The sequence below is a fragment of the Panicum virgatum genome, chromosome 4K (genome assembly GCF_016808335.1).
Source record: "Panicum virgatum strain AP13 chromosome 4K, P.virgatum_v5, whole genome shotgun sequence".
Lineage (NCBI taxonomy): Eukaryota > Viridiplantae > Streptophyta > Magnoliopsida > Poales > Poaceae > Panicum > Panicum virgatum.
This window is the reverse complement of record NC_053139.1, coordinates 15,766,924-15,838,610: the sequence shown is the minus strand read 5'-3', so window position 1 is coordinate 15,838,610 and position 71,687 is coordinate 15,766,924. Positions and strand designations below refer to the sequence as shown.

Sequence of the window (71,687 nt, the reverse complement as noted above, 5' to 3'; positions counted from 1 at the left end):
CCTTGAGAACTACCACGAGGGCACACCTCAGGTGAAGGCTAGACTGTTCGAGACTCTAACGCTAACTCTACTCTTAGCTTTTCTCTTGCCTCTTTGCCTTCTGTTACAGATGAGCAGCTAGAGATGCTGGGCGACGACGACTTGTGCCTCCTCATCAACAAGTTCCAGCATGTCTACCACAACAGGCAGAGGAGGAAGAACCCCGGGTGCTACCACTACGGCGGTCTGAACCACTTCGTCGCCGACTGCCCCAAGAAGTCCGGTGGTGGCCCGAACAACAACCTCGACTACTACCGCCACCACGACCGCGACGAGGGAGGCTCCAACAAGGAGCGTCGGCACCACAAGCACCACAGTCGTGACTGGGGAGGGCACTTCGACAAGGAGTCGCTCAAGAAGCACTTCCAGTACAAGGGCAAGAAGTGGGAGAAGGCTTTCCTAGCGCAGCTCAGCGACCTCGGCAAGAGCTCTAACACCAACCGCTCTTCTTCACCGACCTCCGATGACGATGACAAGAAGAAGAAGAAGCGGGACAAGGAAGCCACCGGCTTCATCGGCCTTTGCTTGGCGGCTGGTCGGCGCAAGAGCTTCTGCACCATGGTAGGCGAGGCCAATGGTGCTCGTGCATCTCCAGGTGGACATGCTACACCGACGCACGATGACACTTCTCCTAGATCCGAGAGTGATTCAGAGGTAAACTCCACCATCGACCTGCTTGACACTGAGGTTAGGGAGTTGTACGCCGCTCTCGATAATCAGAAAAGGCTGCTTAAGGAAGCAGCTAGAGAGCGTAAGAAGCTTAGGGCTGAGCTGGCTTGTGCTAGTGAGAAATCTAGTGAGGATGAGTGCGCTGGCTGCATATCTCACATGAATGATCTTGTTGCTCTCCGTGCCAAGCATGATGAGAACGTTGCGAACTTAGATGTTGCCAAGATTTCGCTTGCTGACGTGTCTCATGAGCTAGCCAAGGCCAAGCATGAGCTTGAACTGGCCAAGGACGCTCCTATTGTTAGTGATGTGCTTGAATGTGATGAGTGTCCCATCTTTAAGTCTGATCTAGCTTCGTTGCAGTCTAAGTTTGCTACTGTTGTTTGCGAGCTAGAAGAGGTGAAGTCTAGGCCAGTTCTGCTTGGTGCTTGTAAGCTTTGTCCCGCGCTTAGGTCGGAGCTAGATGAGAATAATGCTTTGATTAAGTCCGTGGGGAAGACTAAGGTCGTTGAGTCTAGCCCACCTAATGATTGTCTTGTTTGCCCTAGTTTGATTTTTGATTTGGATGTTCTTGCGGTAGAGAAAGCCAACTTGGAGAATGAGAACACATATTTTAGGGCGATTCTTAGTTGGGTTTCTGCTAGTGAGCCACAATTGGGCATGATGATCAAGCAGTTTAAGCGTGGTGATGGGTTTGGGGTCGGTTACACCTACACGCAGTCAGACTTTGACAAGCTGTATGGTAAGATCGGTAAGGCTGCTGGAGTTTCGAGTGCTCTAAACACTGCTAGTACGAGCACGCAGCCTTCGCTTGTTGACCCCGTGGATAGTGTGCTGAAAGAACCATCAAAAGCACCTCCACAGAAGCAGGTTTGGGTTCCAAAGCCCAATGAGCTGAGGAATCCCCTCGATACGCTCCCTGCTGCCGCATCCCAGGTCGCCCCGAAGAAGGGAGCCGCGCCTCCCTGTCCAAAGGCGGGGCCTCCACCTCCCAAGAGAGAGGTGAGGTACCACTGTGAGTTCTGTGACAGAGATGGTCACTTGGAGGAGTTTTGCTTCAGGAGGAAGCGGGCTGTGAGGCGTGAGCAGGAGAGATGCAACTCGGACATGTACTCTGCTCGGGTTCATGGTCCTCCTCGGTGTGGTGGTAAGCAAGATGCTAGGGCGCGCCGTGTAGGTGGAGGACAGGGAGACAATGGTGGTTACCGTGCTCCAGCGGGTGGTCGCTTTGCCGGTCGTGCTCCAGGTCATCCTCAGTATGGCTATGGACCACGAGACCGAGGCTTTGGAGGAGGTTATGATGCACCACACTTTCCTCGCGATGGTGGTCGTCAGCCTCGCGGTAGATGGGATGGGGGATACGCTTTTTCTTATTTTGCTAACCCTTCTGTAGAGCAAATGGCTCGACACTGGTTTGCTTCACACTTTGTTAACCCCAGTGTTGAGACATTTGCTCACCCTTTGTCTCACTACTGATGTGCAGGTTGGAGGCTTGGAGAACAGGTGGATCATGGACTCCGGTTGTTCGCGCCATATGACCGGGAATGACAAATGGATCTCCAGCCTCACCCCAACGCGCCACAAAGAATACATCATATTTGGGGATAATGGTAAGGGCAAGGTACGTGGTGTTGGCGCTGTTAGAGTTTCAGATCGCTTTACCCTGAGAGAAGTTGCTTTGGTTTCGAACCTTGGGTTCAATTTGCTCTCTGTTTCGCAACTTCTTGATGAGGGGTTTGAAGTTCGCTTCAAGGAGGGTTGTTCTCGAGTTTTGGATTCCAGAGGAGACCTGGTTTGCCGGATCGTTCCTCGTGACCGAGTTTTCTTGGTCGATTTCTCTGGAACTCCTTTTGGCCCTTCTTGCTGCTTGTTGGCTGGTCCTTCTTCTGATCTGTGGAAATGGCATAGGAGGCTTGGACATCTGAGCTTTGACTTGTTGTCGAGACTTAGCTCACTTGGCCTAATCCGAGGATTGCCGAAATTGAAGTTTGAAAAGGACCTTGTTTGCCACCCGTGTCGCCACGGGAAGATGGTTGCCACCTCCCATCCGTCTATTAATCAAGTGATGACCACTCACCCTGGAGAGTTGCTTCATATGGACACAGTCGGTCCTTCTCGGGTGATGTCGGTTGGTGGGAAGTGGTACATTCTTGTGATCGTGGATGACTTTTCTCGCTATTCTTGGGTCTTTTTCATGAGAACCAAGGATGAGGCTTGCAAGTTTGTTCGAGACTTGATCTTGAGGTTGAAAAATGAGCTACCCCAAGCCATGAGAGCGATTCACAGTGGTAATGGCACATAATTCAAAAATGCTCGTTTTGACACCTTTTGCAGTGATCAAGGTCTTGAACACCAGTATTCTTCTCCCTACACTCCACAGCAGAATGGGGTTGTAGAGTGGAAGAATCGGATGCTGGTGGAGATGGCTAGGACGATGCTCGATGAGCATAAGACTCCTAGAAAGTACTGGGCTGAGGCAGTTAACACCCTTGTTATGTGTCCAACCGTATTTTCTTACGTGCTTTCATGCACAAGACTTCTTATGAGTTGCGATTTGGACGCCAGCCCTGTGTTGACCATCTCAGAGTTTTCGATTGCCGGTGCTTTGTGCTGAAGGAAGGAAATCTTGATAAATTTGAGTCTCGATCGTCTGACGGTATTTTTATCGGTTATGCTTCTCACTCTAGAGCTTACCGTGTGCTGATTATTGATACTAACATCGTCAGAGAGACTTGTGAAGTCACTTTCGACGAGACTGCACCATGCAATTCTTCTGTCTTTGAGGTTGCAGGAGATGATAAACTCGGCACCCCCATCTTTGAAGATGAGGAGGAAGAAGCTGCGGAGGGTGATGCTGAGGTTACCACACGTGCTGTGGACCTAGTCACCTCCGCCACGAGCTCGGACGATGATGACGGGCCCGACCCGACTAGATCCACTTCCCGGGGGCCGATCGAGCAGGTGATTCAGCCTTTCCCAGCTGCACATGAGGAGACACCAGCTTTGGTTGAGGAGGAGGCGACTTCGACAAGGGAAGCACCGCGACACATTCAGCGTCGTCACCCACCTCAATAGATGCTAGGTGACCTCAACAAGTGAGTCACACGGTCCAAGGTAACAAGTATCGCTAGCTTTACTCATTCAGCATTTGTTGCCTCTTTTGAGCCCAAATATGTTGGACACGCTCTTTCTGATTCCAATTGGGTCAATGCCATGCATGAGGAACTTGAAAATTTTGAAAGGAATCAAGTTTGGGTTTTGGTTGAGCCTCCGCCGGCTTGTAATCCCATTGGAACCAAATGGGTTTTCAAGAACAAGTAAGGTGAAGATGGGTTGGTAGTGCGGAACAAGGCTCGTCTTGTAGCCCAGGGTTTTTGCCAAAAAGAGGGTATTGATTATGAGGAAACTTTTGCCCCGGTAGCAAGTTTAGAGGCGATTCGAATCTTTCTTGCATTTGCTGCTTCCAAGGGTTTTAAAGTTTTCCAAATGGATGTGAAATCTGCCTTCTTGAATGGTTTTATTGAAGAGGAAGTTTATGTGAAACAACCTCCTAGTTTTGAAAATCCCAAGTTTCCAAACCGAGTTTACAAACTCCAGAAAGCTCTTTACGGTTTGAAACAGGAGCCTAGAGCTTGGTACGATAGGCTTAAAAACTTCTTGCTTGCTCAAGGTTTTAAAATGGGATGTGTTGATAAAACTTTATTCCTCATGCGCTCTGGCTCTGACTTTTTGTTGGTTCAAATATACGTGGATGATATCATCTTTGGTGGCTCTTCTCACGCTCTTGTTTCCAAGTTTTCTGAGCAGATGTCTAGGGAGTTCGAGATAAGCATGATGGGTGAGCTGCAGTTCTTCCTCGCGCTGCAGATCAAGCAAACTTCCCAGGGCACGTTCATCCATCAAGCCATGTACACGAGGGACTTGCTGCAGAAGTTCGACATGAGTGACTTGTCTCCTCAGCCGACTCCGATCAGCACATCGGCGGCGCTTGATGAGGACATAGATGGTGAGGCGGTGGACCAGAAGGAGTATAGGAGCATGATCGGCTCTCTCCTGTACCTGACGGCGACCCGGCCGGACATTCAGTTCGGTGTTGGCCTCTATGCGCGGTATTAGGCTTCGCCGCGCACCTCCCACAGGTAGGTGGTGAAACACATCTTCAGGTATCTGAAATTCACCCCTGAGTTTGGTCTCTGGTACTCTGCGGATTCTTCTCTGGTTTTGGTTGGCTTTTCTGATGCCGATTTCGGTGGGTGTCGGTTGGATTGCAAGTCGACATCCGACACTTATCAATTTCTCAGTCCATCTTTGGTGTCTTGGTCCTCTCGCAAGCAGGCTAGCGTAGCGCTTTCTTCCACAGAAGCTGAGTATGTTGCCGCTGCTAGCTGTTGCTCCCAGATCCTTTGGACGAAACAGACCTTGCAGGATTATGGATTGAGTTTTGGTAGGGTTCCCATCTTTTTAGACAACATGTCCGCCATTAGCATTGCAAAGAACCCTGTCCTACACTCCAGAACCAAACACATCGATATTCGGTTCCACTTCCTGCTAGATAACCATGAGAGAGGCCACATAGACTTGAACCATGTCCCTTCAGAGAGGCAAACCGTAGATATCCTCACCAAACCACTTGAGCGGGACATCTTTGCTCGCTTGCGAGGGGAGCTTAGGGTTTGTTACCCCTTTTGATCACTGACTTCTCTTTGGTTAGCTTTTTGTAGGTCTTTGTTTTTGTTTCTCTTCGCTTTCTAGCTTCTAATAGATGCATTTGTATTGTACATGTTTGCATTTTACATTGCTTCACTACACTGGCATTCTTGTATACACTGTTATGATCCTCTAGTTCTTGCTAGTGTAGTTTCTTAGACTTGATCATGTATAGCTTGCTCTTCAGTATATGTCATATCATCTAAGTTAAGCTATTTTGATTTGAAAATCTGAAAACTGATCACCCTATCTGGCTACTAGCATGTTAGGTTGTATTGATACGCTTTGCTATTTTATTCATGCTAGTGTGGTTTTTAATCTTTGACATGAGCTAAAATTGTTAAATATATGTCTGAAATGGATTGAAAAGATCCAGGTGGGATTGCTTGTCGCACTGATCGAGCTTTCGGGACGGCTCACATAGCACTAGTGAGAACCCGGGCAAGGCTGTGCATGACTGAAGCGAGTGCCTTAAGCTTCTGACTGCCCTTGGCATAGGCTTGGCCTCGCTGCTAAGTAAAGCATGACAAGCTTTCGACCCCTGGCAGAAACACTTGCTTGATATATACTGTAAAATTTTCATTCAAATGCAAGCGTTGAGTTGCAGAATTGATTCATGATAAAAATATATTGGCTGCTTTGGATCACCTTGTATGAGTTTGGCTAGCACTGCTTTCTTTCTCCTACTTGCTATTGCTAGATCATGGATGATGCTTTTATTTTTGCTGAACTGAACTTGCTAGCTCTGGACTTGATTGATATACCCTGTTGAGCTAGATTCAGTTCCCGTTTATGAAGCACACATGCCTGTCACTAGATGATCATATCTTTGTATGCCTGAATGTTTCACTTACACCCTCTCCACGACATTCATTGCATAGCATGATTTCAGGGGGAGGTTTAGGCATTTTTTAGGCTTGATGTGTGCATGTGCCAACAAGGGGGAGAATTTTTGGGAGAGAAGTGATCGAACAAGGGGGAGACTTGTTTGATTTTTTGAAACACTTGTTGCGCACAGGGCTTTGAGAGTGCATCATTTTGGGAGAGTTGCACTTGTGAGAGGGAAAGGCTCTGCATGGGGAGTGTTTGCTTTGTTTTGACTCCTGATCTTTCCTCGCCTTCCCTCTGCTTCTTGCATGACTGCGTCGAGCATTACCTCTGTCTTTGAGGAGTCATGTTTTGGCTTTTGATCGATTGCGTCGAGCCGTTGCCCTTGTCTTAGGGAATCGATCTTTGCTTGAGTAAGTGACTGTTCTTGCCTTTCTGAGTTTTTTGTCACTTGCTTGAGTTCTTCACTTCCTTCGTGCCATTTTTTACTTTTCACTTCTCTGGTTACAGGTGGTGTGTTGACAATGCACCCATCAAGGGGGAGATTGAGGAATGAGCAGTACTCACTCCTGGCTGTGATGAGTGAATTGTCAACCGTGCGGCGTGATCGTGTGCTTGGTCTTTGGTTACAGGTACATGGGCGTCGAGTGTCGACGGTGAGCTGCCGTGGAGGTGCTGTGGCCGATGGACCGTGTGGTGGATGGCGGTGAAGGGCAGCCGGGACCGGAGTTCGGGCCGGGCGGTAGCTATGGCGTCCACTCCTGGATCTAGGGTGCAAGCAACGGTGGATGTTGGGTTTCTTGGTTTGCGCCACAAAACCAAGCTGGCGGACGGCGGTTGAAGACGCCAAGTCGTGGAGGCACGGGCGTCGGTTTCGGGACTGGCGGAGGTGACGTGCGTCGACGGCGTCTAGGGCCTCGCTGCGGGCAAGGAGGTGACGGGCATCTGGCAGCATCTAGGGCCGTCAGAAGGCCGAGGCGGGAATGGCGTCCAGGGCCACGGCGTGGGGGCGGGAATCTTCCTGCGTGTGGAGTTTTGGCGGTTTTCTCAAAACCGGCCACCTCACCGGGTTTCGCGGACCCCTCAAAACCGCGGATCAGATCTACATCGACGTGGCGGCATCGCGGAGAAGGCTTCGAGTCGAAAAAAGAAGCTCCGCTGTCGGATGAGATCTTGTACCCTTTCCGGTTTTGCTCCTACGAGCGTTTTAGTGTTCGAGTCAGGGTGGAGGACATTTCTGGGAAGGGACTGGTCTGACCGGTCTGTGAGACCGGTCTGACCGGTCGCTCCCGAGGTCGTATAAATACATCTAACCTGCCCCCTTGGATAGGTGAGCCTCCATGCCACGAGTCCTTTTCTGTTTTTCCTTGCTCCTCTCTCTGTTCTAGGGTTAGGCTGAGGTCTCCATGGAAAACGTGGTCTAGATTATAGCTAGGTCCACAAATTTGAGAGAGTGGATGAATGGGTAGAGGTCTAGCTCTTGTATAGGTGAATTCCTCTGTAAATCACAATGAATTTGAATGAAATCGAGGACCCTTTTGAGCAGCTCTCTTGTGTTCCCGTTCATCTTTTGTTCATGGATTGATTTCCTCACTTTTGGTGGTTTTTGAGATTAAGGCTTTCTCTTGGTGGGTTTAGGGATTCCGTGATTTGCTTCTCGACCATCTAGCCTAGAGCTAAACCCCCGAGAATCACGAGTCCCTCGGATTGAGGTTTTTGGAGTTTTTTTGGAAAACCCTCTTTTACCTCTTTCCCCCACGAAATTCTTGTGATCCTTTGCGTTTTGGGTTGATTCCATTTGTGGAGAGGTTCGTCTCTATCCCAGGATCCTCCCTGCAAATTTTGAGACCTTTTGGTGATGATTTGAACGAGTAATCTTGAAATCACCTCGAGTTCGCGGGCTGGAATTCTGTTCTGAGCAGAAGCGGTCTGACCGGTCGCAGCAACCGGTCTGACCGGTCTGGAATTTCAAATCCAGCCCGACCGGTCTGACCGCCCAGAGCAAGCGGTCTGACCGGTCCCTGACTACTAGATCTGCAGTTTTTCTCGATCGCTTCCGTGCTTTCTCTCGCTCGTTCCTAGGGGTGATTTGAGTTGGTTTAGCTCTTCTATAGTTACTCCACACCTCATCTAGGATTTGAGGGTTTGTGGTGATTTTCGGGATATAGGCCGATGGATCGATTTCGAAAGAAATTTTGATCGGCTCCCATTCACCCCCCCTCTGGTCGCCAGTTTGGGTCCCTCAGATTTGTGTTTAGCAGATCACGAAATGTGGAGATTTATAGTCTGCTAGGACACCCAGTTCCTGCAGGAGATACGACCTAGTCTGCTGGCACATCTCCAGCACAACAAATTAAACAAAATTGTGGAAATTCATCAGGTCACGACATGGAAAGAGTTGGCGGTCTTCCTGGGTTGGCATATGGCATCAACGACACCTGGGTGCAAGGGATTCAACAACGTCTGTATCATTTGTCAGCACGACATTGACTAATTACTGAGTTTAGTCCTCCAGACATTACTTGCAGTTTTAATATTATATTGCAGATCTGGAAATTTGCTGGGTGGATATGTTGAAATATTAGTATATACTCGCAGAAGAAGGGTTTTATTATACATGCCATAAAAAGAACAAATTTGTATGTGTGTGTGTCAAATGCAAGGAATAGAATAGTAGGATAATAAATAATTGGAAGCACGTCTTCTACATGTTTTTTCACCAATTACGACGAGATGTCTTTTATTTTTTATGAATTAATTTCTCACAAAACCATAAGGTGCCATGTCCACATCTTTCACTATTCTTAGGACGTCCGGCAATCTGATTGCTTATATATTTGACTTTTCTTTTATTTTGAAAGGATATTTTAATTTTTTATTTTTCACCCATGCAGATTCTATGGTTCTCTTTTTCGGTACAGTCACTGTTGGACACATCCGAGTGCCCCATGAAGCATGACTTACAGGCATCCACAAATTTTTGGAACGGTGATGTCTGTCGACCCTATCATAGTTGGTTCGTAACACGACCTAGCGATGATGCCTACTATCACACTGGTCCAAAAGGTACTAGCGGTGACAGACTATTATCACCGGGTCGATTTAAACGGACGGCTATAGGGTGTTTGGGATGAACTATTCTATACTAGTGAAATACCACTACATACTCGATATGTTTCGTATAGTGCTGAGATAAACTATAAACGGAAATGAAAAAGAGTAGTTTAACCGGCAGCCAAGCATGGGAGGCGATTCTCCTCTTGCTCCGGTGGTGAGCACGGTGACCTTGAGGGGGGGGGCAAGCACGGCTCGGCTTTGGCGCGCTTAGCGGCAGCCAATGCGGCGCTGTCGGTGTCAGAGCGTGGAGGATGGCAGTGATGGTGCCCCTGAGCAAGAAGGATTAGATTGCATGTCCAGATGAATGGCGGTGGCTCAACGTCTCGGGGCACTACTTGTGGAGGCGTATGCTTGCCCCAGGTACGCTATCGATACCCCGTGACCTGTGCGCGGGGAGCGCTTCCCCCCATCCGGTCAGGATCACTACTACAATATTTTTTTCTGAGGCGGATAGAAACAATTTCTCGAGGCGGGCAGACCCGTCCGCCTCGAGGCATTCGTCACGGTAAATCAAGATTTACCGAGGCGGTCGGACTGCCCACTTCGGTTGGACTAAGAGTGGTAGATAGCATAAGTAAACCACTAAGATTATACTACGATAATAAAGTTGCAGTTTTCCATGCTAACAACAACAAATCGAGTGGCGCTGCCAAGCACATCGAGATTAAGTATTTTGTTGTGAAGGATAGAATACAAGATCATACTATTGAGTTAGAGCATATAAGCACTAAGGAAATGCTCGCGGATCCACTAACAAAAGGCTTACCTCCCAATATTTTTCATGAGCTTATTGCCGGCATGGGATTATCGGATAGCCTGTGATCTTGGAAGGGTCGTAAGAGAACTACCTCCCATTAGATTGAGTAGTTCTGTGCATTGTAGACAACTGTGTTTGCAGTGGGATTCGTTCACTATTGTAAATCACTATCTCTTGCATAACTCTACTTTAAAGTATGGCATTAGTTATCGGCCTTTAGACCAAAGGGGAGAGTGTTGGAATTTTTGGTGGTAAAAAATGCCGAAAATCCAGAAAATGAGAAAATGGGAAAAAGAGGATAAGAACGTTGTTAGATCCCGTTTCGCGCCCTGATCGGAAGCACAACCATACACGTGGTTGCGGCCCTAGGTCACCCAGCGCCATAATAAATAGTGGGGCCCAGCCTTTGGAAAGTCAGTCCAACTGAGTCCAAACCCTAGCCGCCTCACTACAGCCGCCCGATCTGTGGCGGCGCTGGAGCCTCCTGAAGGCCGTCGCAAATCCGCCGCCGCCGTCCCTGGACAGTGCCGGTGGCGACCCGAAGGTAGGCGGTACCCGCGACAATCTCCTTCAACTACGTCAGGTACAACTACGGGAACGACTACGGCCCCTATGTCGCTCTCGTCCCCAACCAAGATGGCCGGAACATCTGCTACGTCTGCGATGCCACTTCTTCCTGGCCTAGATCTACAACTTATCATTTCATTTGGGTTGTGCTCATGTTGATTAGGTGCTAGATCCTGGAAATGTTAAGTACTAAGTCATGTTTTTTCCTACAGGATCAGATCTGCCAAAATGCTAGTAATATGGCCCTTCAGCACTGCCTTATCCAAAAGAGCACTCAAACATCTTCAGTTGCTTCCTATGCATGCTAGTACACTCAACTGTCATATGTCCCTGTGCTTGCATTTGTAGCAAATGGGGTTGTTAGTACAGTCCAGTTGATGATGACCAACTTAAGTGCAATGGAAACACTTGACTGAATCCCCCGATTTGGTCGCCCCCTGGCTGGAGCTAGACTTGTTCTTAGCTTTCTCTAATTCCTTTCTCAGATCAGGACGAGGCTTGTACTCCCCTTTAGGACCCTGCCTATCTCCTTGCCTGGATCGAGCATCTCTGTTATCACGAGGGTAGAAAGCCCCCTTGCTCCCTCCCTCTCTGTACTGATTTGGCCGATCCGTGCAGTCGAATCCCTGAGATTGCTGCTCCTCGCGGTGGAAATCCCTGTATCCCGCTCAAGAACCCGCACCTGATCTAGTTGCGCCCCCCCCCCCTTTGAAGCTTGTGTCACAGATCCCTCTCCGAAAAGCCTCGATCAAGGAGGTCGTCCTCATCCATCCAATCCTCATAGTCGGATCTCCGCTTCACTGGGCTCTGTGGCGGCGGAGGCGGGCGGCGAGCCATCTCCTCCCCCCTGACAGCTTGAGCAAACGTTTGCACTAGCGGCACCGCCACAATTCTCCAGACTTCTTCGCCTTCCAACTGAACCTCTGGATCTCAGATCGGCGAGCAGAGTATCCAATCCCTTCTATCGCACTAGCTTTAGAGATCCATAGCCACCATCGGCCAGCAGGCCTCCACAAGTGATTATGGATCCCCGCATGGGTGAGCCCATCACTGTAGAGCACAGACCGATCCCTCAATTCTGAAATTGCCCCTGGTGCATTTGGAACCGCAGTGTCCCTGGCAATTTGCTCTGTTCCGTCTTCCATCCCCTCCTTGGAATCCTTGATCTCTGTGAAGCTCGCAAAGCTTGCCATCTCGAGCTCACAATGATCAACACCCCGCGTTGAACCATGAGAATCCCCACAACTCGACACACAAAACAGGTGTAGAGAGGGGGATTGCGCCTGCTCAGTGGGGCCGAAGCAGCCCGGTGACCCGGACCAGGGGAACAACCCCGTCCCACAGGTAGGCTCACCAGCGAGCGAGCAGGGTCCCCTCCCATGGAGGCTGTGCTGCTGCGCCGCCGAAATACATTTCTCTTTGGCCACTTCTATGGAATGAGCTATTACATACACCTCATGTCTTCTCCAGTGGGTCATTGATTTCCTGCATGGTTTCTGTGGTGCATTCAAGCCCTTTGAAATATTGCTGTGTTTTGAATTCTTATAGATCCTATATAGCTGCTCCAATACCATCAGTCCATCAAGTGTTTAACTTCTTATCCTCTATAATGGATATAGAAAACTACATGATTCTAACATGACTATTGACTACTGAGCGCGCGTTCTGGTGGTACATGCCAAGTATTCCTTTGCTGGAGCATTGGAAAGTCAAACCATGAAGCAGGAAGAAACAGAGACTTGACAGATTATTTTCTGCTTCAGAATCCCTGAGGTAAGTATTATGACACTAGGAATAAGAAATACAGTGGACGACTTAATCAGGCCTGCTAACTATGAGACGATATGGCCATGGGTAAGTATTCCTTTGCTGGAGCATCGGAATGTCAAATTGTCAACTGTTGTCTTCAATATATTAGAGTATCCTTTGTGCAGTGCAGCATTTTAAGACTATTTACAAGAGTTGACATGTACAGACTCTACAACAGTATACAAGATCTGACAGCATAAGCCTTGCATCGAAGCATATAAAAACCATGAAGTAGGAAGAAACAGAGACTTGATAGATTATTTTCTGCTTCAGAATCCCTGAGGTAAGTATTATGACACTAGGAATAAGAATTACAGTAGATTCCATACCATAACTTAATCAGGCTTACTAACTACAAGATGATATGGCCATGGGTAAGGCATCTATCTATTATCATCGTCCACTTGAGAGGCTGGACGTCATGCAACTGCTGCCAACTGTGGACGCCAATGCTGAATATTGGTCAAAACCTTCATTTAGCATCAGGCCCAACACACCGTAACTTATGTTTGTGGGCATCAGCTCCGGGAGTGGCATATCACCGTTAAGGTATTGTATGACTTGACGCATATTAGGCCTTGCATTGCAAAATGGATGTGCACACAACAAACCAAGATTTAATGCCAGCCTGACCTCATCAGAGTTGTAGTTGCCTTGTAATCTACTGTCAAGTGTGTATGTGAGTGATCCTTTGTGCCAATGCTCAACAACCCAATCAACCAAGATCTGGGAACTATCATCTGCATGACTATTGATAGGCCTTTGCCCGCAGGTTACTTCAAGAATGAAAATGCCAAATGCATAGACATCTGTCTGAGTCGTTGCCTTACCGGTGCGTGCCAGTTCTGGGGCTAGATACCCCATTGTACCAACCACATGGGTTGTTTGTGGATCAGTGCCATGATCATACAGTCTTGCAAGACCAAAGTCACCTAGGCGTCCATTCATCTCACTGTCAAGGAGCACATTGCTTGCCTTGATATCTCGATGAATTACAACTTTCTCCCACCTCTCATGGAGGTAGAATAGGCCGGATGCCACACCTTTGATGATTTGAAACCTTTGAGCCCAATTCAGAGTGGGTTTGCCCTCTTCACAATGTAAATACTTGTCAAGACTGCCATTTGACATATATTCATATACCAATAGGAGTTCACCTTTTCTTCTGCAATAACCGAGTAGCTGGACAAGGTTGCGATGTCGGAGCCGGCCAATACTGACAATCTCAGCAACAAACTCCTTCATTCCCTGCTTTGACTCATGGGACACTCTCTTTACAGCAACCTCCAATTTTGAGACAGAGAGCAGACCTTTATACACCTTCCCAAATCCTCCTAGGCCGAGTAGATTCTTATTCTTAAATCCATCTGTAGCATAGAACAAATCCTTGTATGAGAAGCGGTGTGGACCAAACTCAGCTTCCCAATCTTCATTTATCTCAGCATATTTCATTCTCCTCCGCACCAATTGAATTACAGTTGTTCCAACAAGGAAGATGAATATGGCTGTGGCTATTGGTAGGATGATCTCAAGCAACTTGGACCGAGGTTTTGGGCCAACATGAGGCAGCTTTGGCAACTTGGTAATGTCAATCAAGGGAGCTGGATGGTTTATGCCCAAGCTCCAGCCAGTTACACAATATAGTGAATTGATTGGACCAGTTGATGCCGAGAAGCCAACGTAGGATGGATCTTCCAGCACTGTGGATAGGTTGTAGGTAGCTGACAGTAGTGGCCTTGATGGTTTGGGCAATCTTAGCGGAGCCAATGTCACGTTGATCTGTGTGGTCTCTCCATCGTAGTCCACCCATACTTGCATTTCTTTGCGACTAACCATGGATATGTTTTTGAACATACCACTGTTGTCATCATAGAAGGCAGCTGATCTTGATTTATTTGAGGTGAGACTATTGATGTTGATGCCGATATGGTTGTCATCAATGTCATTGAACTCCGTATTTTGGCTACTATCAAGCTCAACTGCAAATATATGGTTATTTTTATTGCCATCACTTGTTTTGTTGAGGAGACCCAAGTATTGGGAGGTCTGTGCACCTGAGAAATCCTTGGTCGGAGAGATCAAGAAAGTCATTCCGTCGGTACATTGATCAGAGTAGATGGGGATCATGCCGAACACAAAGGTAACTGAGAAAGACTGCACCACCTCACCAGGGGACTTACGGAATCGCCATGGAGTTGGATAGAACGCATGGCCTTTAATGTGAACTGTGTGATTTGTCAGCTCAAGGACGCCGTCTGGTGTAATAGTGGCTGCTCCGTCAAGGCTGAGGTAACTCCTGGAGAAGCCGGAGTAGACGAACTGATCCTCTCCAGTGGCAGTGATGGAAGATATTAGGCTTAAGGACAGGGAGAAGAGTATCTCTGAAAGGAAGAAGAGACACACCATGCTAGGCATTCCTGCGACCGTGAACTCGACAAGAAGTAGGAATGGGCGTCCATAGACCGTGGGAGGTACTTGTTGTGTTTGTGTAGTCATGCATTCTGTTCTGTGGTCTGTAATTTAGCAAGAGGGCAGAGCCACAAATAGTCAGTTGCCTGTGGAGCTTTCATGTTAGTCGTTGTTCTGCGGTGTTATTATCTTATTAATTAATAACACATGCGATTCCCTTTTTCATTGGAATCAAGTTCTGTCTGTTGGTATAAGCGTGAATGGCTCAGGACCCACACATCAGTGACCAGGGAGTATGTCAGGGAAGTCTCGTTTGACTATATAACCATGTATTGCTGGAATAAAATTTCTAGTCAATTGAATCCAATGGGAAATTTTCCTAATTTCCCATTGCTGAGCCAAGAAATAAACATCTATATTAATACCTTTGGGATGTGTTGTTGCATAGGAATTTGGAAGATTTTCTAGCATAATTAGCATCTTTGAAAATTTTATTTGTGTCTATCTCTCTCATCACTGATTCATGTTTTTGCCTGATCCAAATGACCATTTAAAGTATCCATATGTCTTCGCGATCTATAGTAGATGGAGTTAAGAAGCTAGGGGCACTCTAATACTTTGTTAGTCCTATTACACAATTTTGATAATCCGTGCTTCAAAAATAAGGCCCTGAGATGCCTAGGTCAAGTGAAATGCAGAATTTAGCCTGAAACCTTCAACTAGCAAAAAGAAATTGAAGTTGAGCTAGGATAGAATTCATCGAAGATACATGCATGTGTGACCTAATATATATATGCCAAAGCTTCAATTGGTTACTTAACATTGAAATGGCCCAATGATGCAGCAACTATGGTTTGTTAACTCAATGAGATCTTGGGAAGCTTGTGTTGAGTGGGTCTTTGCTTGTCTATGTCCAGGTTCGAAAATTTGTGTTGCCCGGTTGAGAATGGGGTCAATCCATCACTGCCTAGACTAAATATTTGTGGTGGTTTCAGCTTCAGCCTTTCTCTTTTCTGCCTTGAATGGTAACAGGAAATAACATATATAGTTCCCTTTCTTCCATGCCTCGGTGACTGAGATTGCTGTGGAAAATTTCTCCTGGCAGTTCTTATACTATTACATCTTGTGGTTAGGAATGTATGACCAATCCCAAAGGTGTTGCTATATTCTTACCACCACACAGAAGTTGTGGATTGTTATTCAACCAGGGATAACAGGATGACAAGAGCAATCCATGAGAAGTCTAGATGAGTGATATATAGCTAAGACATGGAAATTGTGGCATGTAAAGCCAAGTATTGGCTCAAGAATTCTCTTGGATTGTGTGAGCGCGAGACAAAATAATAGAATAGAGGGGTGAAGTCAAGGAGTGCTCCTCTTGAATTGGTCTGAATGAATTGGTCTGAATGACAACAAATTATTCATTAACATGATTGGATCAGCAGATGAACGTCACTTTACCGTGTTTGATCGTTTGATGTTGCCGGTCAGTGCTGCAAGAAGTCAGTACCTTCCCCAATGAAAGGACCATGACTAAGGCTGGGCGAAAAACTCGAAACTCGCTAGCTCGCTCGACTCGCTCGTTAGTAGCTCGGCTCGAGCTCGACTCGTTTTATAATGAGCCAGCTCGTTTTATAACAAGCCAGCTCGCTTTATAATGAGCCAGCTCGAGCTGGCTCGCGAGCTGCTCGCGAGCCATAACAAGCCAAGATAAATAACAAATATTGTATGAATTAGTTGAAACGATCAACGAATAATTGTTGATCATGGTCATGGATGATAACATACTTATATTTTTTATTATAAAATTCACATTATTTTATTTATTTCACTTTAAATATGCATGTGATGTGTTTTTTATATAGATTTACGGTTATCATCCCTATGTAAATATTTTTATACTCTGGCTCGCGAGCCAAACGAGCTAGCTCGAGCCACTAACGAGCCGAGCCGAGCTAGCTTTCTGGCTCGTTTGTATAACGAGCTATAACGAGTCGAGCCATAACGAGCCGAGCTATAACGAGCCGAGCCACTAACGAGCCGAGCTGGCTCGATATCCAGCCCTAACCATGACACCTTAAGAGAGGGTGAATTATGATCTCTAAAAACTAATGCTCAAAGCACATATAAAAACCTATTTCAAAAACTATCTAGATGTGGACTAGATTTTTCTATGTGTTGCTATATCTAACGTAGAAAAATTTTGCACCCTAGGTTCCAAACCTACAAACTGACTAGTCAACTGACAAGTCTAGAACAATACATCCTCCACCAGTGATGGTTTAGAATTTGCTGTGCTGATGTGTGTTGCTTTCCCTCGACTTTTCATGTACAAAGAATGCTTCAAGATAAAAAGGGAGTTTCCATTATATGTAATAGTACAATATATTAGTTTCTTTTACCCCTCAAAAAATATATATTAGTTTCTCTTAGAACCTGATCATGATGTGATGTAGAAAAACTTTATCGACAAAGAAAGAACATACTTCATGACAACTAGATATACTCTTCATTGTAGATGAACAAAAATAAAGTATCACTACATAACTTCTTGGAGTTGGACCGACTGTCAAATTGACCAATTCGTCTCGCATCCGTCGCAAGCTTAAAAAAAAATTGTACCAACCAAATTACGTTCTTCTTCCATGTATCACATAAAGTTTCATATAATACAATTAAAATGTAAAAATCAGGTCTCGCGCAGCAAAGCTGCGCGGCCTTTCTAGTTCATCACTAGTTTAGTACCCAGTCCAGGACGATGCCTCTCTGTTCAGAACATTTTTTTTATTTTCTAAATATTCAGTCTGCAAACTTTAAGATCCCTGATTATTTCTTTCATTGAACCTGGATAGCCTCAAAATCTTTAGCCTGCAAGACATACAAAAATAATGACCTTTGACTATTGGTAGCATCCAATGAAAAATCGATTGAATCAAACAAAACATTTTAAAAGTCAACAATATGACATGTATTTGAATACTGCAGGCAGATACATAGTCAAGCACGCCACCTCCAACACTATAACAATATTAATTTTTCTCTGAATGTTTAGGGCACGAAAAATTCCATTTGTTTCTTTCGTTGAACCAAGATAGCTTCAACCTTTAGCCTGCTATAGTGTGCTTAAAAGGACAGTTTGACTACTAGTATCAAGAAAAGGAAATTAATTGATCAGAAGAAATGCTTGATGTTTTACAAATAAATGATGTGACATTTGTTAAAAACTTATGCATGCTACAACAGAGCCTGCATCAACATTTTTGACATTTGTACGTTATAGATATGTAAGGAACATGGCCCCATTAAGTCATTGTTTGTGATTTTGGTGATTGTCTAACAACATAATTAATCAATAGAACTAATAATATTGTGAGATTAAGACTGTAGGATTTCTAGGTCCCATGGATAAAATTCAAACCATCTCGAAGATGTCCAATTCGCTGTCAAGACGTCCAAGTTATAGTGAAATGCAGACATAGAATATATTTGAAGTATTCAAACAACAGCCGCGACGAGTTTGACACATCAGCATGAAATGAGAGCGCCGGTTAAATCGACACTAGTCTTCTACAATGGGTCGGTGCATTAGTATGTGTAATGGTTGAGCAAGTGCAACTGACAAGTATGGACCGGTTGAACCGACACATGAAATATTACATGCGTTGGTGCATTGGCCGTGTTAATGCGAAGGCACAAGCAATGCCAGTGCGACTGGTTAAACCGGTGCCAAAGAATAGAGCGTCAGCGCATTAGCCGCTATTATCCAGAGAGCATGTTGTGCAGCATGAGAAGAAGACTTCACGACCGGTTAAACCGACACACCGTCGGTGCATTCGCTGGTTTATCCACTGCATGTCAAGAGGATCAATGGCTAGCCGCGGAGCATGGGTGACCGGTTGAACCGACACCCCCCATGCATAGCGTGGATTCAATCGTCACTAATCTGGATTTTTGTAGCCGTTGGAGCAACGGCTCTATTGAGTTGGTGGCTTTATATATGCCATCCCCCGACCATTTTGAGTGTCCTGGAGTCCGAGAGAAGCCCCAGACACATTGAAGATGTTCTCCAAGCCACCCAAGAGCATATTGATCACACACTTAGGTTTAGCACATGCTTTGTGAGTGAGAGTGCTAGGCTAGCTTAAGATTGAGTGAATGAGCAAAGTGTTGAACCTTGTTGTTCTTGATAGATACTCAAGGTTGTATCTTAGTGCGCTGGCCCCTTGGAGCATTGGAGGCTCGCCAGCAGGTCATCAACCCTCCGGCTCGGTGTGGAGCGGCGTTGACGGCTTTTGTGCGGGGGAAGTGGAACCCTCATCCTTTGTGGAGAAGCTCATTAGAGGAAAGCAGGGCCAAGGTGACCGAGAACTTCTCACAAGCCTTGGTGGTGTAGCCTCGGTGGCAAGTCAAGGCGTCCCGAGAAGAGGCTTGGTGTCCGAGAAGCGATCCCCTTGATTGATTGCTTCAACAACGTGGACTAAGAGTGGCTTAGTGCTTACCGATACCATGGGATAAATCTTTGTGTTAAGAGTTTGCTTCCTCTTATCTCCTCTTTACATTTCTGCATTTCATATTGCAACTTGTGTGCCTTTACATTATTAGTGTAGATCAAGCTAGGATTGGCTTTAGGTTGCATAACTTTTTTGGGATGAGAGTTTCACACTAGAAGAACCATAGTTGCACATCTAGATAGGATGCAATAGTTTAAATTTATGTGCAAACTAGTTGGAGCCTTAGGTTAAGGTTTTAAGTTGCCTAATTCACCCCCTCCCCCTCTTAGGCTACGAGCACCTGATTCCTTTCGAGATATCTTATTTTCTTGTGTTAACTCACGGGCCATATTATTACTAGGTGCCAACTGGGGAGTCCAATTTGCCTATTCCTACTTCACTGGCAACAAGGCCAGAAATTTGTTTGATGAAAGGCCATAAATCCTGTATGAGTCTACAACACTTCAACAGATGTTAGAACATTTATTTCTACACATGACAAATCTAGGAAAGATAAACATGGAAAGTAAGCGCAAGAAGTAATGCGGAATGTAAATGAGATAGAGAATGCTTTCCACTAATCCTCGTTGGAGCTCATTGCGAAGGAATGCCCGTGCAAGGGCCAAGCTCCGGGTCAAGTAACTCCGTGTATAGCCAATGGCCTTCCCAAGCGCAAGTGGGTCTCCGTCTTGCCTTTCTCGGGTGCTCCATGCCCTCTTCACTAGGTAAAGCTTTGGCAAATAGCCGACAACCACTCCTCCCTCTAATAGGAACCGATGACCACTCCATCAAACTCAGTTGGAGGGTCTCGCAAGACTTACGAGCATAGAATTTCAAGCTATTGGTGCGTGCAAGCATCGATAACAAAGAGGTGTGCAAACCTTGCCTATCTCTTAGCTAACACCAAAAGCAATACGTCAAGAGACCTAAACTAGCACCAATCAAGAACTAAGACTTTTGCTAATTGTCTTGATCTTCGCTTGAACAATTTGGTGGATAGAGCACTTGAATGTGTATGACAACCAAGCCTATAGCTTCTTCAAGCTGTTACACCCTTCAAATGGCCAGGCATATGTGTATATATAGCCTCAACCAAGAAACTAGCCGTTGCAACTCACAGTCGCAATTCTACATCTCATCGAGTGGTTCGGTGGTGCAGAGGTGGTATCACTAAATGAGTCGGTGAAGCCCATGTCAACTAGCTATTGGGCCACTGACCTAAGGGCCCGGTGATCGCTTGCATGGAGATGACCGAATGAGTAGATCATTCCAGAGCCATTCCTTTCCTCTTAGCTCGATCGACTAATTCTGTGGTTGTCTTAACAGACATGACTGAATGAGTTCCCAATTCTAGAGACGATCTCCCTCTTAGCTACTAACACTGACTGGTCCAGTGGTATCCTTGATGAACATGAACAAATGGGTCAGTCATTCCGGTACCTACTGCTTCTGTTGCCCTTGTCACAAATTGATACGAAGCTTCCTGTGCCCCTCACCGAATGAATTGTTCAAATGCTTCGGTGAAGTTCTGTGCTTGTTTTGTCTTTTTTTCTTCGCGGGTCTTTTCTTCCTAGATCTTTGCGATCATTTGTACACCTTAGAAACATTTTCTCTGAATTGTTACTATGGTTTGGAAACTATAGAATTTCTCTAAGTGTTTCTTTTTACTTCTAGTTGAATAGCTTTGATTTCATCTTTGGAACCTATAAACACCTTCAAGGTATCTCTTGACAAACACATTAGTCACAATGATTATGTTATTATTCAATCACTAAAATCACAAATAATGGCTGGCCATTTTCCTTACACCTCAATGCAAAACAGATTTTATCAGCCTTGTTAGGCATTCTGAGCAAACTGTTAATTATCACTGTTGATCGAACTAAATGCATATTGCATAAGTGCATATCAATAATGCCACTAAAAAGTTAATTAGTCAATCAGGCCACCCCCTTCAGCCAGAAACCTCAAGAATATATTGCAAGGGCGTAAGGCTGATTAGAGTTCCTAGATCTGTGATGACTCCGTCCCAAAAATAGGAATCGATGTACCTCCCCCATCACCACAATAAGAGCTAGTGCATCCTTTCCTTCCAGCTCCATCTTTTCCAATTTTTTGAATTATCATTTCTGTAGCTACAGCTGATAGCTAGCTCGGGCATTGACGAATTCTAAATATGCATTATTTGCATTACCTTTCCTGCTTTCCTTGATCTTTCCCACGCAGCAGCATTAACAATAAGACACAGTTACAAGGTGCTGCTTAGCATGTGCTAATGCCAGCGAGCGCTAGACCGACTGGTCGAGTGCTGCGCTCAGCACCCTGCCGGCCAGGGTTCCAACCCCCACAGGGGCGAATTTCTGGCCAGAGGTGGCGCAGTATGTTATGTGCACTGTAAAAAATCCCCTCGCTTGTTCCATGTCCAAAGCATAGTTGGGGTCCGGCCTTTCTCACGGGTAACGAACCACTGTGTATGGGTGGGACAGGGGTTCGGGGATTTTCTAGACTTGCGTGAGAAAGTCTTCTTCTTAGTGTAATGCCGTGGGGGCGGTCTCCCCCCGTAGGTCTAGTTTTTTTTTCAGAACAAAAATGTCGTGTGGTAGCAATCTGATTTTTTTGTACCTCTACATACCATCGATCAATAGTACCTACAGTACGTACAATCCTCTACTGCAAAACATTATTACAAAAGAAGTTACTCATGGAAGTTATCACCGTGTATATTTGTTGTATAAACATCCTTAGGGTATCGCATTATATATTTGAGTATTTGACCCAGATCGTAGTGTGCAAGAAAGGCAGGCGGTGAAGGCAACAAGATTACTTCATCATCTTCCATCAAGAGAAAAGGATATTGAACCGACGTCCATCATCATTGGTGATGGGTACAATGACACTATGGATGAGCCACAACGTCCTTCATTCTTCATTAAGGCCAACATATGAAAGCTGAAGTGTGCTGGTAGTAGCTCTGATAGTGGCACATCACCCTCGAGATACTGCAGAACTTGCCGCATGTTGGGTCTTGCATCTGGAAATGGATGAGAGCACAACAACCCTAACTTCAATGCTAGGAAAACCTCATCAATATCATAGTTACCTTGGAGTTTGGTATCCACTGCATCAAGGAGTGAATCTTTATTCCAGTTCTGAATCACCCAATCGACCAACATGACCTGGCGGTTTTGGGTGTCTTCAGTCATTGCCTTTCTTCCACAGGAAACCTCAAGAATGAAAATGCCAAAGGAAAACACATCAGTTAGATTGGTTGCCTTGCCTCTGTGTACTAGCTCTGGGGCTAAGTATCCTATTGTGCCAACAACATGTGTAGTTTGTGGGCCGGTGCCATGATCATACAATCTTGCGAGGCCGAAATCTCCGAGTCGTCCATTCATCTCTTTATCAAGAAGCACATTGTTTGGCTTGACATCACGATGGATGACAACTTTGTCCCATTCCTCATGAAGGTAGAGCAAGCCCGATGCGATTCCTTTGATAATTTTAAACCTTTGTCCCCAATCTAAGGTGGTCCTGCCCTCCTCACCGCACAAGTACTTATCAAGACTTCCATTCTCCATATAATCATACACTAGAAGGAGTTCACCTTTTCGCTTACAATACCCAAATAATTTCCCAACATTGTTGTGTTGAAGATGCCCCATACTTACCACTTCAGCAACAAATTGTTTTATCCCCTGCTTCGAGCTATACGATACCCTCTTTACTGCAAACTCTGACTTGGATGTGGGAAGAACTCCCTTGTACACCCTTCCAAGCCCCACCTATCTCTATCAAATTCTTGGAACTAAATCCTTTGGTGGCACGATATAAATCTTTGTAAACAAATCTGTGTGGACCATACTCAACTTCCCAATCTTCGTGTACCTCCTTATACCTAAGATGTCTCCTCACAAGTATAACAGCTATAGTGCCAATAGCTAATACCAAAACTGCAGAGGCAATTGGTAGAATGATCTCTAAGAGTTTAGATGGAGATCTTTAGCCAAGATAAGGTAGTTTGGGTACTTTGGTGGAGTCGATTATTGGAGCAGGACTATTCATGCCAAAACTCCATCCAAGAACACAGTGATGCCCAGTGGTTAAGCCTGTCGAAGACGAGAAGCCAATGTATGATTCCTCTTTTAGAACTGTGGAGAGGTTGATGGTTAAAGAGACGAGTGGCCTCATAGGTTTTTCCATGCCTAGAGGAGCTAAGGTCACACTGATCTGTGTTGTGTTTCCATCATACTCAACCCAAGTTTGGATTGGCCCACTTCCAATGAGGGGTAGGTTTGTGAACATGCCATTCTTATTGTTATTGTAGAAACCAGCTGTGTTGGATCTCAAAGAGTTGAGGCTGTTGATGTCGATTCCAACATGGTTGTTGTCGATGTCCCCAAACTCAGTATTTTGGATGGTGTCAAGCTCAATTGCAAAGATTTGGTTGACCGAACTGCCATTGTTTATGGAGTTGAAAAGCCCCAAAAATTGGATTGGAAAAGCATTAGTGAAATCATTGCTTGGGCCGATGAAGAAGGCAAAGCCATGGCCCCTTATGTCGCCAAATGAAGAGAGAATACCAAACACAAAGGAGGTAGAGAAGGACTGCACCATGCCATCAGGAGACAGGCGGAAGCGCAGTGGAGATGGGTAAACTGCATGGCCCTTGATCCGAGCTGTAACATTTGTCAGCTCGATGACGCCGGTCGACGTGATTCTAGCTGCGCCGTCTAGGGTGGGGTTGCTGTTGGTGAAGCCAGTGTAGGCGAATTGCCTGTGGTCATTACCGGTGCTTAGTTCTGGTATAAACCCTACAATTAGGATGGGGAGGATGGACAAAATGAGCTTCTTGCTGGTAGTGGTCATGGCTGGAGTCGATTTTGAGGAATGAGCAGTACTCACTCCTGGATATAATGAGTGAATTGTCAACCGTGCGGCATGATCGTATGCTTGGTCTTTGGTTGTAGGTACATGGGCGTCGAGTGTCGACGGTGAGCTGCCGTGGAGGTGCTGTGGCTGATGGACCGTGCGGTGGACGGCGGTGAAGGGCAGCCGGGACCGGAGCTCGGGCCGGGCGGCAGCTGTGGCGTCCATTCCTGGATCGAGGGCGCAAGCACCGGTGGATGATGGGTTTCTTGGTTTGCGCCACATAACAAAGCTGGCGGACGGCAGTTGAAGACGCCAAGTCGTGGAGGCACGGGCTTCAGTCTCGGGACTGGCGGAGGTGACGGGCGTCGACGGCGTCTAGGGCCTCGCTGCGGGCGAGGAGGTGACGGGCATCGGGCAGCGTCTAGGACCGTCAGAAGGCCGAGGCGGGAACGGCGTCCAGGGCCACGGCGTGGAGGCGGGAATCTTCCCGCGCGTGGAGTTTTGGTGGGTTTCTCAAAACCGGCCACCTCACCGGGTTTCGCGGACCCCTCAAAACCGCGGATCAGATCTGCATCGACGTGACGGCATCGCGGAGAAGGCTTCGAGTCGAAGAAAGACACTCCGCCATCAGATGAGATCTTGTACCCTTTCCGGTTTTGCCCCTACGGGCATTTTAGTGTTCGAGTCAGGGTGGAGGACATTTCTGGGAAAGGACCGGTTTGACCGGTCTGTGAGACCAGTCTGACCGGTCGCTCCCGAGGTCGTATAAATACATCTAACCTGCCCCCCTTGGACAGGTGAGCCTCCAAGCCACGAGTCCTTTTCTGTTTTTCCTTGCTCCTCTCTTTGTTCTAGGGTTAGGCTGAGGTCTCCATGGAAAACATGGTCTAGATTATAGCTAGGTCCACAAATTTGAGAGGGTGGATGAATGGGTGGAGGTCTAGCTCTTGTATAGGTGAATTCCTCTATAAATCACAATGAATTTGAATGAAATCGAGGACCCTTTTGAGCAGCTCTCTTGTGTTCTCGTTCATCTTTTGTTCATGGATTGATTTCCTCACTTTTGGTGGTTTTTGAGATTAAGGCTTTCTCTTGGTGGGTTTAGGGACTCCGAGATTTGCTTCTCGACCATCTAGCCTAGAGCTAAACCCCCGAGGATCACGAGTCCCTCGGATTGAGGTTTTTGGAGTTTTTTGGAAAACCCTCTTTTACCTCTTTCCCCCACGAAATTCTTGTGATCCTTTGCGTTTTTGGTTGATTCCTTTTGTGCAGAGGTTCGTCTCTATCCCAGGAACCTCCCTGCAAATTTTGAGACCTTTTGGTGATGATTTGAACGAGTAATCGTGAAATCACCTCGAGTTCATGGGCTGGAATTCTGTTCTGAGCAAAAGCGGTCTGACCGGTCGCAGCAGGCGGCGCGGGGGAGGCCAGGTCTTCTGGGATTGGTGGAGTGAGATCGGTAATTGAGCTCTCTTCTCAACCATAATCTCTCTGCGCTAGTAATTTGTTGACATTTTGGTCGATTCGTGGAGGATTTTTGGTGGATTGCAAGTTTCTGAAAACCTTACATTGGGATCTGGAAAATTACTGAAGACCGTGAAATCTTCTATTTGTGCCTTGCACATTGTTCAGTATTTGGCCTATTACTGAATTTATTTAGTGTCTTCAGTATTTGATCCGCCTAATATTTTTATCCATTGGGTAGCATTTCGGGATTCAGTAATTTTGGTCTATTTTACACATTATTCACTGCTCAGCACTACGCATGTTCAGTATTCAGTGCCTAGTATTACATCCTTGTATTTTCAGTATTCAGTGCCTAGTATTTGAAAACCAGATGTTCAGTATTCAAATTTGTAGGATGTTCAGTATTCAGTGCCTAATATTACATCCTTGTGTTTTGCATTTGTAGGATGTTTCGAAGTAGTATTGTGTTCAGTAGTAATGTAGTGATGAAATGTAGTGATGTATCATTGTTTTTTCTTTTACTTTGTAGCAGTGCTACTGATATGGAGAGTGATGATATTTCAATGAATCGCTCAAGCCCAGCAATCAGCCTTGCTAGTAGGCATGTGATGGCATCTCAAGTATCTGTGCCTCAATCGGGAACAGCTCCGCATCCTTCCTCGGATTCAGTCCCTGGGGGGGTGCTGCAAATGGCAATTTGTTGAGGACACCAGTGGTGATGAATGCCCAACCATTGAGGTGTAGCCCTCCCTGGCTAAGACATGATATGAGGTATCCAGCTGTTATGACGCCACCGCCGTGTGCTGCGCCTTCAGAGATGATTACACCTGACGTCAACCAAACTTACACACATGTGAGTGTTTTGAAAAAAAGAAGTGTAAATTCCCTGCTGCATTTATTTGGTGTCTTCGAAAAAGAATGCTCATATTACTGAATTACTGGATGTGTTTCTGTTGGTAATTTGTTGACATATTCTCATGGTAGGGCGAGGATTTGGATCCTAAAGTTGTTCCAAATTTTGAGATGAACTTTGAGTCTTTTGAAGATGCATTTTTGTTCTACAAAAAGTATGCTGGGAGTGTTGGCTTTCCAATAAAGAAGAACAGGAAAAGGGGGACAACTGGAAAGGATTTATGTTGCTCGTTGGAAGGGAAGCATAACACAAAGGTTCAGGATGGCGACTGTAAGACGTCAAAGACTTCAAAACGTGATGGCTGCAAGGCAATGGTGTGCGCAAGAGAGGCGCGAGGTGGAGGGCGTGTCTTTTTTACACGCATTGTTTTCGAACATAACCACAAGCTGAATCCAACACCAAGCATGACGAAGCGTATGAGGGTGCACAAGGTTGAAGATCCGTCTGTGATGAACTTGGTTGACACAATGCATGCTAGTCAAGTCCCTCACCCCAACGTTATGTGTGTCCTACGTAGTGTTGCGGGTGGGGTTGAGAATCTACATTTGACTGAGAGAGACTTTCAGAATAGGTGACTTTCCTGTGGCTATCCTTTTCTTTGGCATGTTACATACTGTAGAAAAATATTTTGACACTAAATGAATGATGATGTTGTACACAACCCAATCCTCGCAGGAGAGCTGCGCATGTTCGGGAAGAACGGATGGATGATATACCGAAGCTCCTGGCCTTCTTTAGAGAGTGCAAAGCAAATAATCCACAATTCTTTTATGAGTTCCAACTTGATGATAAGAACGTCATCAAGAATGTCTTTTGGAGCCACGCCAGTCAACAGGGTGACTATGTAGGTACTGAATTACTGATCAAGTTTTACTGGGATACTCTGTTTGGGGGCTGGGCAAAAAAAACTACACACGTACTAGATTACTGACTTTGGGGTTTTTTTTTTTGCCGTGTGTATGCAGACTACTCTAGCGTGGTGACATTTGACACGACGTACCGCACCAATCAATATAGCATGCCTTTAGCAATGTTTGTTGGATTCAACAACAAGTTGCAAAATGTTGTTTTTGGTCAGGCATTGTTGAGGGACGAAAGAGCAGATACCTTTGAGTGGTTGGTCAGGCAAGGATCCTATTGTTATCTTCACAGGTATGTATGCTATGACTTGTGCCTCGTAGGTAATCATTACTGAATTTAACATGATTGTTGGCTTATTGCTTGCTTGAGTTTTGCTCAGATTACTAAAAAAATAAATAAGGATTACTGAATGGATTGTTGCTTTATTTTGAAATCCACCAATATTGCATAAATGGATTTGCTTTGATTACTTCAGAGAATAAAAAAAGATTACTGGGATACTCGAAAAATATTACTGAAGTGTATCATTTACTGAATTTGTTTGATGAATGACTGCTATGAAATTTAAATTACCGAATTACTGAAGTGTATCGTTTACTGAATTTGTTCGTAGAATTACTGCTATGAAATTTGAATTACCGAATTACTGATACAAATGCTAATGTTGATTGTTTGACGCAGATCAAGATTCTTTAATTGAGAAGGCAATAAATTTGGTATTTGAAAAGACGTACCACAGATATTGCCGCTGGCATGTCACGAACAAGTTTCGGAATGAGCTGAATCAGCTTAATACCCAACATCCCGGCCTGTCTGAAACTTTAACTTCTGTTATCAATCATCCACTCAGACCGATTGAATTTGAGCAAGCCTGGGCTGCAATGCTTGACAAATATGAAGTTCATGAGTCCAAAGTGCTGATGAAGTTGTACGACGAAAGGAACATGTGGGTGGGTGCTTATTTCAAAGAGATATTCTGCGGGACGATGACTTCGACACAAAGAAGTGAGAGTGTCAATTCTACCATCAGGCATGGTTATTGTGACAATTCAACAGCAATACATGAGTTTGCGAAGTCATTCTTGGAACTTTTGGCGCATAATAAGGAGAAAGAGGCAGAAGAGGAGTTCAATTCGCAGGTGAAAACCTAAGTCCAGAGAAATTTAGAAAAAAAGGGATAGAAAAAAATGTGAACTTCCAGTAATTTGTGCGTTAACAAAATGATTTTTGCTATTGCAGGCCCCGGTTATTGCCTCGACATTTTATGGCTACAACAATCAGCTTAGTAGAGTGTACACCAGAGCTGTGTACAAGGTGTTCGCGAGTAGACTCAAATCAAGCACTGCTTTCCGTGTCCGTCCAGACCCGGACAAGGCTGGTTACTACCTGGTGAAGCACACAAGGCCCCCAACTGATTTCCCTTGGTTATGTCATGAATTTTGGGTGAAAGCTGTAGTGAATGAGGAAATTCCTGAGGAATCAGAATTTAATTGCGAGTGCATGAGAATTGAGCACACGGGTATGTTCCTTGCAGAAAAATGTTCCTTGTGTTTTCTCGTTCGTTGCAGAAAAATGTCTATCCGCTTTACTGAATTACTGAACTTGCAGGTATGTTTTTCCCACATCTTTTGTGTGTATTACAAACCTGCAAGTGACGCATATCCCATCCCGGTATATCCCCAAAAGGTATACAAGGAATGCCAGGGAAGCTACCCCCTTTGATAGACACGATAAAGTATATGTTGGACCGAGTGGAGACACTAAAGCAAGCCGCATGCTGGAGCTATTACCTGATTGGTGTGCACTACAACAGAAGTCTGTCATGTCCAGTGAGGTTAGAAATTTTTTTTTGATGTTTGGTGCTGTATTACTGAATTACTAAGTATGCTGTTGACACTCTCTTATATTAATAGGCTGATGATCTCATATATATATTACTGGATTACTGGCAGGGGGTAGCCAAGTGCAAAGAATTGCTTCGCCAGGCACTTCAAGTTGTTGACCAGATACCTCATGATTTGGGTCCACCAAATGCTGCATTAGGGGTGGCACATGATTTGGATCCACCAGCTGCTGCATCAGGGGTGCCGGCTGGGCAGAATCATGTTGTATCAGCATCGGCCCCCCAATCTCTAGCACAAAAGGGAGCTGTACAAAGGGGGTGGAGGGTGTTGATCTCCCGGCCCCACACTTCAAAAGACCGCAAGGAAAAAACCGTAAGCGTTGCTGTAAGAGATGCAACAAGAGTGGACACAATATTACTACTTGTGGGAGAGAAGCCCCACCTCCCAAAAGGCCTAGGGGCAGGCCCGTGGGGAGTGGAACAAGAAAGAGGAAGTGTAGCTATGAGAGCGATGACACACAAGATGACCTTGCTTCTGAAATGGAAGATGACGAGACCGAGTAGATTTTTTGAAATGAAACAAATGTATTACTAGATTGCTAAAAGTATTTATTACTGCTTCTTCGAATTACTGAATCCAAAACATGTAGTTAGTGGTGACATATTTTTGGATATAGCACAATAGAAGATGGTAAAGATGATGAGAGCAAAAGTAGATATCTTTGTTTTTAGATGTTAAATCCTATTCTACTGGATTGCGTGAATGTTTATAACTGGATTTCTGAATTGTGTTTTGAAATTTCGGATCTCCTTAATGCAGACATGTAAGCAAAAAAAAAAGGAAAAAAATACTGAATCTCCTGATTACTGAATCCAGATATGTACGCGAAAAAAAGCTATGCATTTGCTCCGCATTACAACTAAAAACTACTGATTACTGAATCCTGCCACGTCTAAAAAGAAAAAAAAAATACTGAACTGAACATCCGCATGTACAAAAATGCACGGCACTGGAAAAATAACTGGTTACTGAATCTCCTGATTCCTGAATCCAGATATGTACACGAAAAAAAAAGTTGAATCTCGTGGTTACTGAAATCATGAGATTACTGGAGTACTGATTACTGAATCCAGACTTCAGTAAAAAAAAGGAAAAACATGCTGAAACTACTGATTACTGAACCTCCGCATGTATAAGGTGGACAGTACTGAAAATAACTGGTTATCTGTGGGGGAGCATATACACATAGTTAGTCTGGTTATCTCATGCAAACTCTAAAAAAATGAAAAAGTCTACAGAAAACTCAAAGCATCCATTCTCTTCACTTGGAACTGTCTCCCTTTTGAACTTGGGTGTCATGTGAATGAGGCAACAAGTCCTACTGTGGCATCTCAATATGATGCGAATGCCATGGCGCTAGTTCTTCAATCACATCAGGTAGAGGGGTTATGTCGTTGTGCTTGTGGAACACAATATAGTAGAGGAGTTGGGCCCTGTATTGTGCTCCAAGTAGCTGCATTTGAACAACACGTATAAAATCAGTTGAGCGAAAACAGCAAAAAAAAAGGGGATGGCATGGAGAAAAAAACTGTGTGAAAGAACAACTATCTCACCGGATCTATGTTGATATTCAACTTCTGATTCTCACCATCATAATGTTCTAGGAAAAGCATGGTAAAGAATCCACAATCATTGCTAACCACAACCTTCGGGACCGGAACGTATGGCAAACCCCAATGGCTGAAATCTATGAACCTGCCACCGGTAAAGCTCTGAAAAATATCATTAAGCCTCTTGCGTATCCGATGAGCTATGCCTCCATGGATCTCCTTTTGTTGTTGGTCAGTCCACGGGGATGGGTCCAGAATATCAATTTGTCCGTGTACCAAGTTCACACAGTGTACTGACCAGTGCATTTTCTGTAGAACAGGTAGGAAAACCTGGGGGAGGGGAAATAGTAGAAAAAGAGTCAAAAATGAATTGTTAAAAAATGAAAACAAACGTATCGGTTACTGAATTACTGAAAACAAACGTAACTGAAAAGATGCATTGCTTACAAGTTTAGCATGTAGTATTTCTTCCGGGTCGAAAGAACCCTCCAAATATGAAAGTGCGACTTCAGGTGAGTACGGGGACCCTGTGCAATACTGTTCATACAGTACCATATCCTGTTTTTTTTTGTTCAGTCAGTAAAAGTTGTTAAAAAATGATATAACAGCATGTTGCTGAATTACTGAAATGGCATGTTGCTGAATTACTGAAATGAACGTGATAGTATAAGGAGCCAGACAAGATACTGAATTACTGGGTTACTGAATTATCAAGTATACTTGATAACAGAATTACTGGGTTACTAAAAAAATACATGTGCATTACAGGTTGTTGGGATAAATTACAAATTGTTAGGGGGATGGGGCTTTGCTTAAATTTTAGACTAGTACTTTATTACTGCAGACATACCGTAAGTGAGGGTGGTAGGATGATCCTATATCCAGCAGAATTGGGGTTTAGTTCTTTCTCGTCTAGCATTAAGCACATCCCGAAGAACTAGATGAATGAGTATTTACATGGCATATTGTCCGCGAAAGAATCGCAAACGTTTGATCTATCCTCGAGATAGGTATAAATTATGTGGACGTGGTACTCTTCTTTTGCTTTCAGAAACCTGCGCCTGCATCATATACAAAACAATAAAAAATGTCAAAAAAGAAAAAGGGCAAGAAAAAAAAGGAAAAATCCCAGGATTATTAGTGGAGAGTCTTACGTGCGCAACTCTTTGCTCGGAGGTGATGCCAAGATTATGTCCCGAAGTTTCATTGCTTTTTCGACATTAGGTGGCTGGCGATATAAAATTGGTTCTTTGAAAGGGGACACGAACTTGCTGCTTCTAGTTGTAACCTTGTTAGTCAGTTGTAATGTGACCAAATCACATCCTAACTCGGCAGGGGGCTGATACTCCTCTGGTATGTCCATCTTTTTTTCAGATACCGCCTCTTATAGGTGTGCACTGGGGTTGAATCATAGATTGTTTCTTTTGACATGTCACCATACAAAAAGAGAAGGAAAAGAAAGACCTCATCAAAGCACTCTCCTATGTGTGAAAAAAAAATAAAGCTAGGGGGGAGAGGGGCCTTGTCAGTGATTCACAAATTCCACTTTGATCATTTGTTGATCTCTGTGTTTCATTGATTTCGCGGAGGATACTTGACATATCATTCCAAGACTCCTGATCAAACAAATGCTCACCGACGCCACTAGAACCATTTGTGGATTTAGTATTTCGATGGTCAAATGAGGGTGTTGCATCAAAGGCCGGATATGATTTATCGAGCGAATGTGGCGACTTGTCAAACATCGGCGGGTGAGGTGAAGGTGCTGTCAGACTGGGTGCATCACGTTCTTCATGGACCGGCTCACCAATCTGGAAACAAAAAAATTTCATGGAAAAAAAGGAAAATTACAAAGTAATAAATGGTGGTTTGAAAAATGAAAACAATATAAATACACTAGTATAAAAACAGTGATAAAAAAATACTGCATTACTGGATAAAATAAAAAATTGGATCACATATAAAGCAAAAAAAAATGACAAATGCAAAAAAGGGATACTGAAGTACTGGGTTACTGGATCAAATAAAATATTGGATCACATATAAAGCAAAAAAAAAGATAAATGCAAGAAAAGGGATACTGAAGTACTGGATTACTGAATTACTGGATAAAATAATGAACATAATTTACTAAAATACTGGACATAACTTGCAAAGAATCAAGAATAGAATACTGGACACGGTATGAATTAAAAAACTGCTAAACATCAGTGTTCTAAAAAAAACGTTTTTAAACGTCGTTTAATCTTGATTAAATGCTGAATGGTGGCCAAGCGTTGCGTTTAATCACAGTGTCATTTAATCACAACACACGTTTAATCACAAAAAACTCTAAATCATAGGCAAGTGTTCACCTAGCGTCTAGCGTTTTTTAGAACCTTGCTAAACATGGAGTGAAAAAAGTCCATACAGCAGGGTGTGGTGGTGGTGGTGGTGGTGGTAGTGGTGGTGGTGGAGGAACTGATGTCCTAGAGCTGGATCCATGTCCCTTGCACGCACCAAGTTTCATCGTTCTGCCTTCATCATTTGTTGGAAGCGGGGTTTCGCTGATTTCACGGAGCAAACTTGCCTTGTCATTCCATGTCTCCCGATCAAACAAGTGCTCAACTACACCAGCAGAACCATGTGTGGATTGAGTGTTTTGCTGCTCAAATGAGGGCGTTGCATCAAAGGCAAGTTTCATCGTTCTGCCTTCATCATTTGTTGGAAGCGGGGTTTCGCTGATTTCACGGAGCAAACTTGCCTTGTCATTCCATGTCTCCCGATCAAACAAGTGCTCAACTACACCAGCAGAACCATATGTGGATTGAGTGTTTTGCTGCTCAAATGAGGGCGTTGCATCAAAGGCCGGCACCAATTTATCAATCTGATAAAAAAATTATTAGATGGGAGGAATTATAAAACAATAATAATTGGCTGGATTACTGGATCGGTCAAAATAGTGAAAAAAATGCTGAATGCTTGGGGTATTATAATTTACTAAAATACTGGAGATGTCTTGGAAATATAAAAAAATACTGAACATATTTGAAAGGTAAGTAATGCTGATCCGGAACTATGACTGAATTACAAAGGTCCTAAACATCAAAAAGTGAAGTCCCTACAGTAGGCAGCGGTGGTGGCGGTGTCCCAGAGCTTGATCCATGTTCCTTTTCCACGTCAACCTGACCACTTCCGCTATCATCCACGGGCATCCTCATGTCCCCCTACCCCCCACCCATGCAGAAAGAAAAAAAGTTAAAAAATGTAGCATGAAAAAAATATACAATTACTGAAAAACTTATGTGTGAGAGCACACCTGAGGGGGAGGGGGTGGTGGTGGTGCTGCTGCTGCTGCTGGTTGTGCCGTAGAACTAGACGCAGCACCCTTTTGCATTACATCAGCGCCACGACCAAACATTCCCTAATAATAAGAAAAAAATGTAACCCTATAGTTACTAGAAACAACTTTCAGAAAACATTCTGAACAAAAAAGGGCAGGGGGGACTGCTGACAAAAAGTTAAATAGTTAGGAAACTGACCGCTCCAACGCCTCCAAAGATCCTCTTGATTTCATCAATAGCATGCTTGTGTGCTTCGTTGATTTCAAGTTTCCCTTCGGCTACAAGTCTGCTGCCCTGCTCAAATTTCTCCATCCCCGTATAAATTCTTCTATCACAATCGTGCAGAGCTTTCAAGGCATCATTTTGCTGCTTGACATTGCCAATCTGAGAGATGAAGTCAGTGAAATGGGGCAAGAGATGCATCGAGGTAGCTGTGACATCACATGTGCCCCTAGGCGCATTTCCAGTTGGGTGCGCTGTGCGCGTGGATGGCGCAACTAATCGTATGCGCTTGCTTACTCTAGGGGCGCTGGGCGCGATGGGGGCAGCAGCTTCCTTTGTCTTTGCACGACTGCGCTTTGGTGGAGGGGCCACAACCTCCTCGGGACTGGGAGCATCATCGCCACGCACATCTTCATAGCACGTTCCTACTTTGCTGCGAAACTAAAAAAAAGTAGTGAAAGTAGAAAAACTGATTAGAAAAAAGGTTAAAGAATAAAGACATTCACGTGGAGAAAAAAAGATTATCGCTTACTGGGAGATTGCCATATGTGACGGTCCCGTCATCTTGGGATTGTTTCCTGCCAGCCTTTGCAAGCTTGTCGACAATTGTCTTTTTGAACAATGCAGCACGTGTAGTTTCTTTTGCATCTATGAGCATGTGCGAAGGACAAAAAAGGTTGTCCAAGTAATATATCTAATAAAAGAAAAAGCAACATGTTAAAGAAAAAAAGGGAAAATGCTGCATTTCATATTACTGAAAAACTTCAATGAGTACTGAAAATTACTGCTGAAAATGCTGGAAATTACTACTGAAAAATGTTGTACGGCTTGCTTAACAAAAAAAAATTACTGAAACTGCTGAAAAAATGCTAAAACTACTGTAACTACTGAACTACTGACTACCAAACCCAAAATTGCATGCTTAAGGAGTTACTGGACAAAAGAGGACTACTTAAATTCTTTTGTGAACATGCTTAGCTAAGTATCAAATCCAAAAATAACTGAAACAAGCTTACTACTGAACACTACAAGAGGGGTGGTACTGCTATAGCTCAAACTACTAAAGCATAATATTTACTCTTGCTTGGAACAACTAAATTGTATTGGTTCAGAAATTATTTCAGAATTATATAACAAGGATTACTAAATAAAGATTAATTATAGAAGACATTGGATCGACTACTAAGAATCTGTTGGATTACTAAACATAATTACTGAGAATCTGCTGGATTACTAAACATAATTACTGAGAAAGACATTGTACTAAATGTGCAATATCAGTAGTTAAAGAGCTGAACCCCAGATTGAATACTTTGGAGGTACTGAAAAATGAGGATTACTGAACTATAGTCAATTTCAGAAAGAAAGAAGATGGGCTGTTGAAGTATGATAAAGAATTACTGAACTACTGAAGACATTTGTGTGCTAATGTGCACAAGAATTCTGCAAAGAACAAATTGATTTCACATGCATGTTCATATGAACTGGATGCACTTCAAGACATTGGATGATGCATATGAATTCTAAAATAGCACATGCAGGAGTTGTCAATGTCTCCATTAAGATTAATAGGAAAAGGAACAAATGGAAGGGATTTTGTTGCTTGTTCAAAGAAATGCATAAGCTAAAAAAAATATACTACTGAAATCACAGAAGTGTCGTCCAAAAAAAATACAAATGAACATTTAAAATTACTGAGATTCATGTGGATTACATGATTATCGGATCAATGAATTATTTTGATACAGGATTACTGAAATTCGGTAGAATTACTGAACTACTTAAACAAAAAAATAATACTAAAAGGGCAAGAAAAGGAGCGGTCATACCAATAAAAGTGCGACACAGCCCTGAACTGAAGGTGAATTGGATGATGACGATTTCTTCCATTTGGGTACCTTGTTTGCCAGATCATCGACAACAGCCGAGCAAAGATCAAACTTGCAAACATCATTTATATTCTTGCAGTAAAAATAGGTGTCACCAGTTATCGACAAGCTAGTTGTCGGGAACAACAATCCATCAAACAATGCCATGAAGAAGCAGGTGATGCTCCAATCGTCACCATCTCCATGTTTTGCAAAATATTCTATAACCCACCTAGGGACCTCGTTTGGCTTCAGATCACTGTAACCCCTGGTGTTAGGTTTCTGTAATTGCCTATCATCGTGCAATTCCTCCATTCCTTTTTCATCGCATATATGCCTAAGCTCAATCTGGTGATTCTTCCTTTCTATGCCAGATACAACCGGGAGAGTGTTGGGGCCATTTGGAATGCCAAGCACGGATTTCACCACGTGCGGGGTGATTGGCAACTCCCTCCCTTCAACAGCAATACGAAGAGGGTCAACCTTGAGGTGGTCCATGATGAATATGACCAACGACCTGTCTTCGATTGCATTAAATGAGAACCCAAGAAAATTCTCAAAACCCAAATCCTTCAACTTATCCTTCATAGCATTGTCCATGCCATTCAATATATCAAAAATGGAACCGGGAGCACAATGTATGGTGGCATAGTTTCCCTTCTGTTCATGTCATTACAAAAAAAAGGGAACCAATGAAAAAAATACTGGAAAAATACATGTGCTGCTGGCTAAAAAAAATACTGGAATTAATGGGATTACTGGAGTACACGAACAAAAAATACATGTGATGCTAGCTAAAAAATACTGGAAAAATGCACGTAACCAAATGGTAGTACTGAATTTAATTTATGACAGATTCCGGATAACAAAAAAACTGAATAGTTTTTGCCTAGACAATGAACTAAATACATGAAATTAAGTAACTGAAAGGGCACACAGAAAAAACTAAAAAAAATGCTGAGACAATATCAATATCATGAGAAGAAAATGTGGGGGAGAGGGGGGGCGAACCTCGGCAGCAGCAGTGGGTACAGGCTTGGTAGCGGTCCTAGCAACAGGCTTGGTAGCAGCCCTAACAACAGGCTTGGTACTTTTGATAGCAGCTGCCTTTCGAGTCTTTGAACGAGCATCAACAAAATCAGAATCAGTGCTTCTATTTGTTTCTTGGGAGGCATTCCTCGAAGGGGCCTTCCGCAGAGTGCACCTTACATCTGGTGGACGATTGTGCACCCTCCGCATCTTCCAGTGGGTCATCCATTAATACACCTGGTCAAAAAATGAGTTCAAGATATTTGTGTGATCACTAATGTGGTTACTAAAATTGGTAAAAACAATACTAGTCTATTTATACAAACCTAAAAGTTACTGAAATCAAGATATACATAGGTAATGAATATCTGATCTCCAGAATACTGAATTCAAGACGTACATAGAAAATTGCTGGATGTACTACTGAATTACTGGGTTACTGCTTTACTGAATTACTCAGTTCAGATTATCGAAGCTTGGTAATAAGAAAAAATGTGAAAATCAACTAGATGCATGCAAAAAATATTGAAATACCAGATCTCTGTATTGCTGAATCCAAAATATACATATGTATACATAGGTACTACTTGGTGTATTACTAAATCTACATATGCATAGGTATTACTGGATAACTGAAAACTCTGAATTACTAAATCAAGCATCAAATATTTAGTAATGATTCAAAAATTATACTACTGCTGACATTGATTAACATAGTGTTGAACCTAAACTAATAAACAACAAAAAAGAATAATTGTGCTGAAAATATCAAATTACTAAACTACTAGACTAACTACTTGATTTAGATTATCAATGTTCAGTAAATGAAAAAATACTAAAAGCCAACAAACTACATATGGATCATAAAAAAAATGAAAAATACTGAATGCATGTGCTGCTAGCTACTACTGGACTAATGACCTAGTCTAAGTAAGAAAAATCTTTATGCAGCAACTAACAAAATTACTGAGACTTAAAACATAGCAAGTGGACTAACTACTACTTAGTTCATGATCCGTAATGACCAAAATAAAAAAGTGATGCTGGCAATATTACTGACCCTAAGAAAAATAAGAGATACTGAACTACTGACCTAACAAAAATAATAGACTAGGTCATAAATTTAGAGCGAACAACGTTCGGTAAAAATTACCAAGACCTAAATGCTAGCCTACTAGACTAACCACTCGGTTTAAATCATCATCACTAAGTAATCTTGAAAAAAAATACTAAATCTAGTAAAGTCTAACAAATTACTTATTGGTGCTGAAATCCTAACAAAAACATTCAGTAAAGTCTAACTACTGATTACTACTGCATTACTGGATTGCTTGTTCAAACACTAGCAAGACACTGCACGATATGCGCCCAAAAAAAATCGAATTAGAATAAAAAAATTGCATGGAAAATTCTGGAATCGGGGGATTGCACAGCGGAAAAACGCACGCTCATCGTGGAGTGTGCAGAAAATGGGGGCTAGGCGCGTTGGGCGAGTGGTGCTCACACCAAGCCGTGCTCCCCCACCCCTAGCAGGGGCGACTCCTCTCACACCTCCGGGGGCGCACCAGGCCGCGAGGGTCCAGGCCGGCCGAGCTTCGGCTCGCTGTGAGGTCGAGGGCGCTAGGGGGGATACCTCGGTTCAGGACGCCGCCGTTCGAGGGCGCGGGAGTGGATCCCGACGCCGGGCGGCAGCCGCGCCGCTGCCGCACGCCTGGGATCCCGTCACCGGGCTGCGGCCGCGCCTCCGCCGCCGTCCCCCGCCCGCCTGGGATGCGGCGCGCTTCCGTCGCCGAGACCTGGAGGGGCGCGATTGGATTAGGTTTTGTGTGGGGTGGGTGGGGGTCGGGCCTTCGGGGTGCTTCAGGAGGGGCAGCTGGGCCTGCGGGGGGGGGGGGGGGGGGGGGTGAGCGCGAATGGGGGTGGCGTGGGCCTGCGGGGTGGGAGCTGGTGGGTCGGGCCGGAGGTGGTGGGCTGGTTCGGTTCGGTTGTGGCTGAGTGGGCTGATTTGATGTGGCTGGGTGTAGAATGATATTCTACACCTAGGGTGTAGATTAGCACACACACACACACACACACATATATATATATATATATATATATATGAACATATAAGATGCAAACCAACATCTTCGTAGAAACTATGTAAACTTTAATTTGCGCCACCGAATCAACATCCAAGGGGCCCTACCCTTTTTGCCTTTTCTTGACAGATGGGAGTAGACTTCTGAGTATATTTTGCATATTTTTGTACCGCAAAAAATTTTATACGTCCATGACTTTTCTGGGGTTTATTTGAATCCCACACAATATCAACTAAACCATAATAATACTGCCTGTTTCAATACATACTTCATGGTCGATTCAACTAATCAAACTAATCTGATGCTCTAGATGTTAATGTTTTTTGTATAACTCGGTCATAAGTTTGACTTAGGACAAAGTGAACTATAATTTCAAATGCAAGGAATAGAAAAGTAGGATAATAAATAATTGGAAGCACGTCTTCTACATGTTTTTTCACCAATTACGACGAGATGTCTTTTATTTTTTATGAATTAATTTCTCACAAAACCATAAGGTGCCATGTCCACATCTTTCACTATTCTTAGGACGTCCGGCAATCTGATTGCTTATATATTTGACTTTTCTTTTATTTTGAAAGGATATTTTAATTTTTTATTTTTCACCCTTGCAGATTCTATGGTTCTCTTTTTCGGTACAGTCACTGTTGGACACATCCGAGTGCCCCATAAAGCATGACTTACAGGCATCCACAAATTTTTGGAACCGACGGTGATGTCTGTCGACCCTATCATACTTGGTTCGTAACACGACCTAGCGATGATGCCTACTATCATCACTAGTCCAAAAGGTACTAGCGGTGACAGACTATTATCACCGGGTCGATTTAAACCGACGGCAATAGGGTGTTTGGGATGAACTATTCTATACTAGTGAAATACCACTACATACTCGATATGTTTCATATAGTGCGGAGATAAACTATAAACAGAAATGAAAAAGAGTAGTTTAACCGGCAGCCAAGCATGGGAAGCGATTCTCCTCTTGCTCCGGTGGTGAGCACGGTGACCTTGAGGGGGGGGGGGGGGCAAGCACGGCTCGGCTTTGGCGCGCTTAGCGGCGGACAATGCGGCGCTGTCGGTGTCAGAGCGTGGAGGATGGCAGTGATGGTGCCCCTGAGCGAGAAGGATTAGATTGCATGTCCAGATGAATGGCGGCGGCTCAATGTCTTGGGGCACTACTGGCGTATGCTTGCCCCAGGTACGCTATCGATACCCCGTGACCTGTGCGCGGGGAGCGCTTCCCCCCATCCGGTCAGGATCACTACTACAATATTTTTTTCTGAGGCGGATAGAAACAATTTCTCAAGGCGGGCAGACCCGTCCGCCTCGAGGCATTCGTCACGGTAAATCAATATTTACCGAGGCAGTCGGACTGCCCGCCTCGGTCGGACTAAGAGTGGTAGATAGCATAAGTAAACCAATAAGATTATACTGCGATAATAAAGTTGCAGTTTTCCATGCTAACAACAACAAATCGAGTGGCGCTGCCAAGCACATCGAGATTAAGTATTTTGTTGTGAAGGATAGAATACAATATCATACTATTGAGTTAGATCATATAAGCACTAAGGAAATGCTCGTGGATCCACTAACGAAAGGCTTACCTCCCAATATTTTTCATGAGCTTATTGCCGGCATGGGATTATCGGATAGCCTGTGATCTTGGAAGGGTCGTAAGACAACTACCTCCCATTAGATTGAGTAGTTCTGTGCATTGTAGATAACTGTGTTGCAGTGGGATTCGTTCACTATTGTAAATCACTGTCTCTTGCATAACTCTACTTTAAAGTATGACATTAGTTATCGGCCTTTAGACCAAAGGGGAGAGTGTTGGAATTTTTGGTGGTAAAAAATGCCGAAAATCCATAAAATGAGAAAATGGGAAAAAGAGGATAAGAACACTGTTAGATCCCGTTCCGCGCCCTGATCGGAAGCGCAACCATACACGTGGTTGCGGCCCCAGGTCGCCCAGCCTTTGGAAACTTAGTCCAACTGAGTCCAAACCCTAGCCGCCTCACTACAGCCGCCCGATCTGTGGCGGCGCTGGAGCCTCCTGAAGGCCGTCGCAAACCCGCCGCCGCCGTCCCTGGACAGTGCCGGTGGCGACCCGAAGGCAGGCGGTACCCGCGACAATCTCCTTCAACTACGTCAGGTACAACTACGGGAACGACTACGGCCCCTATGTCGCTCTCGTCCCCAACCAAGATGGCCGGAACATCTGCTACGTCTGCGATGCCACTTCTTCCCGGTCTAGATCTACAACTTATCATTTCATTTGGTTGTGCTCATGTTGATTAGGTGCTAGATCTTGGAAATGTTAAGTACTAAGTCATGTTTTTTCCTACAGGATCAGATCCGCCAAAATGCCAGTAATATGGCCCTTCACCACTGCCTTATCCAAAAGAGCACTCAAACATCTTCTGTTGCTTCCTATGTATGCTAGTACACTTAACTGTCATATGTCCCTGTGCTTGCATTTGTAGCAAATGGGGTTGTTAGTACAGTCCAGTTGATGATGACCAACTTAAGTGCAATGGAAACACTTGACTGAATCCCCCGATTTGGTCGCCCCCTGGCTGGAGCTAGACTTGTTCTTAGCTTTCTCTAATTCCTTTCTCAGATCAGGACGAGGCTTGTACTCCACTTTAGGACCCTGCCTAACTCCTTGCCTAGATCGAGCATCTCTGTTATCACGAGGGTAGAAAGCCCCCTTGCTCCCTCCCTCTCTGTACTGATTTGGCCGCTCCGTGCAGTCGAATCCCTGAGATTGCTGCTCCTCGCGGTGGAAATCCCTGTATCCCGCTATAAAACCCTCACCTGATCTGGTTGCGCCCCCCCCCTTTGAAGCTTGTGTCATAGATCCCTCTCCGAAAAGCCTCGATCAAGGAGGTCGTCCTCGTCTATCCAATCCTCATAGTCGGATCTCCGCTTCACTGGGCTCTGTGGCGGCGGAGGCGGGCGGCGAGCCATCTCCTCCCCCCTGACAGCCAGACCTTCTTCGCCTTCCAACTGAACCTCTGGATCTCAGATCGGCGAGCAGGGTATCCAATCCGTTTTATCGCACTAGCTTTAGAGATCCATAGCCACCGTCGGCCAGCAGGCCTCCACAAGTGATTATGGATCCCCGCGTGGGTGAGCCCATCACTGTAGAGCACAGGCCGATCCCTCAATTCTGAAATTGTCCCCGGTGCATTTGGAACCGATGTGTCCCTGGCAATTTGCTCTGTTCCATCTTCCATCCCCTCCTTGGAATCCTTGATCTCTGCGAAGCTCGCAAAGCTTGCCATCTCGAGCTCACAATGATCAACACCCCCGCGTTGAACCATGAGAATCCCCACAACTCGACGCACAAAACAGGTGTTGCTTGATCTCCAACGCCAGGCGTTCCCGATCCATCAGGCGGCTCCATGCCATGGAGAGAGGGGGATTGCGCCTGCTCAGTGGGGCCGAAGCAGCCCGGTGACCCGGACCCGGGGATCAACCCCGTCCCACAGGTAGGCTCACCAGCGAGCGAGCAGGGTCCCCTCCCATGGAGGCTGTGCTGCTGCACCGCCGAAATACATTTCTCTTTGGCCACTTCTATGGAATGAGCTATTACATACACCTCATGTCTTCTCCTGTGGGTCATTGATTTCCTGCATGCTTTCTGTGGTGCATTCAAGCCCTTTGAAATATTGCTGTGTTTTGAATTCTTATAGATCCTATCTAGCTGCTCTAATACCATCAGTCCAGCAAGTGTTTAACTGCTTATCATCTCTAATGGATATAGAAAACTACATGATTCTAACATGACTATTGACTACTGAGCGCGCGTTCTGGTGGTACATGCCAAGTATTCCTTTGATGGAGCATTGGAAAGTCAAACCATGAAGCAGGAAGAAACAAAGATTTGACAGATTATTTTCTGCTTCAGAATCCCTGAGGTAAGTATTATGACACTAGGAATAAGAAACACAGTGGACGACTTAATCAGGCCTGCTAACTACAAGACGATATGGCCATGGGTAAGTATTCCTTTGCTGTAGCATCGGAATGTCAAATTGTCAACTGTTGTCTTCAATATATTAGAGTATCCTTTGTGCAGTGCAGCATTTTAAGACTATTTACAAGAGTTGACATGTACAGACTCTACAACAGTATACAAGATCTGACAGCATAAGCCTTGCATCGAAGCATATAAAAACCATGAAGTAGGAAGAAACAGAGACTTGACAGATTATTTTCTGCTTCAGAATCCCTGAGGTAAGTATTATGACACTAGGAATAAGAATTACAGTAGATTCCATACCATAACTTAATCAGGCTTACTAACTGCAAGATGATATGGCCATGGGTAAGGCATCTATCTATTATCATCGTCCACTTGAGAGGCTGGACGTCATGCAACTGCTGCCAACTGTGGACGCCAATGCTGAATATTGGTCAAAACCTTCATTTAGCATCAGGCCCAACACACCGTAATTTCTGTTTGTGGGCATCAGCTCCGGGAGTGGCATCTCACCGTTAAGGTATTGTATGACTTGACGCATATTAGGCCTTGCATTGCAAAATGGATGTGCGCACAACAAACCAAGATTTAATGCCAGCCTGACCTCATCAGAGTTGTAGTTGCCTTGTAATCTACTGTCAAGTGTGTATGTGAGTGATCCTTTGTGCCAATGCTCAACAACCCAATCAACCAAGATCTGGGAACTATCATCTGCATGACTATTGATAGGCCTTTGCCCGCAGGTTACTTCAAGAATGAAAATGCCAAATGCATAGACATCTGTCTGAGTGGTTGCCTTACCGGTGCGTGCCAGTTCTGGGGCTAGATACCCCATTGTACCAACCACATGGGTTGTTTGTGGATCAGTGCGATGATCATACAGTCTTGCAAGACCAAAGTCACCTAGGCGTCCATTCATCTCACTGTCAAGGAGCACATTGCTTGCCTTGATATCTCGATGAATTACAACTTTCTCCCACCTCTCATGGAGGTAGAATAGGACGGATGCTACACCTTTGATGATTTGAAACCTTTGAGCCCAATTCAGAGTGGGTTTGCCCTCTTCACAATGTAAATACTTGTCAAGACTGCCATTTGACATATATTCATATACCAATAGGAGTTCACCTTTTCTTCTGCAATAACCGAGTAGCTGGACAAGGTTGCGATGTCGGAGCCGGCCAATACTGCCATGTTGTTGTAATAGATCCAATCTACTACAACAACATATCACCTATATGCAAAAGATCCAGACCAAAAACTACGCAAGATGGCTCTGATACCACTGTAGGTAAATCGGGTAGGCTACGCTAGCACCACTACCGCATATACCCAAGACGCTTGCGAGTAGAAGATCATAGATCGTTACCACTAGACGCGCAGCGCAGCTGAAGAAGTCGCGCGTCGATGTAGAGGAAGTAGTCGATCACGTCCCACGAACCGAGCTCCTCGTACTTGATCCCAGCAGCCGATCAGCGCAGCAGTCGCAACAGCGCCTCCACAGAGTCCACACGTACGGGGATGAAACGCCGGGCGTCGGTGTGCTAGCACCGCACGCACGGCAAGGGCGGCGGCCGAGAGAGAGAGGGAGGGGCGGCGGCTAGGAGGTGGCGCGGCTCACCGGGGTATCGCCCCCCTAGCCCCTCCCTCGTATATATAGAGGGTACTAATGGGCTTCTATCTCATAGGCCCATTAGTAACCCTAATCCCTCTTGGATCAATATCCTCTTGGGCCTTTAAACCGTATTGTGATGATAGGCTCTTGGGCATATCACCAACAATCTCCCACTTGCACTAGAGACAATCATACAGGCAAGCTTTTCAACATTCCAAACCCCTTAAGTGTGTGACCCGTTAGGTTCATGTGTAGGTGGTCGTGATCGGAAATCATTTCCAAATCACTAGTCAATAGCGGCACCTAGCAGGGCATAGTGACTCACAAATACACATAAAGATCATATCGGCCGAACCTTAGATATACTCATACACCGATCTCTTTGCCACACGATACCAGTCAAGCTCAAAGCGACATGCGTGCCACCTTTGTGATAGCTCGACCATTCTCTCGATCTAATAGTGGATTCTATTCATAACTAACCTTTAGTCATCATGATTAACTCTTTAATCACTTTGGCATGGCCATACACTTTCAAATCCAACTATCTCGAGGGGCCCAGAGATATCTCTCCTGTTATCTAGGAGGGGCAAATTCCATCTTGATCCGCTCACATCCCATTCCATGTTTTATGACACACCTGTAAGCTACTTTTGTAACTACCCAATCACGGAGTAGCGTTTAGTAGCCCCAAGATGCACCACTACATACAGTGAGAAACAATGGCGATCTCAGGTCTAAGGATCCAGTAGGTATAACACTCAAAAACAATTGATGGCACATACAAAATAACAATCCCAACATTGTCTTGGAGTGGGTCAATCCAACACCATGTTCACCAACATGTGTCCACATCATTAATCCGATATCTCCATATCCATGATCCGTGAAACATGATCATCAATTAATGCATGTGCTAGTCTCAACGTCGTTGTTGTCCCACACAACGACATAAACTAGGGATAATTTAGAATCATATCATTGTCAACAAAGAGTTTCACGAACAAGTCACATACTTGATAATCAATGTAAAAATAATCATCCATGGAACAAATAACAATTATTTATCATTACATAAACATACTGATGACACAAAATCTCCCACGCACACTAGAATCACTGATGTAAGTATCTAATACCCATAGATCTCATGTGCGCCTCATGCTTTGGTTGTGGGAGAGGCTTCGTCAACGGATCAGCAACGTTTGAATCCGTGTGCACCTTGCAAACCTTCACATCACCTCTCTCAACAAAGTTACGGATGAGGTGATACTTCCGCAGTATATGTCTGGACTTCTTAGTTGTTCTAGGCTCCTTTGCTAGTGCATCGGCACCACTATTATCACAATAGAGGTCCACTGGACTGGACGGACTAGGAACAACACCCAAGTCAGAAACAAACTTTCTGATCCAAACAGCTTCTTTTGCAGCTTCGGAAGCTACAATATACTCGGCCTCTGTCGTCGAATCAGCCACCGTATCTTGCTTGGAACTCTTCCAGCTCACTGCCCCACCATTGAGGCAGAAAACAAAACCGGATTGCGATTTGGAGTCATCTTTGTCTGTTTGAAAACTAGCATCGGTGTAACCCTTTACAAGGAGCTCATCTTCGCCTCCAAATATTAGGAACATATCCTTAGTTCTTCTCAAGTACTTAAGGATACTCTTTACAATTGTCCAGTGAGCTTCACCGAAATCTGACTGATACCTGCTCGTAACACTTAGAGCAAAGGAAACATCTGGGCGCGTGCAAAGCATAGCATGCATGATCGACCCTATGGCTGAAGCATAAGGAATTGTACTCATCCTCTTTTGCTCATTAGGTGTCGTAGCACACTGACTCTTGCTTAGAGTAATGCCATGTGACATTGGCAAGAAACCTTTCTTGGAATCTTGCATATTGAACCGATTCAATATCTTGTCAATGTACGTGTCTTGGCTTAATCCAATTAGCCTTTTTGATCTATCTCTATAGATCCTAATACCCAGAATATAAGCCGCCTCTCCTAAATTCTTCATCGAAAAACTCTTTTTCAATGAGGTTTTAACGGCTTCAAGCATTGGAATATCATTTCCGATCAGTAATATGTCATCCACATATAGGACCAGAAACACAAGTGCGCTCCCACTAGCCTTTTTGTAAACACAAGGCTCATCTTCATTCTTGATGAAGCCAAACCCTTTGACTACTTCATCAAAACGAATATTCCAACTCCGAGATGCTTGCTTCAATCCATAGATGGACCTCTGAAGCTTACATATTTTCCCAGCATTTTTAGGATCGACAAAACCTTCAGGCTGTGTCATATACACATCCTCACTTAGATGACCATTAAGGAAAGCGGTTTTGACATCCATTTGCCATATCTCATAGTCATAATATGCGGCAATTGCTAGGAGAATCCGAACAGACTTTAGCATTGCGACGGGCGAAAAGGTTTCCTCATAGTCAACACCTTGAATTTGTCGGAAACCTTTCGCCACCAATCGTGCCTTATAGATGTGAACATTTCCATCCATGTCTAATTTTTTCTTAAAAATCCACTTACAGTCGACAGGTCTCACACTGTCAATTTGATCGACCAAGTTCCAAACTTGATTATCATGCATGGATTTTAACTCGGATTCCATGGCTTCAAGCCATTTGTCGGAGTCGGGTCCCATCATTGCTTCTTTGTAGGTCAAGGGCTCATCATTTTCCATCAATAATATGTGGCGCTCCTCCGTAATAAGGAGGTTGAGCTTGTCAGTAGCGCGACGTACCCTTATAGACCTTCGTGGGGCTGGTGCCTCAACTACGGGTTGTGCAACATCTTGCACATCCCGTGGATGTTCAGTGGTTGCTGAAACAGTTTCGGGTGTTTCCTGAATTTCTTCAAGTTGCACCTTGCTCCCACTAAATCCTTTTGAGAGAAACTCCTTTTCTAAGAAAACACCATTGCGAGCGACAAACACTTTGCCTTCCGCCTTATTGTAAAAATAATATCCTTTGGTTTCCCTAGGATACCCCACAAAAAGCATTTGTCTGACTTTGGAGTGAGCTTATCTGACATCAAACGTTTGACATAAGCCTCACATCCGCAAACTTTGAGAAAAGATAATCCGGGACGCTTCCCAGTCCATATCTCATATGGTCTTTTCTCAACAGACTTACTTGGAACCCTATTCAGTGTGAACGCAGCAGTTTCAAGAGCATAACCCCAAAATGACAATGGAAGATCAGCTTGGCTCATCATGGACCTAACCATGTCCAACAAGGTTCGGTTCCTCCATTCGGATACCCCATTCCATTGAGGCGTTCCGGGCGGAGTTAGCTGCGGAATAATTCCACATTGCTTCAAATGATCACCAAATTCAAGGCTCAAATATTCTCCTCCACGATCAGATCGCAGAAATTTAATTGTCTTGCCTAATTGATTTTGTACTTCATTCTGAAATTCTTTGAACTTTTCAAACGATTCAGACTTGTGCCTCATTAAGTAGATATAGCCATATCTACTAAAGTCATCAGTGAAAGTAATAAAGTACTGAAAACCACCTCTGGCTATTGAGCTAATTGGTCCACATACATCGGTATGTACAAGTCCCAACAAGTCACTCGCCCTCTCACTCTGACCAGTGAAAGGCGCTTTGGTCATCTTTCCAAGCAAACAAGACTCACATGTGTCAAATGATTCAAAATCAAATGAGCTTAACAATCCATCTTTATGGAGTTGTTCAATGCGCTTCTCATTTATATGATCTAAGCGACAATGCCAAATAAAAGTGGGATTCAAATCATTTGGTCTAAGCCTCTTAGTATTAATGTTACAGACAGATTTATCCTTAAGATCAAGAACATATAATCCATTCACTAATGGACAATGAGCATAAAAAATACCATTGCAAAAAATAGAACAACGTTTGTTCTCTATTACAATCTTAAAATCACCAACTTCTTCCAAACATGAAGAATAAATAATGTTCTTGCTCAAAGCAGGAATGCAATAACAATTATTTAATTCCAAAACTAATCCGGAGGGTAGAGACAAGTGGTAAGTGCCGACCGCCAACACCGCAACCTTTGCGCCATTGCCGACACGAACGTCCAACTCGCCTCTTGCAAATCTTCTAGTCTCACTTAGACCCTGCAACGATTTGCAAGTGTGAATCATCGATCCAGTATCAAATACCCATGATTCACTAGAAGATAATGCAATATTTATTTCTATAACATTTATACCTGAAGTGGAAGTCTCACTTCCCTTCTTCTTCTTCTTTTCTTCCAAGTACTTCTTGCAGTTCCTAGACCAATGTCCCTTTTCATGACAGTGGAAGCATTCATCCTCAGAAGTAGGGCCAGATTTGGCCTTAGGTGCTGGCTTTAGCTTAGAGCCCGAGGACTCACCACTGGAACTCTTTTCCTTGCCTTTACCTTTGGGATTAGGAGGCGTCCAATTCTTCCTCTTTTTGTTCCCCTTCTGAATCATCATCACATGATTGGGATTCTTCTTAATGCTCTCCTCTGCTGTGTTTAGCATCCCATGCAACTCACTCAATGTTTTATCCAAGCCATTCATCTGAAAGTTCATGATAAAAGGCTCATAGCTCGCCGGGAGCGACTGGAGAATAACATCAGTAGCCAAGTCTTGGTGAAGTTCAGAACCAAGTTTGTCCAAAGTCTCAATGTAACCAATCGTTTTGATCACATGAGGACTGACTGGGCTACCTTCTTGCAGCTTGCACGCAAACAAGGACTTTGAGATATTGAACCTCTCAGTCCTGGCTGGGTTCTGAAACATCCCACGCAGCCCCTCGATCATGGTATGAGCATCCGCATGCTCATACTGCTTCTGCAGATCAGGGGACATGGTGGCGAGCATCAGACAGCTGACATCAAGTGAGTCATTGCAGTGCTTCTCATAAGCTCTACGATCAGCAGCAGTTGCATTGTCAGGGAGATCATCAGGATATGGCTGCTCAAGAACATACTCCTTTTTCTCTTGCCTGAGAACAATTCTCAGGTTGCGTTACCAATCAATAAAGTTTGTTCCATTCAACTTTTCTTTCTCAAGAACAGAACGCAAATTGAAAGCGGAATTGTTACTGGCAGACATGATCTACAACATTAAAGTAAAGCAAGATTTCAGCACTAAGTTTATGTAAAGACTTTCATTAACTGATTTAACAAAAGACAACCTACTATATCAAAGTCATCTTCCCTCTAATGACATATAGTGGTTCAAGATCCATAATCACTAAAATTCTAGTGAGCTTTAGCATCACGGCTAGAAAAGTAGTGATACAGGTAAGTAACAAATTACTAATCACATCTCTATGCGACTCTTGTTTGTTGGGTGGCATCCAATGCCCCGGCCCCAACCCTATGCCTTAAAGCCCAAAACTGTTTTGATAGCTTTGCTGAGTAAACCAATACTATGCTTGTGAATGTCTGACATCCACCCTATACAAAAGTGATAGCTGAGGGTACTCTACTTAGGTAAACCTACCACACAACGATCAAAATTTATAGGTGCAGCTATTGGTAACAGGCATAAAAAACTCAACTTTTTTCTGAGGGAAGCTATTCTATCATGATTAAAGCATCCACCATATGTAAAAGCACGAAAGAATAGTATGACAGGAAAATAAACATCACAGGCATATAATCATATTATATTGTGAATAGTATGGCCTCTTTCATCACAATGGGCTCCATCGCCATGGCTCCAAGGTGACCTCCATTGCCATCCGTGTCTAATTTTTTCTTAAAAATCCACTTACAGTCGACAGGTCTCACACTGTCAATTTGATCAACCAAGTTCCAAACTTGATTATCAAATAGGAGTTCACCTTTTCTTCTGCAATAACCGAGTAGCTGGACAAGGTTGCGATGTCGGAGCCGGCCAATACTGACAATCTCAGCAACAAACTCCTTCATTCCCTGCTTTGACTCATGGGACACTCTTTTTACAGCAACCTCCAATTTTGAGACAGAGAGCAGACCTTTATACACCTTCCCAAATCCTCCTAGGCCGAGTAGATTCTTATTCTTAAATCCATCTGTAGCATAGAACAAATCCTTGTATGAGAAGCGGTGTGGACCAAACTCAGCTTCCCAATCTTCATTTATCTCAGCATATTTCATTCTCCTCCGCACCAATTGAATTACAGTTGTTCCAACAAGGAAGATGAATATGGCTGTGGCTATTGGTAGGATGATCTCAAGCAACTTGGACCGAGGTTTTGGGCCAACATGAGGCAGCTTTGGCAACTTGGTAATGTCAATCAAGGGAGCTGGACGGTTTATGCCCAAGCTCCAGCCAGTTACACAATATAGTGAATTGATTGGACCAGTTGATGCCGAGAAGCCAACGTAGGATGGATCTTCCAGCACTGTGGATAGGTTGTAGGTAGCTGACAGTAGTGGCCTCGGTGACTGAGATTGCTGTGGAAAACTTCTCCTGGCAGTTCTTATACTATTACATCTTGTGGTTAGGAATGTATGACCAATCCCAAAGGTGTTGCTATATGGCTCCTCTCGAATTGGTCTGAATGAATTGGTCTGAATGACAACAAATTATTCAGCAACATGATTGGATCAGCAGATGAACGTCACTTTACCGTGTTTGATCGTTTGATGTTGCCGGTCAGTGCTGCATGAAGTCAGTACCTTCCCCAATGAAAGGACCATGACACCTTAAGAGAGGGTGAATTATGATATCTAAAAACTAATGCTCAAAGCACATATAAAAACCTATTTCAAAAACTATCTAGATGTGGACTAGATTTTTCTATGTGTTGCTATCTCTAACGTAGAAAAATTTTGCACCCTAGGTTCCAAACCTACAAACTGACAAGTCTAGAATTTGCTGTGCTGATGTGTGTTGCTTTCCCTCGACTTTTCATGTACAAAGAATGCTTCAATATAAAAAGGGAGTTTCCATTATATGTAATAGTACAATATATTAGTTTCTTTTACCCCTCCAAAAATATATATTAGTTTCTCTTAGAACCTGATCATGATGTGATGCAGAAAAACTTTATCGACAAAGAAAGAACATACTTCATGACAACTTCATATACTCTTCATTGTAGATGAACAAAAATAAAGTATCACTACATAACTTCTTGGAGTTGGACCGACTATCAAATTGACCAATTCGTCTCGCATCCGTCACAAGCTTAAAAAAAATTGTACCAACCAAATTACGTTCTTCTTCCATGTATCAAATAAAGTTTCATATAATACTATTAAAATGTAAAAATCAGGTCTCGCGCAGCAAAGCTGTGCGGCCTTTCTAGTTCATCACTAGTTTAGTACCCAGTCCAGGACGATGCCTCTCTGTTCAGAACATTTTTTTTTCTAAATATTCAGTCTGCAAACTTTAAGATCCCTGATTATTTCTTTCATTGAACCTGGATAGCCTCAAAATATTTAGCCTGCAAGACATACAAAAATAATGACCTTTGACTATTGGTAGCATCCAATGAAAAATCGATTGAATCAAACAAAACATTTTAAAAGTCAACAATATGACATGTATTTGAATACTGCAGGCAGATGCATAGTCAAGCACGCCACCTCCAACGCCATAACAATATTAATTTTTCTCTGAATGTTTAGGGCACGGAAAATTCCATTTGTTTCTTTCGTTGAACCAAGATAGCGTCAACCTTTAGCCTGCTATAGTGTGCTTAAAAGGACAATTTGACTACTAGTATCAACAAAAGGAAATTAATTGATCAGAAGAAATGTTTGATGTTTTACAAATAAATGATGTGACATTTGTCAAAAACTTATTGTCACACCCGGTTTTTAGGACAAAACCGAATGCATAGCTATATATATGCCAGGATCAAGTTTCATACATATAGAGACATCATAAGTGAATAATCAGTAACAGTATCATGTAAAAGAGAATTACAACAAATAAAAGATTATCAGAGTTATACAACTTATCCTGGAAACGAAGGCTCCAAAATTCACAGGCAATCGACTGGGGGTTGCGTACGCATAGAACTCAGCAACATCTTCAACAGACTTCACCACAACATTCTCCTTCTAAGCAGCAGTAAGCAAGGGTGAGTACACTTAGGGTTGGTACTCAGCAAAGCCACAAAAAATAACCAGAATGTGATTTATATCCATCTTTAAGTTTATTAATCATGTGAGGGTCCAAGCCGCTCGTGACCGTGAGCACGGCTGATATATCAGTTTTACACTCTACAGAGGTTGTACACTTTCACAACAATTCGCGTAAAAGTTCCGAAGAACTTTGAACCCAACCACGCAATGTGCTAGCTAGGCACAATACCACACTTCCGAGGTGTGATTGCATAGGGACGCTACGAGGCCTTTCCGAAGAATCCCTATATGTATGTGTTGGTCCCTGCCTTTGCGGTCCCTCAGAAGACACAGCTTCCTTCACCCGCTCCACAACACAAACTCATAACCACCAAGCAAAACAACCTCAACACAACATATAGTTCATCTAATTACTTAGCCAAGACCAGAGCCATATAGTATTATAGTTGTACGGTTTTCTTGGGTGGTTCTCCAAGTTCCAATTTAATCATAATACTCTTGTAAATAAGCACACATAGAAGGATGGTTAGGGTCACTTACCTTTCTCCAATGAAAAGCTACTCTTATTGCTCTTCAGCTTTTGCTCACTTGGAACTCTTGATCTTCAATCTTCAAACGACGATCCTTCTACTCGGAGCAATCATCGAGCAAACATACAAAGCAAACAACAAGTACATCTAAGGACAATACACCAAACAAGATAAAATCTTTAGAAGAATGCACTAAAGGATAGGGCTCGCTACTACGGTTACGAGAGCGCAAGAAACACGAAAAACGGAACTAAAACGGCGATTCTATAGACTAAACGGTGCTTCAGGGATCTAGTCGTGATTAACAAAAGGGTTAAGAACTAACAGAAAAGATAAAAGATTTGTAAGACACAACAAATTGTGCTCACAGAGAATAAAAAGGTTATAAAGCTATTGCACACATCACAAGGATCACGTGAGCGCAAGAATCGCTGAAAACGGAGTTGAAACGTGAAAGATATGGCTAAAACAAGGTTCTAAGGACTTGTTTGCGATAGATTTAAACTTCCAGGGGCTAGTTCTTAAGAAACCAGGGACTAAAATGAGATTAAACCTAAACTACAGGGGCTAACAAGTAAAAAGACTTCTGGACGGTGGGTTCGATTTTGTAAAAGGTCAGGGGTTAAAGTGTAAGAAAAAGGGCTATTTTGTAATAAGTTTTGGACAAGGGTGAACCGCGGGTTGATTCTCATAAAACCGAGGGGCCTTTCTGCAAAACAAATGGGAGTTGACCGGTTCTGGACTGTTGACCGGGTTTTAGATCTGATCTGGACCTTTAGATTTTGATCGGACGGATCAGGACAGTAGGGCGGAATGAGCGGCGGTGGTGAGTCGGCCGGCGGTGAGGTCTGCGGCGGCGGGCGGCGGCGAGGTCGCCGGACTTATTCGAAAACAGTGCTCCGGGCACGATTCGGGGTAGGGGAAACGCCGGGGAGGTCATGCGCGTGATGAGGAGGCCGATGGAGACCTTGGCGAGCGTGCGCAGGGCCGGGAAGGTGGTGCAAACGCTGGTGGAACAGAGCAAGGGAGAGAGGGCGAAGGGGTTGGCGAGGATCCTCACCACCACGCGAAGCTCCAGGGCGGCTTAAGCACGACGAGGGAGTGGAGTAATGGCAGCGTCGCAGAGAGCTCCGAGCTCCCAACAATGGTGGCGGTGCGGCTAGGGATTCGCAAGCGACGGCGGTGGCTGCGGGTTTGGGGTTCCAGGGGCTGCGGGGCAGCGCCTTTTATAGGCCGGAGTAGGGCTCCTTGGCGTGCGGGCCACGCCGAGGCTGCGGCGGCGCGGGGTCGGGTCGGGCTTGGACTCAACTAGAGTCCTGGCTGCGCACGGGGAAGGGGATGACCGCAACAGGTGGGGCCACCTGTCGGCGGTAGAAGAAAGGAAAAGGGGACGCCGGGCTGGGCTGGAAGAGGTTGAACACCAGTCGGTTGAACCGACACATGAAATATTACATGCGTTGGTGCATTGGCCGTGTTAATGCGAAGGCACAACCAATGCCAGTGCGACTGGTTAAACCGGTGCCAAAGAATAGAGCGTCAGCGCATTAGCCGCTATTATCCAGAGAGCATGTTGCACAGCATGAGAAGAAGACTTCACGACCGGTTAAACAGACACACCGTCGGTGCATTCGCTGGTTAATCCACTGTATGTCAGGAGGATCAATGGCTAGTTGCGGAGTGTGGGTGACCGGTTGTACCGACACCCCCATGCATAGGCGTGGATTCAATCGTCACTATGCTGGATTTTTGTAGCCGTTGGAGCAACGGCTCTATTGAGTTGGTGGCTTTATATATGCCTTCCCCCGACCATTTTGAGTGTGCTAGAGTTCGAGAGAAGCCCTAGACACATTGAAGATGTTCTCCAAGCCACCCAAGAGCATATTGATCACACAATTAGGTTTAGCACATGCTTTGTGAGTGAGAGTGCTAGGCTAGCTTAAGATTGAGTGAATGAGCAAAGTGTTGAACCTTGTTGTTCTTGATAGATACTCAAGCTTGTATCTTAGTGCGCTGGCCCCTTGGAGGATTGGAGGCTCGCCGGCAGGTCATCAACCCTCCGGCTCAGTGTGGAGCGGCGTTGACGGCTTTTGTGCGGGGGATGTGGAGACCCTCATCCTTTGTGGAGAAGCTCATTAGAGGAAAGCAGGGCCAAGGTGACCGAGAACTTCTCGCAAGCCTTGGTGGTGTAGCCTCGGTGGCAAGTCAAGGCGTCCCAAGAAGAGGCTTGGTGTCCGAGAAGCGACCCCCTTGATTGATTGCTTCAACAACGTGGACTAAGAGTGGCTTAGTGCTTACCGATACCATGGGATAAATCTTTGTGTTAAGAGTTTGCTTCCTCTTATCTCCTCTTTACATTTCCGCATTTCATATTGCAACTTGTGTGCCTTTACATTATTAGTGTAGATCAAGCTAGGATTGGCTTTAGGTTGCAAAACTTTTTTGGGATGAGAGTTTCACACTAGAAGAACCATAGTTGCACATCTAGATAGGATGCAATAGTTTAAATTTATGTGCAAACTAGTTGGAGCCTTGGGTTAAGGTTTTAAGTTGCCTAATTCACCCCCTCCTTTTAGGCTACGAGCACCCGATTCCTTTCGAGATATCTTATTTTCTTGTGTTAACTCACGGGCCATATTATTACTAGGTGCAAACTGGGGAGTCCAATTTGCCTATTCCTACTTCACTGGCAACAAGGCTAGAAATTTTTTTGATGAAAGGCCATAAATCCCGCATGAGTCTACAACACTTCAACAGATGTTAGAACATTTATTTCTACACATGACAAATCTAGGAAAGATAAACATGGAAAGTAAGTGCAAGAAGTAATGCGGAATGTAATTGAGATAGAGAATGCTTTCCACTAATCCTCGTTGGAGCTCATTGCGAGGGAATGCCCGTGCAAGGGCCAAGCTCCTGGTCAAGTAACTCCGTGTATAGCCAATGGGCCTCCCATGCGCAAGTGGGTCTCCGTCTTGCCTTTCTCGGGTGCTACATGCCCTCTTCACTAGGTAAAGCTTTGGCAAATAGCCGACAACCACTCCTCCCTCTAATAGGCACTGACGACCACTCCATCAAACTCAGTTGGAGGGTCTCGCAAGACTTACGAGCATAGAATTTCAAGAACTAAGACTTTTGCTAATTGTCTTGATCTTCGCTTGAACAATTTGGTGGATAGAGCACTTGAATGTGTATGACAACCAAGCCTATAGCTTCTTCAAGCTGTAACACCCTTCAAATGGCCGGGAATATGTGTATATATAGCCTCAACCAAGAAACTAGCCGTTGCAACTCACAGTCGCAATTCTACATCTCATCGGGTGGTTCGGTGGTGCAGAGGTGGTATCACTAAATGAGTCGGTGAAGCCCATGTCAACTAGCTGTTGGGCCACTGACCTAAGGGCCCGGTGATCGCTTGCATGGAGATGACCGAATGAGTAGATCATTCCAGAGCCATTCCTTTCCTCTTAGCTCGATCGACTAATTCTGTGGTTGTCTTAACAGACATGACCGAATGAGTTCCCAATTCTAGAGACGATCTCCCACTTAGCTACTAACACTGACTGGTCCAGTGGTATCCTTGATGAACATGAACAAATGGGTTGATCATTCCGATACCTACTGCTTCTGTTGCCCTTGTCACAAATTGATACGAAGCTTCCTGTGCCCCTCACCGAATGAATTGTTCAAATGCTTCGGTGAAGTTCTGTGCTTGTTTTGTCTTTTTTTCTTCGCGGGTCTTTTCTTCCTAGATCTTTGCGATCATTTGTACACCTTAGAAACATTTTCTCTGAATTGTTACTATGGTTTGGAAACTATAGAATTTCTCTAAGTGTTTCTTTTTACTTCCAGTTGAATAGCTTTGATTTCATCTTTGGAACCTATAAACACCTTCATGGTATATCTTGACAAACACATTAGTCACAATGATTATGTTATTATTCAATCACTAAAATCACAAATAATGGCTGACCATTTTCCTTACACCTCAATGCAAAACAGATTTTATCAGCCTTGTTATGCATTCTGAGCAAACTGTTCATGAAGGCCTGCTGGAAATCCTATTAGTGCTGGAACTAATCAATGTTTTGTCCCATGATGATTTCCAATGTTTCCATTCAAAAAATTGATAAGAGGAAGCCGTTGGGCCTTGTTCTCTTATAAATCAGTCCAAATGTATGGTTTGAATTCCTTAAAAAAGACTCACTGTTGATCAAACTAAATGCATATTGCATAAGTGCATATCAATAATGCCACTAAAAAGTTAATTAGTCAATCAGGCCACCCCCTTCAGCCAGAAACCTCAAGAATATATTGCAAGGGCGTAAGGCTGATTAGAGTTCCTAGATCTGTGATGACTCCGTCCCAAAAATAGGAATCGATGTACCTCCCCCATCACCACAATAAGAGCTAGTGCATCCTTTCCTTCCAGCTCCATCTTTTCCCATTTTTTGAATTATCATTTCTGTAGCTACAGCTGATAGCTAGCTCGGGCATTGACAAGCTTATATCTGTTTATTTTCCTTGTCTATAGCTTGAGTTCACGATTGTCCGGGAAGAAGAGAGCAGGTCTGAGCCTGGGATGCATGAGAAGGGGCAATTCGCTCATTGTGTGCAATAAAAGGGGGTACGTAGCTGGTAGGTGCTAATTTGCTGGTTTGACGAATTCTAAATATGCATTATTTGCATTACCTTTCCTGCTTTCCTTGATCTTTCCCATGCAGTAGCATTAACAATAAGACACAGTTACAAGGTGCTGCTGAGCATGTGCTAATGCCAGCGAGCGCTAGACCGACTGGTCGAGTGCTGCGCTCGGCACCCTGCTGGCCAGGGTTCCAACCCCCACGGAGGCGAATTTCTGGCCGGAGGTGGCGCAGTATATTATGTGCGCTGTAAAAAAATCCCCTCGCTTGTCCCATGTCCAAAGCATAGTTGGGGTCCGGCCTTTCTCATGTGTAACGGACCACTGTGTATGGGTGGGACAGGGGTTCGGGGATTTTCTAGACTTGCATGAGAAGGTCTTCTTCTTAGTGTAATGCCGTGGGGGCGGTCTCCCCCCGCAGGTCTAGTTTTTTGTCAGAACAAAAATGACGCGTGGTAGCAATCTGATTTCCTTGTACCTCTACATACCATCGATCAATAGTACCTACAGTACGTACAATCCTCTACTGCGAAACATTATTACAAAAGAAGTTACTCATGGAAGTTATCACCATGTATATTTGTTGTATAAACATCCTTACGGTATCACATTATATATTTGAGTATTTGACCCGGATTGTAGTGTGCAAGAAAAGCAGGCGGTGAAGGCAACAAGGTTACTTCATCATCTTCCATCAAGAGAAAAGGATATTGAACCGACGTCCATCATCATTGGTGATGGGTACAATGACACTATGGATGAGCCACAACGTCCTTCATTCTTCATTAAGGCCAACATATGAAAGCTGAAGTGTGCTGGTAGTAGCTCTGGTAGTGGCACATCACCCTCGAGATACTGCAGAACTTGCCGCATGTTGGGTCTTGCATCTGGAAATGGATGAGAGCACAGCAACCCTAACTTCAATGCAAGGAATACCTCATCAATATCATAGTTACCTTGGAGTTTGGTATCCACTGCATCAAGGAGTGAATCTTTATTCCAGTTCTGAATCACCCAATCAACCAACATGACCTGGCGGTTTTGGTTGTCTTCAGTCATTGCCTTTCTTCCACAGGTAACCTCAAGAATGAAAATGCCAAAGGAAAACACATCAGTTAGAGTGGTTGCCTTGCCTCTGTGTACTAGCTCTGGGGCTAGGTATCCTATTGTGCCAACAACATGTGTAGTTTGTGGGTCGGTGCCATGATCATACAATCTCGCGAGGCCGAAATCTCCGAGTCGTCCATTCATCTCTTTATCAAGAAGCACATTGTTTGGCTTGACATCACGATGGATGACAACTTTGTCCCATTCCTCATGAAGGTAGAGCAAGCCCGATGCGATTCCTTTGATAATTTTAAACCTTTGTCCCCAATCTAAGGTGGTCCTGCCCTCCTCACCGCACAAGTACTTATCAAGACTTCCATTCTCCATATAATCATACACTAGAAGGAGTTCACCTTTTCGCCTACAATACCCAAATAATTTCACAACATTGTTGTGTTGAAGATGCCCCATACTTACCACTTCAGCAACAAATTGTTTTATCCCCTGCTTCGAGCTATACGATACCCTCTTTACTGCAACCTCTGACTTGGATGTGGGAAGAATTCCCTTGTACACCCTTCCAAACCCACCTATCCCTATCAAATTCTTGGAACTAAATCCTTTGGTGGCACGATATAAATCTTTGTAAGCAAATCTGTGTGGACCATACTCAACCTCCCAATCTTCGTGTACCTCCTTATACCTAAGATGTCTCCTCACAAGTATAACAGCTACAGTGCCAATAGCTAATACCAAAACTGCAGAGGCAATTGGTAGAATGATCTCTAAGAGTTTAGATGGAGATCTTTGGCCAAGATAAGGTAGTTTGGGTAATTTGGTGGAGTCGATTATTGGAGCAGGACTATTCATGCCAAAACTCCATCCAAGAACACAGTGATGCCCAGTAGATAAGCCTGTCGAAGACGAGAAGCCAATGTATGATTCCTCTTTTAGAACTGTGGAGAGGTTGAAGGGTAAAGAGAGGAGTGGCCTCATAGGTTTTTCCATGCCAAGAGGAGCTAAGGTCACACTGATCTGTGTTGTGTTTCCATCATACTCTACCCAAGTTTGGATTGGCCCACTTCCAATGAGGGGTAGGTTTGTGAACATGCCATTCTTACCGTTATTGTAGAAACCAGCTGTGTTGGATATCAAAGAGTTGAGGCTGTTGATGTCGATTCCAACATGGTTGTTGTCGATGTCCCCAAACTCAGTATTTTGGATGGTGTCAAGCTCAATTGCAAAGATTTGGTTGATCGAACTGCCATTGTTTGTGGAGTTGAAAAGCCCCAAAAATTGGATTGGAAAAGCTTCAGTGAAATCATTGCTTGGGCCAATGAAGAAGGCAAAGCCATGGCCCCTTATGTCGCCAAATGAAGAGAGAATACCAAACACAAATGAGGTAGAGAAGGACTGCACCATGCCATCAGGGGACAGGCGGAAGCGCAGTGGAGATGGGTAAACTGCATGGCCCTTGATCCGGGCTGTATCATTTGTCAGCTCGATGACGCCGGTCGACGTGATTCTAGCTGCGCCGTCTAGGGTGAGGTTGCTGTTGGCGAAGCCAGTGTAGGCGAAGTGCCTGTGGTCATTACCGGTGCTTAGTTCTGGTATAAACCCTACAATTAGGATGGGGAGGATGGACAAAATGAGCTTCATGCTGGTAGTGGTCATGGCTGGAGTCGATTTGTGTTTAGCAGATCACGAAATGTGGAGATTTATAGTCTGCTAGGACACCCAGTTCCTGCAGGAGATACGACCTAGTCTGCTGGCACATTTCCAGCACAACAAATTAAACAAAATTGTGGAAATTCATCAGGTCACGACATGGAAAGAGTTGGCGGTCTTCCTGGGTTGGCATATGGCATCAACGACACCTGGGTGCAAGGGATTCAACAACGTCTGTATCATTTGTCAGCACGACATTGACTAATTACTGAGTTTAGTCCTCCAGACATTACTTGCAGTTTTAATATTATATTGCAGATCTGGAAATTTGCTGGGTGGATATGTTGAAATATTAGTATATACTCGCAGAAGAAGGGTTTTATTATACATGCCATAAAAAGAACAAATTTGTGTGTGTGTGTCTATATATATATATATATATATATATATATATATATGAACATATAAGATGCAAACCAACCTCTTCGTAGAAACTATGCAAACTTTAATTTGCGCCACCGAATTAACATCCAAGGGGCCCTACCCTTTTTGCCTTCCCTAGACAGTTGGGAGTAGACTTCTGAGTATATTTTGCATATTTTTGTACCGCAGAAAATTTTATACGTCCATGACTTTTCTGGGGTTTATTTGAATCCCACACAATATCAACTAAACCATAATAATACTGCCTGTTTCAATACATACTTCATGGTCGCTTCAACTAATGAAACTAATCTGATGCTCTAGATGTTAATGTTTTTTGTATAACCCGGTCATAAGTTTGACTTAGGACAAAGTGAACGATAATTTCAAATGCAAGGAATAGAATAGTAGGATAATAAATAATTGGAAGCACGTCTTCTACATGTTTTTTCACCAATTACGACGAGATGTCTTTTATTTTTTATGAATTAATTTCTCACAAAACCATAAGGTGCCATGTCCACATCTTTCACTATTCTTAGGACGACCGGCAATCTGATTGCTTATATATTTGACTTTTCTTGTTTTTTGAAAGGATATTTTAATTTTTTATTTTTCACCCGTGCAGATTCTATGGTTCTCTTTTTCGGTACAGTCACTGTTGGACACATCCGAGTGCCCCATGAAGCATGACTTACTGGCATCCACAAATTTTTGGAACCGACGGTGATGTCTGTCGACCCTATCATAGTTGGTTCGTAACACGACCTAGCGATGATGCCTACTATCATCACTAGTCCAAAAGGTACTAGCGGTGACAGACTATTATCACCGGGTCGATTTAAACCGACGGCAATAGGGTGTTTGGGATGAACTATTCTATACTAGTGAAATACCACTACATACTCAATATGTTTCATATAGTGCGGAGATAAACTATAAACAGAAATGAAAAAGAGTAGTTTAACCGGCAGCCAAGCATGGGAAGCGATTCTCCTCTTGCTCCGGTGGTGAGCACGGTGACCTTGAGGGCGGGGCGGGGGGGGGGGGGGGGGCAAGCACGGCTCGGCTTTGGCGCGCTTAGCGGCGGCCAATGCGGCGCTGTCGGTGTCAGCGCGTGAAGGATGGCAGTGATGGTGCCCCTGAGCGAGAAGGATTAGATTGCATGTCCAGATGAATGGCGGCGGCTCAACGTCTCGGGGCACTACATGTGGAGGCATATGCTTACCCCATGACCTGTGCGCGGGGAGCGCTTCCCCCCATCCGGTCAGGATCACTACTACAATATTTTTTTCTGAGGCGATTAGAAACAATTTCTCGAGGCGGGCAGACCCGTCCACCTCGAGGCGTTCGTCACGGTAAATCAAGATTTACCGAGGCGGTCGGACTGCCCGCCTCGGTCGGACTAAGAGTGGTAGATAGCATAAGTAAACCACTAAGATTATACTGCGATAATAAAGTTGCAGTTTTCCATACTAACAACAACAAATCGAGTGGCGCTGCCAAGCACATCGAGATTAAGTATTTTGTTGTGAAGGATAGAATCCAAGATCATACTATTGAGTTAGAGCATATAAGCACTAAGGAAATGCTCGCGGATCCACTAACGAAAGGCTTATCCTCCCAATATTTTTCATGAGCTTATTGCCTGGCATGGGATTATCGGATAGCCTGTGATCTTGGAAGGGTCGTAAGACAACTAGCTCCCATTAGATTGAGTAGTTCTGTGCATTGTAGACAATTGTGTTGCAGTGGGATTCGTTCACTATTGTAAATCACTGTCTCTTGCATAACTCTACTTTAAAGTATGGCATTAATTATCGGCCTTTAGACCAAAGGGGAGAGTGTTGGATTTTTTGGTGGTCAAAAATGCCGAAAATCCAGAAAATGAGAAAATGGGGAAAAAGAGGATAAGAACGCTGTTAGATCCTGTTCCGCGCCCTGATTGGAAGCGCAACAATACATGTGGTTGCGGCCCTAGGTCGCCCAGCATCATAATAAAGAGTGGGGCCCGGCCTTTGGAAAGTCAGTCCAACTGAGTCCAAACCCTAGCCGCCTCACTACAGCCGCTCGATCTGTGGCGGCGCTGGAGCCTCCTGAAGGCCGTCGCAAACCCGCCGCCGCCGTCCCTGGATAGTGCCGGTGGTGACCCGAAGGCATGCTGGTACCCGCGGCGATCTCCTTCAACTACGTCAGGTACAACTACGGGAACGACTACGGCCCCTACTGTCACTCTCGTCCCCAACCAAGATGGCCGGAACATCTGCTACGTCTACGATGCCACTTCTTCCCGGTCTAGATCTACAACTTATCATTTCATTTGGGTTGTGCTCATGTTGATTAGGTGCTAGAACTTGGAAATGTTAAGTACTAAGTCATGTTTTTTCCTACAGGATCAGATCCGCCAAAATGCCAGTAATATGGCCCTTCAGCACTGCCTTATCCAAAAGAGCACTCAAACATCTTCAGTTGCTTCCTATGCATGCTAGTACACTCAACTGTCATATGTCCCGGTGCTTGCATTTGTAGCAAATGGGGTCATTAGTACAGTCCAGTTGATGATGACCTACTTAAGTGCAATGGAAACACTTGACTGAATCCCCCGATTTGGTCGCCCCCTGGCTGGAGCTAGACTTGTTCTTAGCTTTCTCTAATTCCTTTCTCAGATCAGGACGAGGCTTTTACTCCCCTTTAGGACCCTGCCTATCTCCTTGCCTAGATCGAGCATCTCTGTTATCACGAGGGTAGAAAGCCCCCTTGCTCCGTCCCTATCTGTACTGATTTGGCCGCTCCGTGCAGTCGAATCCCTGAGATTGCTGCTCCTCGCGGTGGAAATCCCTGTATCCCGCTCTAGAACCCTCACCTGATCTGGTTGCGCCCCCCCCCCCCTTTGAAGCTTGTGTCGCAGATCCCTCTCCGAAAAGCCTCGATCAAGGAGGTCATCCTCATCTATCCAATCCTCATAGTCGGATCTCCGCTTCACTGGGCTCTGTGGCGGCGGAGGCGGGCGGCGAGTCATCTCCTTCCCCTTGACAGCTTGAGCAAACGTTTGCACTAGTGGTGCCACCACAATTCGCCAGACCTTCTTCGCCTTCCAACTGAACCTCTGGATCTCAGATCGGCGAGCAGGGTATCCAATCCCATCTATCGCACTAGCTTTAGAGATCCATAGCCACCATGGCCTAGCAGGCCTCCACAAGTGATTATGGATCCCCGCGTAGGTGAGCCCATCACTGTAGAGCACAGACTGATACCAAAATTCTGAAATTGCCCCCGGTGCATTTGGAACCGCAGTGTCCCTCGAAATTTGCTCTGTTCCATCTTCCATCCCCTCCTTGGAATCCTTGATCTCTGCGAAGCTCGCAAAGCTTGCCATCTCGAGCTCACAATGATCAACACCCCACGTTGAACCATGAGAATCCCCACAACTCGACGCACAAAACAGGTGTTGCTTGATCTCCAACGCCAGGCGTTCCCGATCCATCTGGCGGCTCAATGCCGTGGAGAGAGGGGGATTGCGCCTGCTCAGTGGGGCCGAAGCAGCCGGTGACCCGGACTCGGGGAACAACCCCGTCCCACAGGTAGGCTCACCAGCGAGCGAGCAGGGTCCCCTCCCATGGAGGCCGTGCTGCTGCGCCGCCGAAATACATTTCTCTTTGGCTACTTCTATGGAATGAGCTATTACATACACCTCATGTCTTCTCCTGTGGGTCATTGATTTCCTGCATGCTTTCTGTGGTGCATTCAAGCCCTTTGAAATATTGCTATGTTTTGAATTCTTATAGATCCTATCTAGCTGCTCCAATACCATCAGTCCATCAAGTGTTTAACTGCTTATCCTCTCTAATGGATATAGAAAACTACATGATTCTAACATGACTATTGACTACTGAGCGCGCGTTCTGGTGGTACATGCCAAGTATTCCTTTGCTGGAGCATTGGAAAGGCAAACCATGAAGCAGGAAGAAATAGAGACTTGACAGATTATTTTCTGCTTAAGAATCCCTGAGGTAAATATTATGACACTAGGAATAAGAAATACAGTGGACGACTTAATCAGGCCTGCTAATTAACTACAAGATGATATGGCCATGGGTAAGTATTCCTTTGCTGGAGCATCGGAATGTCAAATTGTCAACTGTTGTCTTCAATATATTAGAGTATCCTTTGTGCAGTGCAGCATTTTAAGACTATTTACAAGAGTTGACATGTACGGACTCTACAACAGTATACAAGATTTGACAGCATAACCCTTGCATCGAAGCATATAAAAACCATGAAGTAGGAAGAAACAGAGACTTGACAGATTATTTTCTGCTTCAGAATCCCTGAGGTAAGTATTATGACACTAGGAATAAGAATTACAGTAGATTCCATACCATAACTTAATCAGGCTTACTAACTACAAGATGATATGGCCATGGGTAAGGCATCTATCTATTATCATCGTCCACTTGAGAGGCTAGGACGCCATGCAACTGCTGCCAACTGTGGACGCCAATGCTGAATATTGGTCAAAACCTTCATTTAGCATCAGGCCCAACACACCTGTAACTTATGTTTGTGGGCATCAGCTCCGGGAGTGGCATCTCACCGTTAAGGTATTGTATGACTTGACGCATATTAGGCCTTGCATTGCAAAATGGATGTGCACACAACAAACCAAGATTCAATGCCAGCCTGACCTCATCAGAGTTGTAGTTGCCTTGTAATCTACTGTCAAGTGTGTATGTAAGTGATCCTTTGTGCCAATGCTCAACAACCCAATCAACCAAGATCTGGGAACTATCATCTGCATGACTATTGATAGGCCTTTGCCCGCAGGTTACTTCAAGAATGAAAATGCCAAATGCATAGACATCTGTCTGAGTCGTTGCCTTACCGGTACGTGCCAGTTCTGGGGCTAGATACCCCATTGTACCAACCACATGGGTTGTTTGTGGATCAGTGCCATGATCATACAGTCTTGCAAGACCAAAGTCACCTAGGCATCCATTCATCTCACTGTCAAGGAGCACATTGCTTGCCTTGATATCTCGATGAATTACAACTTTCTCCCACCTCTCATGGAGGTAGAATAGGCCGGATGCTACACCTTTGATGATTTGAAACCTTTGAGCCCAATTCAGAGTGGGTTTGCCCTCTTCACAATGTAAATACTTGTCAAGACTGCCATTTGACATATATTCATATACCAATAGGAGTTCACCTTTTCTTCTGCAATAACCGAGTAGCTGGACAAGGTTGCGATGTCGGAGCCGGCCAATACTGACAATCTCAGCAACAAACTCCTTCATTCCCTGCTTTGACTCATGGGACACTCTTTACAGCAACCTCCAATTTTGAGATAGAGAGCAGACCTTTATACACCTTCCCAAATCCTCCTAGGCCGAGTAGATTCTTATTCTTAAATCCATCTGTAGCATAGAACAAATCCTTGTATGAGAAGCGGTGTGGACCAAACTCAGCTTCCCAATCTTCATTTATCTCAGCATATTTCATTCTCCTCCGCACCAATTGAATTACAGTTGTTCCAACAAGGAAGATGAATATGGCCGTGGCTATTGGTAGGTTGATCTCAAGCAACTTGGACCGAGGTTTTGGGCCAACATGAGGCAGCTTTGGCAACTTGGTAATGTCAATCAAGGGAGCTGGACGGTTTATGCCCAAGCTCCAGCCAGTTACACAATATAGTGAATTGATTGGACCAGTTGATGCCGAGAAGCCAACGTAGGATGGATCTTCCAGCACTGTGGATAGGTTGTAGGTAGCTGACAGTAGTGGCCTTGATGGTTTGGGCAATCTTAGCGGAGCCAATGTCACGTTGATCTGTGTGGTCTCTCCATCATAGTCCACCCATACTTGCATTTCTTTGCGACAAACCGTGGATATGTTTTTGAACATACCACTGTTGTCATCATAGAAGGCAGCTGATCCTGATTTATTTGAGGTGAGACTATTGATGTTGATGCCGATATGGTTGTCATCAATGTCATTGAACTCCGTATTTTGGCTACTATCAAGCTCAACTGCAAATATATGGTTATTTTTATTGCCATCACTTGTTTTGTTGAGGAGACCCAAGTATTGGGAGGTCTGTGCACCTGAGAAATCCTTGGTCGGAGAGATCAAGAAAGTCATTCCGTCGGTACATTGATCAGAGTAGATGGGGATCATGCCGAATACAAAGGTAACTGAGAAAGACTGCACCACCTCACCAGGGGACTTACGGAATCGCCATGGAGTTGGATAGAACGCATGGCCTTTAATGTGAACAGTGTGATTTGTCAGCTCAAGGACGCCGTCTGGTGTAATAGTGGCTGCTCCGTCAAGGCTGAGGAAACTCCTGGAGAAGCCGGAGTAGACGAACTGATCCTCTCCGGTGGCAGTGATGGAAGATATTAGGCCTAAGGACAGGGAGAGGAGTATCTCTGAAAGGAAGAAGAGACACACCATGCTAGGCATTCCTGCGACCGTGAACTCGACAAGAAGTAGGAATGGGCGTCCATAGACCGTGGGAGGTACTTATTGTGTTTGTGTAGTCATGCATTCTGTTCTGTGGTCTGTAATTTAGCAAGAGGGCAGAGCCACAAATAGTCAGTTGCCTGTGGAGCTTTCATGTTAGTCGTTGTTCTGCGGTGTTATTATCTTATTAATTAATAACACATGCGATTCCCTTTTTCATTGGAATCAAGTTCTGTCTGTTGGTATAAGCGTGAATGGCTCAGGACCCACACATCAGTGACCAGGGAGTATGTCAGGGAAGTCTCGTTTGACTATATAACCATGTATTGCTGGAATAAAATTTCTAGTCAATTGAATCCAATGGGAAATTTTCCTAATTTCCCATTGCTGAGCCAAGAAATAAACATCTATATTAATACCTTTGGGATGTGTTGTTGCATAGGAATTTGGAAGATTTTCTAGCATAATTAGCATCTTTGAAAATTTTATTTGTGTCTATCTCTCTCATCACTGATTCATGTTTTTGCCTGATCCAAATGACCATTTAAAGTATCCATATGTCTTCGCGATCTATAGTAGATGGAGTAAAGAAGCTAGGGGCACTCTAATACTTTGTTAGTCCTATTACACAATTTTGATAATCCGTGCTTCAAAAATAAGGCCCTGAGATGCCTAGGTCAAGTGAAATGCAGAATTTAGCCTGAAACCTTCAACTAGCAAAAAGAAATTAAAGTTGAGCTAGGATAGAATTCATCGAAGATACATGCATGTGTGACCTAATATATATATGCCAAAGCTTCAATTGGTTACTTAACATTGAAATGGCCCAATGATGCAGCAACTATGGTTTGTTAACTCAATGAGATCTTGGGAAGCTTGTGTTGAGTGGGTCTTTGCTTGTCTATGTCCAGGTTCGAAAATCTGTGTTGCCAGGTTGAGAATGGGGTCAATCCATCACTGCCTAGACTAAATATTTGTGGTGGTTTCAGCTTCAGCCTTTCTCTTTTCTGCCTTGAATGGTAACAGGAAATAACATATATAGTTCCCTTTCTTCCATGCCTCGGTGACTGAGATTGCTGTGGAAAATTTCTCCTGGCAGTTCTTATACTATTACATCTTGTGGTTAGGAATGTATGACCAATCCCAAAGGTGTTGCTATATTCTTACCACCACACAGAAGTTGTGGATTGTTATTCAACCAGGGATAACAGGATGACAAGAGCAATCCATGAGAAGTCTAGATGAGTGATATATAGCTAAGACATGGAAATTGTGGCATGTAAAGCCAAGTATTGGTTCAAGAATTCTCTTGGATTGTGTGAGCGCGAGACAAAATAATAGAATAGAGGGGTGAAGTCAAGGAGTGCTCCTCTTGAATTGGTCTGAATGACAACAAATTATTCATTAACATGATTGGATCAGCAGATGAACGTCTTGGAGTTGGACCGACTGTCAAATTGACCAATTCGTCTCGCATCCGTCGCAAGCTTAAAAATTTTTTGTACCAACCAAATTACGTTCTTCTTCCATGTATCACATAAAGTTTCATATAATACAATTAAAATGTAAAAATCAGGTCTTGCGCAGCAAAGCTGCGCGGCCTTTCTAGTTCATCACTAGTTTAGTACCCAGTCCAGGACGATGCCTCTCTGTTCAGAACATTTTTTTTATTTTATAAATATTCAGTCTGCAAACTTTAAGATCCCTGATTATTTCTTTCATTGAACCTGGATAGCCTCAAAATCTTTAGCCTGCAAGACATACAAAAATAATGACCTTTGACTATTGGTAGCATCCAATGAAAAATCGATGGAATCAAACAAAACATTTTAAAAGTCAACAATATGACATGTATTTGAATACTGCAGGCAGATACATAGTCAAGCACGCCACCTCCAACACCATAACAATATTAATTTTTCTCTGAATGTTTAGGGCACAAAAAATTCCATTTGTTTCTTTCGTTGAACCAAGATAGCTTCAACCTTTAGCCTGCTATAGTGTGCTTAAAAGGACAGTTTGACTACTAGTATCAAGAAAAGGAAATTAATTGATCAGAAGAAATGCTTGATGTTTTACAAATAAATGATGTGACATTTGTTAAAAACTTATGCATGCTACAACAGAGCCTGCATCAACATTTTTGACATTTGTACGTTATAGATATGTAAGGAACATGGCCCCATTAAGTCATTGTTTGTGATTTTGGTGATTGTCTAACAACATAATTAATCAATGGAACTAATAATATTGTGAGATTAAGACTGTAGGATTTCTAGGTCCCATGGATAAAATTCAAAACATCTCGAAGATGTCCAATTCGCTGTCAAGACGTCCAAGTTATAGTGAAATGCAGACATAGAATATATTTGAAGTATTCAAACAACAGCCGCGACGAGTTTGACACATCAGCATGAAATGAGAGCGCCGGTTAATGCGAAGTATAATGGTCGGTGCATTGGTGCATTGGCCGTGTATAATGGTTGAGCAAGTGCAACTGACAAGTATGGACCGGTTGAACCGATACATGAAATATTACATGCGTTGGTGCATTGGCCGTGTTAATGCGAAGGCACAAGCAATGCCTGTGCGACTGGTTAAACCGGTGCCAAAGAATAGAGCGTCAGCGCATTAGCCGCTATTATCCAGAGAGCATGTTGCGCAGCATGAGAAGAAGACTTCACGACCGGTTAAACCGACACACCGTCGGTGCATTCGCTGGTTTATCCACTGCATGTCAAGAGGACCAATGGCTAGTCGCGGAGCATGGGTGACCGGTTGAACCGACACCCCCCATGCATAGCGTGGATTCAATCGTCACTATGCTATATTTTTGTAGCCGTTGGAGCAACGGCTCTATTGAGTTGGTGGCTTTATATATGCCTTCCCCCGACCATTTTGAGTGTGCTGGAGTCCGAGAGAAGCCCTAGACACATTGAAGATGTTCTCCAAGCCACCCAAGAGCATATTGATCACACACTTAGGTTTAGCACATGCTTTGTGAGTGAGAGTGAATGAGCAAAGTGTTGAACCTTGTTGTTCTTGATAGATACTCAAGCTTGTATCTTAGTGCGCTGGCCCCTTGGAGCATTGGAGGCTCGCCGGCAGGTCATCAACCCTCCGGCTCGGTGTGGAGCGGCGTTGACGGCTTTTGTGCGGGGGACGTGGAACCCTCATCCTTTGTGGAGAAGCTCATTAGAGGAAAGCAGGGCCAAGATGACCGAGAACTTCTCACAAGCCTTGGTGGTGTAGCCTCGGTGGCAAGTCAAGGCTTCCCGAGAAGAGGCTTGGTGTCCGAGAAGCGATCCCCTTGATTGATTGCTTCAACAACGTGGACTAAGAGTGGCTTAGTGCTTACCGTTACCATGGGATAAATCTTTGTGTTAAGAGTTTGCTTCCTCTTATCTCCTCTTTACATTTCCGCATTTCATATTGCAACTTGTGTGCCTTTACATTATTAGTGTAGATCAAGCTAGGATTGGCTTTAGGTTGCATAACTTTTTTTGGGATGAGAGTTTCACACTAGAAGAACCATAGTTGCACATCTAGATAGGATGCAATAGTTTAAATTTATGTGCAAACTAGTTGGAGCCTTAGGTTAAGGTTTTAAGTTGCCTAATTCACCCCCTCCCCCTCTTAGGCTACGAGCACCCGATTCCTTTCGAGATATCTTATTTTCTTGTGTTAACTCACGGGCCATATTATTACTAGGTGCAAACTGGGGAATCCAATTTGCCTATTCCTTCTTCACTGGCAACAAGG

General features: G+C 44.3%; 3 protein-coding genes, 1 long non-coding RNA gene and 2 pseudogenes across 5 annotated transcripts; 1 reads left to right on the top strand and 5 right to left on the bottom strand.

The window, feature by feature from the left end:
* Positions 1 to 12,567: 12,567 nt before the first annotated feature.
* LOC120703306 lies at positions 12,568 to 24,258 on the bottom strand (annotated as a pseudogene). The gene is made up of 2 exons (XR_005686873.1): positions 22,307 to 24,258; positions 12,568 to 14,910 (listed from the first exon to the last, which is right to left on the bottom strand). The product of XR_005686873.1 is annotated as an L-type lectin-domain containing receptor kinase SIT2-like (transcript).
* A 3,086-nt stretch (positions 24,259 to 27,344) lies between these two features.
* Positions 27,345 to 28,202, top strand: LOC120701959 (protein FAR-RED IMPAIRED RESPONSE 1-like). Its single transcript, XM_039985748.1, has 3 exons — positions 27,345 to 27,489; positions 27,607 to 27,793; positions 28,184 to 28,202. The coding sequence occupies exons 1-3, from the start codon at positions 27,345 to 27,347 to the stop codon at positions 28,200 to 28,202; spliced, it is 351 nt and encodes a 116-aa protein (XP_039841682.1).
* Positions 28,203 to 30,997: 2,795 nt separating this feature from the next.
* LOC120705089 lies at positions 30,998 to 32,761 on the bottom strand. Its single transcript, XR_005687777.1, has 4 exons — positions 32,111 to 32,761; positions 31,807 to 32,017; positions 31,404 to 31,514; positions 30,998 to 31,286 (listed from the first exon to the last, which is right to left on the bottom strand). It is a non-coding gene; the product is annotated as an uncharacterized LOC120705089 (long non-coding RNA).
* Positions 32,762 to 33,327: 566 nt separating this feature from the next.
* Positions 33,328 to 37,608, bottom strand: LOC120701958. The gene is made up of 8 exons (XM_039985747.1): positions 37,381 to 37,608; positions 36,331 to 37,029; positions 35,034 to 35,195; positions 34,799 to 34,942; positions 34,478 to 34,663; positions 34,255 to 34,359; positions 34,061 to 34,162; positions 33,328 to 33,822 (listed from the first exon to the last, which is right to left on the bottom strand). The coding sequence occupies exons 1-8, from the start codon at positions 37,606 to 37,608 to the stop codon at positions 33,328 to 33,330; spliced, it is 2,121 nt and encodes a 706-aa protein (XP_039841681.1).
* Positions 37,609 to 43,515: 5,907 nt separating this feature from the next.
* On the bottom strand, positions 43,516 to 61,141 carry LOC120701957 (L-type lectin-domain containing receptor kinase SIT2-like). The gene is made up of 3 exons (XM_039985746.1): positions 59,010 to 61,141; positions 50,982 to 51,629; positions 43,516 to 44,623 (listed from the first exon to the last, which is right to left on the bottom strand). Exons 1-3 carry the CDS (start codon positions 61,041 to 61,043, stop codon positions 43,835 to 43,837), a joined length of 3,471 nt encoding a protein of 1,156 aa, XP_039841680.1. The 5' UTR covers positions 61,044 to 61,141; the 3' UTR covers positions 43,516 to 43,834.
* A 4,445-nt stretch (positions 61,142 to 65,586) lies between these two features.
* The window catches only part of LOC120703302, a 12,570-nt pseudogene continuing 6,469 nt past the window's right edge, over positions 65,587 to 71,687 (bottom strand).

Excerpts from the sequence above, each read along its gene's own strand:
- LOC120701958 (XM_039985747.1), bottom strand. The coding sequence starts at position 37,608 with ATGCGGAGGGTGCACAATCGTCCACCAGATGTAAGGTGCACTCTGCGG. Across the intron at positions 34,943-35,033 it reads TCACATATGGCAATCTCCCA|TTTCGCAGCAAAGTAGGAAC; the intron begins GTAAGCGATAAT and ends ACTTTTTTTTAG. Across the intron at positions 34,360-34,477 it reads TCTTTGGAGGCGTTGGAGCG|GGAATGTTTGGTCGTGGCGC; the intron begins GTCAGTTTCCTA and ends TCTTATTATTAG.
- LOC120701959 (XM_039985748.1), top strand. The coding sequence starts at position 27,345 with ATGGATGATATACCGAAGCTCCTGGCCTTCTTTAGAGAGTGCAAAGCA. Across the intron at positions 27,490-27,606 it reads TCAACAGGGTGACTATGTAG|ACTACTCTAGCGTGGTGACA; the intron begins GTACTGAATTAC and ends GTGTGTATGCAG.
- LOC120701957 (XM_039985746.1), bottom strand. The coding sequence starts at position 61,043 with ATGACCACTACCAGCATGAAGCTCATTTTGTCCATCCTCCCCATCCTA. Across the intron at positions 51,630-59,009 it reads CCTTTTCTCTTGATGGAAGA|ACCAATTCATTCAGACCAAT; the intron begins TGATGAAGTAAC and ends GTTGTCATTCAG. Across the intron at positions 44,624-50,981 it reads AGGAGTTTGTTGCTGAGATT|CTACTCGGTTATTGCAGAAG; the intron begins GTCAGTATTGGC and ends AACCTTGTCCAG.